Source organism: Lepisosteus platostomus, chromosome 10, assembly GCF_059453375.1.
Source record: "Lepisosteus platostomus isolate fLepPlt1 chromosome 10, fLepPlt1.hap1, whole genome shotgun sequence".
NCBI classification, from domain to species: Eukaryota; Metazoa; Chordata; class Actinopteri; order Semionotiformes; family Lepisosteidae; genus Lepisosteus; species Lepisosteus platostomus.
In genome coordinates this window covers 52112358-52173305 of record NC_142620.1, presented here as the reverse complement: position 1 = coordinate 52173305, position 60948 = coordinate 52112358, and the positions used below count along the sequence as shown (strand labels likewise).

The window sequence follows — 60948 nt, the reverse complement described above, 5'->3', positions numbered from 1 at the left end:
ACCATTGCTGCCGAGGCCCATACAGTATGTACTAGGTAGGACGATGTGTGTCTGCTTCCACGTTTTCCAGGCACGAGCGGGGGTTTGTACGGTTTAATTCACATGTTCGTGCAATCATTTGTTATTGATTAGTGATTGGTTCCTTACATAATGTGCATAAGGCTAGGCAGGAGAGGAGCAAATCACTGCTGTTTTCCAAGTTTTACATTTATTGAGAAAAGACATTGGCGCACACAACTATAAAGGTAGCAGGGTTTTTCAGCCCAGACCCACCTGTCCCTTACAAACTGCACGTCTGGAGAATTAGGTTGTAAGCGATCAAGAGCTATGCAGTGCAGACACTTGATGGATTTCACGTGTATGTGACTGTGACAAGCTCTTGGCCTGGTGACAACCGGTAGGATCTCTGTCCGAACATAAACAGTGCTGGCGTGATCACACAGCATGGGGGGTGTCGATCATTTGCACACCCAGCTTCAATTTGCTTTTGCTTCCGTGCAAAACTGCAGTTCTTCATCATAAAGCAGGGGGTGCCCAAATCTGGTGCAGGGGAGGTTGGGGTGTCTGCAGGTTTCCCAGGTGTCTTCCAAGCTGCAGCACTGAAGAGCTGGAACAAGCTGTTAAACCAATCCAGTGAAGCCAATAACGAGCTGATTCAGGTGATTATAACACCAGCTCTCTAGAACCCTCCCCTTTTATAGTTAAGAATGAATATGGAATTTTAGTTAGACTGCATTTAGACATCAAAAGGGAACAATTTCTGCACTGGATCAAAAACACTGTTCTGTCAGATGTTCTGCTGCTGACTTTAAATGCCAGGTAAGGGTGAAAGCCAGAGATTATAGACCACTGGGCCTGTTTATTCATTTGCTTATTTTTTTCTGCAGTAATGACCTCCAGCTGGACAGACTGTCCTGTGTCATTAAGGAAATAAACCTGATGCAATCGTTTTTTTCCTGAGAATTAGGCAGTACAATGATGTTCTTCCAAAAAAAGACGGGTGGTTTTCAGGCACAGTTAAGTGAAAGAGTTTGGATAATTAGGGCTTCATTTCTTAATTCTCTGTGATTTAATACACTAGTCCTGTGCTTCCATTTTGCTTTAAATTCCTGCTTGGAATTAGAACACTAGAGACAAAAAAGCATAATGTCTACAAACAAGAACGTTCATGGGCCATCTGTTTTTATTTGGGAAAAAAAAGGAGAGAAAGAATCTAATTTGTACATACATTACAGAATGGAATTGCTCCGCTATCTTTCGGAAGCTTCACTTGAGAGTTTTTGTTGCTTTTGGCTGCTGAGGAAGATCGCTACAGTGTGCTTCTTCACTCCCACTCAGTCTGCCTGCAGTCTCTTAGGCCGAGTGATCCAACAAGAAAAAAAAACATGACAAAAATAAGCCAAAGAAATGTCTTTGTTTTTATTTATTTTTTAAAGAGGAGCTTTGTTCTGGTGGTTGGAGGTCTGTGTGCTGTGAATAAAGTGCTGGTGTAGACAGCGGTCTTTAACAATGCGTGCTCACAGAGCAGACCCCTGGGGGGAGGGAGGCTGAGGGCGACACCAGTGCCATAGACACAGCAAGGACCCGATCACCACTGCCAGGAATCCCATCGGCCCCTGGGCCACACAGCACCATCAGGCAACTAGAGCAGAATGAACGTGACCCAATTATCGGGACTGCAAAGTCTGTTTCTGCGTGTGATGAGTTGGCCATACTACTACAGCACCATCCAGTCTGGATGTGCGCATGATGAGTTGTACAGATTGTTAAAGCACCATACAATCTGGATCTGTATATAATGAGTTGTACAGACTGTTACATCACCATACTGCCTGGATCTGTATACGATGACTGTACTGTACATATAGATAAAGCACCACACTGCCTAGATCTGTATATAATGAGTTTTACATACTGTTACAGCACCATACTGCCTAGTTCTGTATACGATGACTGTACTGTACATATAGATACAGCACCATACAGACTGGGTCTGTACATGAGGAGTTATAAGAACTGCAACAGGAACATACAGCATGAAGGTATCTCTGTTTTAGCCTTCATCTGTTTGGTCCTCTAATCTTGAGAGCTCAGAGACATGTGACATGGAATGGAGATTAAATGAACACATTTGTATATACACTGCAAATAATACTAACACACCACCATGGAGTAATTAATTTGCAAGGGTTATTTGATCAGTTCTCTTACCCACTTTGATATTTAGCTGCTCAGCACCTGAAATGTGTTATTCCTTGTCCCAGGCCTTTTTTGCATTTGCACAGAGTGCCGCTTCGTTTGTAAAGACACACCTCCACTCTCTGTGTGTGTGTGCTGGGTCACTTTTCCATTCTTTTCGTCATGCTGTGTCCTTTTGTGAGAGTCCATCTGAGTGCAAAAGAGACCTGTGAACTGAAGATGCATGCAAATCTGACCCGCAGATATTTGCATGGCACATGTGCAGGACCTGTGACTCAGACATGTAAAATGCTGGCTCTATAAGAGACAAATTACACATTTGTTACATTTGCAGTTACAAATGAGAGGAGGCCTTTCAGCCCAACTAGCCCATTTGATAGTCAGAAAGAATCCAGGGAACTGTCTTCAACAACACAGCTGTTCCACACCCCCATAGCCCTCTGGACAATGAAGTGTCCTCTGGTCTTGGTGTTAAATGCACTTCCACACACATTGGATTAGTTGCTCTATTAACATAATTTAAAGCATGAATATGTATCAGTCCCTTGCATGTGTAATTCACTTAAGTAGCTGCTGTATACCTAAAAGCAGGCTTCAGCAATGAATTCCTCATTAGGAAGTCTTGTATTTGCCAGCAATAACCCTTAAAATACCTTTTTCTCGTTTTCTTACGTGTTTCCACGTTTTGTATGCATTTACTGCATCTGATACTCAGACTGTCCTCCTAAGATTACTCCTAAAACGGAGTCTGGTCTGCTTTCCTGTTTTTAAGGAACTCTTCATCTTGTTTGGTATGGAGGGTTTCCTATTTCCACAGTGTGAAACTGCGGAGAATACAATTCAGCGGGAAGGGTGAAGATTCTCAGACAGAAGGTAGTAATCCCACCGTTCGTCTGTCAGGTGTGACACGGGACAGAGATAACAGCCATACGCGCTCCATAATCTCAGGGCACTCCAGATGTGGTGCTCCAGCTGGTTTGGTTTTACAGAAGCAGGATTTGGGCTCACACAGTGAAGAGACAGGGAGAATGACTCATATCTTAGAGGCTCAGGAGCACCTCCTATTAAACTACCAGTCTGTGCCAGTCTGTCTGTTGACCAGATGCCCGTGGACTGTACAGTAAGAGACTACATATTTTCACTCAGAGCCGCCCCGGCTGTCAAAACAATTACATCACTCCTCTTGGAGCTGCTCACTGGTCTACCACTGGCTTTTTCTCCCCTTTCTTTCATTCAAATGCAAGGCTAAAAATAGCAGTCTGCCTTCTACTTTAAATTGACTAAAGGACCATTTCTTTTTTAAAGAAAGTGGGCGGGCTGCCAAAGAATTCTTTTGGAGAGAATGGTCACCAGGGGATTCTTTGTTTTGGGGACTGATGATTAAAACCTCGATGTTGTGTCAGGCGGATAGATGCTCGGGCAGGAACAGGCTGTTGCATGAACCGTCCTCCTCCCCCAGCTGAAGTAGCCCGTGACGCTGGTGTATCACAGCCTGATAAGCACGATTCACGCACCTGCAAGAGGCAAGATTGTCAGCGCTGTCCCAGCACCTGTGCCTAAAGGCCGGGCCTGCTCGGGCGGCTGTGCAGAACGCTGGCTTGTTGGGGCAGTACTGGAAATACAGGAGATTGACAACTCTAGGTCTGCGCTGGCTTGAGCTAGCTGGCAGCTCTGCTTGCAGACCACAGGACCGCTGTGCAGGGAATTCACACCTTTCAGGTTTCAAACACATGATCCTTCATCAGTGGAACTGATCTTGGTTAGTTTATCCCATCAATAAAAAAACTGCACATATGTCCCAGGAGTAATGCTATATGTTAAAAAAAAGGTAGAGGTAGCACCTGTTGTGCGAATCTGCTGATTTAAAGTCTCACTTATCTAATTGAGGTGTAACGGGAATGATAAGATCCTGCAGCTCTCCGGGACCCTGATTTGAGATCCCTGAGATCCCAGCTCTGCTGAACCCGTGTTCAAAGGGCTACCTGGACCGCAGAGAAGAGGCAGAACCGATATCTTACAAGGGAGATCTCCCACCTCACAGACCTGCAAGGTCTTCCTGGTCATCACTTCAGCTGAGCTCTGCGTTACATAAGTGAGCTAATTATCGGCTTGATTAGCGAAGATTAATGTGATTTGCAGCCAGGGACTGAACACACATACTGCACATGCTACAGTGCTTTGTCTCCAGGCACTGCTATATTAATAGTGCCTTTCATGTATATAGCTCTTTTTATCTTAAAACAAACCAAAGTGCTTTGCAGATAAGAGAGAACTCACCTCATTAGTGTTTGCATATATGGGATTAGTGGGGGATACCAGCCTGAAACCACATCCCGATCCATTCCACGTCATCCCTCACGGATGTGCCCGTGCACAGATGGAGGCACCAGCTCTCCTTTCCAGGAGCTGGCTGACGTCAGGTGTGGAAAGTGTCCCGAACACCTGAGCCCTAACAGCACGTCCCACCCTCCTGACCCTGCCTGCGTGACCCAGGACTCCCCTCTGACCTTTCACCCTGCCTAGAGGAGAAAAGGGTATTGGGTAGGATTCCTTAAAGAGGGACAGAAAAAGAGCCTAAAAACCAAAGGACAATATAAAGACAGTGTATCTAAAGCTCCATGACTTAATGATTCACACACGGTGGTATGGGACAAAGAAAGAGACTTGCATGGGAAAGCCAATAGAAAAGACAGTATGGACAGGAAAGACACACAGGTGGCCATCCCAACACTAGGCAGCATGAGAAATCCCAACAACACAGCGTCACGAAACATTAATTATAATAATTGCTTAAACTTATATAGTGCTTTTCTGGACACTCCACTCAAAGCGCTTTACAGGTTATGGGGATCCCCTCCACCACCACCAGTGTGCAGCCCCACCTGGATGACACAATGGCAGCCCATACTGCGCTCACAGTACACTCCCCACACACCAGCTCTCAGTGGGGAGGAGAGCAGAGTGATGAAGCCAGTTCAGAGATGGGGATTATTAGGAGGCCATGATTGGTAAAGGCCAATGGGAATTTTGGCCAGGTCGCCGGGGTTACACCCCTACTCTTTTCGAGAGACGCCCTGGGATTTTTATTGACCACAGAGAGTCAGGACCTCGGTTTTATGTCTCATCCGAAGGACGGTCCCCGTCACTATACTGGGGCATTAGGACCCACATGGACCGCAGGGTAAGCGCCACCTGCTGGCCCCACTAATACCTTTTCCAGCAGCAATCTTAGTTTTTCTCAGGAGGTCTCCCATCCAGGTACTGGCCAGGCTCACACCTGCTGAGCTTCAGTGGGTTACCAGGTGTGAGTTGCAGAGTGATATGGCTGCTGGAAACAATTTCCTAAGAAACAATTTCCTCTGGAGTCAATCACACACCAGCTAAGCCTTCAGCCTTCACCTGTGTGAGTGACCTTCAACCCATTACATGGACAAACAGGGTAGATACCACTATTACTTACACCACTTGCTTACTACTTACCTGACATATAAAAGTGAAGAAACCTGCATCCTGGCTATTACATTATTATACTTTATTAATATAATAAGCTCTATATATATATTGTAGAGGACGAGGGTTCCTTTCCCCTTGATGTGTGGGCACCAGGACTGAATCTGCATTATGGCGCCTGGGCTGTCAAGCTGTTCCAAGCAGGGAACCTGTGCGTCCTGTTCTGTAGATCGTTGCGTAACATTTACAGACATGACACGCTTTCGCGATGGGGACAGGTAGCCATTGGATGGGAAGCAAAACGCTGTGCTATCACTGGGAGAATTATGTTTTTTTTTAAAAAAAAAGACTGTTGTTTGATGTTGCTTTTTTTTTTACCGGTACTAATTGTTAAAGTAGGTCGCTTTCTAAATGACCTATTTAGGAATGTGAGGCGAGGGTTAGGCAGAGGGGCTTGAAACACATCCTTCCAGTTGCTTCTGCATTGCGTTTCGTCAATAACATAATCCGGGCAGCACTATCATGGCTGCCGTATAATAATATTAGGTGTCAGAATACGTGCATGGGGAATTATCCGGCTCAGGCAGATGGCTGACTGTCGGACTGCCCGCTCCGAAAACGACTTGTGTTTCCAGGCGTAGCTGCCCTGCGTGCTTGTTCATTTAATTTTTCTATTTTTCTCCTTTGTGGGCTGAGCTCGATGAAACACACGGCATACGCAGCGAAGCGGCAGCTCGAGGAAGGTGAAATGTTTTGCAACACAAACGCTCGTCTCCTCCGAGCGAAACAATGGCGAATTCGCGGCCCGCGGGCGCCCCCTATCTGAAACTATCCCAGACGCATCCGTCTCCCTCCGCTGTGCTGCGTGATGCGCCTCTGAAACCTACCTGGGGTAGGTTTAGCTGGTCTGTCAAGGAAGGACGCTGATCTAGGAAGTTACTTTAAAAAAAAAATCGGTTCACAGTCCAGAATCACTGACTCGATCCCCCTCAGTCTAGTGAAACGGAATCCGTGATATGAAACAGTCTTTTATTAGATGGGGAAGAGTCGAAATCCACAGCTTAGTTTTCTGCTTGTGGTACAGAGCTGGTTCAAATCTCACAAGCCCACGTCGCAAAAGACACCGATATTGTGCAAAGGCCGACCCCCCAGGACTCGTGTCAGCTTATGAATGTGCGTTGTCTACTCTGAATTCCTGCTTTTAGAAATCCACCTCGTTAACTACATACTGCCTAGACGCTACTTTGACCCGGCGGCGAACTTTTAGACGCCCAACTCCTGTTGAATTTGCCCACTACAGTATTTACACTTGTTTCTGTATGAACTTCACGTGTAGAGGACGGACTGAGGCTTCCGGCTAGACTATTTCACATCAGTGTGGATACACCACGAGCCCTGAAGCCGTGGTTGTTTTTTTATTTTCCAATTCACCAAGATTGTTTTTAAATCTTAGTAGCTTAAGCGAGGCATTCCCTACTGGACAGGAGAGAGATAGGAAGCAGGGGGGGGTGGTCATGATGCCTTCGTTGTTATCCTTCACCAAGATGGCTTCCTCGCAGCGTCAGCCGCTTCACCAGCATGACGCAGCCCCCAGCGAGTGCGCACGGCGGCCGGCAGGGGGCGCGCCCATCCGCACCAAGGCTTGATGCTCCGAAAAGCCTGAGAAAGGAAAAAAGGCCGAACGCCGGGGGAACGCTTTCTACGGGGGCAATTTTTTTTTTCCTCCCAATACAAACAAATACAACAACCGGAGGCGCAGCGCCGGCGTCCGGGTCGAGAGATGGCAGAAGTCCAATGCTCCCAAATCGAAGCCGGTGGGTGTCGCCGAGCGTTTCTTTTCAAATTGTTTCTTTATTCGCCCGAAAGCGGAGATGCTGCCGTCCGCCGTGCGAGGGGTTTGCGCGAGTAAATGGCTTTTTAATACTCTCCCCCCCTCTTCTCCTCCTCCTCCTCTTCAGAACTGTATTACCTCATCGCCAGGTTTCTGCAGTCCGGACCGTGCAAGAAATCGGCCCAGGTAAGGCCGGCGTGCAGAACCGCGATCCGCCGACACATCTCTCTGCCTTTTCTCTCGGGTCTGCGGTGCTGAGAAAGTCCTGTGTGTTTCTCCTCCAGGTCCTGGTGGAGGAACTGGAAGAGTTCGAGGTAGGCAGCGCCGCTCTCTCTCGACTCCCCTCTCACGTCTCGTTTCCGCGATATCGCTTTTCTTACTTAATATTATATCATTTTCAGTCCTGTTGGCGGGGGAGGGGGGTTTTTTTTTGGAGACGGGAAACAGATCTGCGGGCTGTTCGGAGTCGAGCGTCGGTCCTGCTTTTAAAACAAAAACTCGTTCCCCCCCCCCTCGTCTTTTAGCTCATTCCCAGACGATGGAGCTGGGACGGGAAGCAATATAAAAGAAACTTTGAAGACTGGGTGAGTTTTTATTTATTTTTTTAACGAGAAAGTTGTGCTCACGGTTGTGTGTTTGTGGAGTTAACTTTGATCTTTTTTTTTTAAAAAAACCGAAATATAATTTCAGGCGAGGTGCTGGGGGGCAGGTTTTAAGCACCTGTGAGCTTTCGGGTTTGGAGAAATTCCGTGTGTAGAAGCGGATATTTTGTATTGAAATGAACGCCTTATTGTGTTGGCTCAGGAGGGGGAGGGGGTTATCCCAGGGCACGTAGCTCCGACGGGGGAGGGCAGAGAGTGACGTCGGCCTCCGCCGCCAGCCAATCGGAAGCCAGTTACCATTGTGGCGAGCCGGTGCGGGGGGATCGGAGCCTCGCCCTGATTGGCCGGTGGCGGCGAGACGCCGGAGTCGCGCAGCGGGTGCGCGTGCAGCTGGTCAGCGGACGCTAGGAGGCGGCGAGGGAGGCTCGGCTGTGACTGTCGTGTGCGAGTGCATGGCATAACCGGTCAGACACAAAAGGCAGCCAGCCCGCCGTGTTGCGTGCATGTAAACACGTAATGACCAATTTGGTGGTGGGGGGGGACAGAGCCTGTAGCTTCAAGTACTCTGACGTGCTCCTTCTAAAACCCCGTGCGATCGATTCGGACCCCACACTATAGCTACTGCCTCAGCCTCAGCCCTGGTATAAAGTTCGTGGCCGGTTAAATTCTACAGATCCGACATTTAGAAACGCGTTTCCCTGGCATTTGTATGCTGCGCCGATGCGATGAGTCTCCCGCCCTCATCCCGAATGCGTTCGTGTTTGTGAAAAGTTAGTGTTTACGAAACAGACTGAAGTCGTAACCAAATTTCAATAATCTTGTGTATTGTCGTAATCTGCATCGCCTATAGTCAACCTGTGTCTTATGCATCCTTTCAGTGGGTTGTCTCGGTGTAGTGCAGGTGATTACTTGTTGCTGGGTTATATAGAAGAGGTGTCTGGATGTGTAGGAGTTGAGCCTGATGAGCTACACCAGTGGAAAAGTGTAACGTTGTAGCTCAGTCTGAGAAACGTTGCCTGTTTCCGTTTCTGCTTTGGGGGGCTCCTGTACCTGTTGCGCTAGATTACCTGAATTAGCTCCAGATGCAGGAATTCAGGACCAGTCCAGTCAGGCTTTGTGAAAACGGCCCTTGTGAATGAGACTTAACCCCTGTGGTCTAACTTGCTTCAGGTTGTTTTTTTTTTTGAGGGGGTATTTTTGCATTCTTGTGTTTTTGTTTTTGAGGTGTGGGTCCCCTGGAGCTGCTCGACATGTTTACCGTTAAACTACCTGGCTCCGTTCAGACCTCTGGGGTGTAGTTTATTGTTTGTTGCTTTGTCTTTTTAATTGCTCCTTGCATGTGCAATTGGTGGTGGTGGAGGGGATCCCCATTACCTGTAAAAGCGCTTTGAGTGGAGTGTCCAGAAAAGCACTATATAAGTGTAAGCAATTATTATAATTAATGTTTCGTGACGCTGTGTTGTTGGGATTTCTCCTGCTGCCTAGTGTTGGGATGGCAACCTGTGTGTCTTTCCTGTCCATACTGTCTTTTCCATTGGCTTTCCCAATTATTAATTATTATTATGTGCCTTCATGAAGAATAGTGAGTTTGTTACTGAGGTCATTTCATTTGACTTTTTTTTTTATTGCAAGTGGCTCCGTGTGGGGTTTCGTGAGTTGTCAGGCTGTACCGGGGGGGGCTTGTCTTTCAGAAGCGCGCGGACAGGACAGGTCGCGTCCCCGGCCTCCCCGCTCACTCGCGCCCGTGTCCTGTCCCTCCTGTTTCCCCGCGCAGGTGAAGCTCAATCGGCACATCCCCACGGACTACCTGCTGCGCATCTGCCAGCGGTTTGGGCCGCTCCTGGACAAGGAGGTACCCCCCAGCGTCCCGGGGGTGCACACCCTGCTGGGGGTCGGCAGGCAGTCCCTTCTGCGCACTGCCAAAGGTACATTTCCACTCGTGGGCTGCCCTGCCGAAAGCCAGGGAAAAACTCCTTTTAGGAACCCAGCAGTTACAATCGAGGGGAGGCTGTTCGGTCTTTACTGGTTAATTAATCCCAGGGTCTTGTCCAGTTCTCCCCTGACTCAAGCCCTGGTGTCGGCTTCAACAGCATGCCTGGTTCACGCGTTCCACTCTCCCACCACCCTTTGCGTAGAGAAGTGCCTCCAGTTCTCCGTTTCCAATGCATTTCCACTTGTGCCCACTGGTTCTGCGTTTCCCTGTTTGGTACAAATTAAATCCGCCGGTGCCTTTGAGGATTTTGAATGCTTTTCGGGGAGAACGTGGGTAGCGTTGTTAAATGCGGGCCTTGCTCAGCCTTGGAGTGCGACAGGTTTCTCTGCTGGGGAGTTAGGTAGTGTCGTGGGGCCTGCTGGCAGTAATCCCGTCTGTCTCTTTCCTTTTAGGGTGCAGTCACACAGTATGGAGTGGTTCAGCCTTTGCTGCTCTGCACAGGGGGAGACCCCCAGAACCCCCCCTGATTTATGGGAGACCGCCCAGCATCGGTGAGCCCTGCCTTCGCCTTCGCCTTCCCGGCTGACTGGCACCGCTCCGAGTGTTTCCCGGCACTTAACTTGTCCCTTTGCTCCTTCGTTGAAACTCTCAGGTCACGACTTTGGGGCTTGCGGATGACGGTAAAAAGCCGCATTGTGAGCTGAGGGCCCGACTATAGTTCCTGACTATAATCGGTCTCGGTGTCCTCGCAGTGCCTCCTGCTCAAGCGGTCTGCTCGTCTCTCTCTCTCTCTCTCGCCAGTCACCATCATGGGCGCCCGGCGGACCACCGGCTCCGCCCGGTTCAGCCACACCCTCCCCTTCTCCACCTATCAGCACATGAAGATGCACCGCCGCATCCTGGGGCACCTGTCGTCGGTGTACTGCGTGGCCTTTGACCGTACCGGGCGCCGGATCTTCACGGTACGACCGGGGGGCTCGGGCTGACTGGCCGTGTGCTTTGATGAGGCGGGGGGGGGGGGGTGATTGTGTTTGATACGAATATTAGTTTCGTTAAGTGGCCGCGTGTGTGACAGCTGTGCACACTCTGCATCCGAAGCCTTTACTTGTGAGCGACAGGCTCTTTCTGCGGCGGTTTTTATTTTGAGAAGAGGCGGGCGTGCTTCCCCTGTCCTGAGCTGTGTGAATTGGAGGTCACGCCCGCGGGTGGCGAGCGAGCAGCTTGGCCGCGCTGCGCGGGTCTGGCTCAGCGGCGTGCGTGTGCTGTGCCCGCAGGGCTCGGACGACTGCCTGGTGAAGGTCTGGGCGACGGACAACGGGCGGCTCCTCTCCACCCTGCGGGGCCACTCGGCCGAGATCTCGGACATGGCCGTCAACTACGAGAACACCATGATCGCCTCGGCCAGCTGCGACAAGGTGATCCGGGTGTGGTGCCTGCGGACCTGCGCGCCCGTCACCGTGCTGCAGGGCCACGCCGCCTCCATCACCTCCATACAGGTGCGTGCCAGCGTAACCCCCGCGCTGGGGCCGGTGCACAGGCTGCCAGCGGCCCCTCACGGTGACGGGGCATCGGCTACCTCGATGACCACAGTTTTAAGATGAGACCAGCTTTTCTCGTCCCCTGGGGGGGAAAGTTTCTAGACACACGGCGCATTTGTACGTCTGAAAACGTCACAGAAACTTTCCACGTCACGTGTTCAGTCAGTGGGGCGGGGGTCCTTTGCTGCCCTGCCCCCTGTTTTCAAAACTCCCCCACAATCGGTGTCAGGCTTGCAGAGTCGGGAGATTGTTTTAGAAGCAAACCGTCTTGGAAGATTTTCCTGTGCTCCATTCTTTGCAGAAGGGAAGTACATGTAATCTATGACGGGACAAGGAAGGAGGCAGGGCTCAGGGGAATTGAGGAATTCTCTCTCAGTTGTGACTGTGGGCTTGTTGGCTTTGTGGAGCGCCGAGAGGCGTTGTGGGCGCCGTAGAAGGGTAAAACTATTTGTTTCGTGATTATGGGGTGCGGCAGGAGGGGTGGGGGTTTAAAGACGGCAGACCTCCCCACGCAGGTGCACTCAGGTGCTCTCTCCTCTGACCTCACCTACCCGGAAGAGGTTCGGGAATCAGGTGGTGATCTGGGGTAGATTCCAACACTGGCACATCCCCCTGAAGCCCTGCGGGCGTGCCCCTCGATCGGACAGCGGGAGCTGCTCCCTGGCCGTCTCCAGGTCCTCCGTTGACCCTGTGAGGACTGCTGCTGCAGCGCGCTGATGCTTCTCCTGCGCTGCCCACTGGAAAGGGCCGAGCGCACCCACCCGCCCGCCCGCCGCCGCCGTTTCTCCGCCGTCTGCATCCGCGCGGCGGGCCGGGGGGGGTGCGTTTCGGCTCCCCGCCTGGGGTGCTGCCGGCGGGTTTTCGGAAGCGCGGTTCGTGACGAGACTCAACGGCCCCGTCTCCTCTCCCCCCGCAGTTCTCTCCGGCCGCGAGGGGCACGGCGCGGTACCTCACCTCCACTGGCGCCGACGGCACGGTGTGCTTCTGGCAGTGGCACTCCGTGACGATGAAGTTCGCGTGAGTGTGGCCGGCTCCGCGGGGACACTGGCGCCCAGGACCCTCCCCTCCCGCGGCTCCGCCTTCCAGCCCAGCTGTGCAGCGGCTGCAAAAGAGGAGAAGGGGCAGGGGCATCGCCTTACTGCGCTTACTGCGGCGGGCTTGCGTCACTCCAATAATCATCCCGAATACCCGAGCTAGCCTTGATTAATCTGAAGCTCGAATTCTGTAACGTGCATCGTGTGGTAATATAGTCATCTTATTCAGAAGGTCGTATATAGAAAGCGTTTAATGTGGCTGTGTGTGTTAAGGTACAAGTGGATTTGTATTATGATATTGAGAAAGTGCTTGTCAGTGCATTTGTATTGTTAGACCGCTGTGCTTTTAGTATAGTAAGAATTGTTACATCATTTATAAATATATTTACTTACCACACGCCTTTACCTGCGATTCAGATATTAGGTATTATCTCAGGTCATCTAGGCTCATTTTTAAACTGATCTGAAGATGTAGTGAGTTTTTGCTTGAGAAATACGTTAGTAGGCATGCATCCCTTCTGTAGACCAAGGAGTTGATGCACGTGTATCTCGCCACTTTTTCACTTGCCGTCCTGCTTGGAGAATGTGCAGTGCTTCCACTCCGAAACGCTGCGCTTGCAGGACGCTGGCTTCCTCCTCCGCGATGAAACTGACCATCTCCGTTTCCCCTGCAGGGAACGGCCCTTCAAATTCACGGAGCGCTCGCGGCCGGGGGCGCAGATCTCCTGCTCTTCCTTCAGCTGCGGTGAGTATCCCAGATCCCAGCCCTGTCCGCGGCGCAGAGGGCACGTCTGGCGGGTTGCCCCAGCGACCGGGCAGGGAGCCCGGTATGCTAACTTAATGGACTCGATTGTTTTAATTGCATCTCTGCCATTTACCGCTGAGGGTCCCGAAGTGCTTCGTTAAACTCAAAAGGCCTGTTGCTCTGATCTCAGCAGCGAGGACTGTTGGACAGGCGAAAAGATCAAAAGGTTTAAAAATGCAGGCGAGGAGGAATCCTGGGAGTTATTGCCCTTGACAACAGCTCTTTCGCTGTGCAGTGGAAAAAGAGGGGGTGCTCTCTTGTAGCCTCCTTTTCATGACACCCTGGCAGTGTCTTCCAGGTGTTCCTGCAACACTGGAGTTTGCTAAGCTTTTGTTCCTTGTTCTTTCACACTTTTTTTAATAGTGAGTGCTATTCCAAAATTGTACTTCTCGGTTTCTTGTCCCATAGCAACAATAATGGCAATCTCTTAGGTGCCTTTAAAAACCCATTGCAACGTTAGAACATGCAAAGCCTGAAATGCCTTTTGAGATCTAATTTCTCAGTTTCTTAAAAGATTTCACCCTTTTTTTGAATGCGCGATGCCCCTGGCCGACTAGCTGTTTTGATGGTTGAGTGCCCGCTTGAAACCGCAGTCAGCTCTCGACCCCTGACCCGTGTGTCTGTCTGCGTCTCAGGTGGGATGTTTCTGGCCACTGGCAGCACCGATCACGTGATCAGGGTGTACTACCTGGGCTTGGACCCACCCATAAAGATGGCCGAGCTGGAGTCGCACACGGTAAGGGAGAGCCTGTTGCTGCCCAGCACTGTCCCTGCTGACTTTTACAGGTGTAACCCATGAAAGGGGCAGAAGTCACTATGCCAAAACCATCATGCATAGTGGTTTGATCCATTCCAGGTTGTACCCTTTGCTGTCAATTCATAGAAGCAAATGTATTTGTACTCTTAATTTTGTCTGTGCTGATAGCTCTCCAAGTAAGTGAGATATTTTTAACCTGTAAGACCTGAAAGTTTCCAGTGTCGGTAGTCAGCACTGGAGTCATGTTCTGTGAGTCTTACTCACATGATTAAATGTGAATTTGTAAAGTAATTGTTCAAGTAGTGATCAAGTATGGCCCTAAATGACTTCAGTATACGGTGCAGCCTTATCTCTTTCTCTGCGTCACCATAACTTTTTCTCTTTAATTCCAGGATAAAGTCGTTGCAGTTCAGTTTTGCAACAACAGCGACAGGTGAGGGCTTTGTCTTTGTGTGTTCGAGATCACCGGTCGCTGCCGCTGGCCTGTTCTGTACGTGTTGCTCACTGACCTGCTCCCCTTGCTCGCAGCCTGCGGTTCGTCAGCGGGAGCCGGGACGGCACGGCCAGAGTCTGGCATTACCAGCAGCAGGAGTGGAAGAGCATCACCCTGGACATGACGGCCAAGCTGCCAGGGTAGGGCAGATATCTGTGCCTGTATTGTCTGCAGCCTGAGGCACCATGCCTCGCGTGTCTTGCGCTGTGAAGTTGCACGGGATCAGTGAGTGCAGGACCTCGTCGCTGCGCTGTGGCGCACGCACGCACGAGTGTGTTGTGGGAGTCGTGTTGGATGTGCGTTGGATGCATGGCCGCAGGCTGACCCGCGTGTCACCCCGGTGCAGGAGCAGCGCGGTCCCCGGGGAGGACAAGGTGACCAAGCTGAACGTGACCATGGTGGCCTGGGACCGAGGGGACAGCACGGTCATCACGGCCGTCAACAACTACCTGCTCAAAGTGTGGCGCTCCACCACTGGCCAGCTGCTGCACGTCCTCTCGGTGAGAAACCTTCCCTCTCCAGCTGCTGAGTGCTCTCCCTCTTCCTCGGCGAGGAGCTGCTGCCCCCGAGGGGACATGAGAGGGGTCAGGATTGACGCCTGTATTCCCTCCAGCCCCGTTGTCCACCACATGGATCCGCCTCCCAGAGATCCCTTGCGGTGCAGTGGGAATTCCCAGGTTCTCCGTACCCTGGAGTAGACTGTAACCCCGGTGTAGCGTGTGCGATTTTGGGGTGGCCAGGTGACCGACTCTCTGTCCCCCACCGACAGGGTCACGATGACGAGGTGTATGTGCTGGAGCCCCACCCCTTCGACTCCAGGATCATGCTGTCGGCCGGGCACGACGGCAACATCTACGTCTGGGACCTGACGAAGGGCCTCAAGATCCGCAACTACTTCAACATGGTGCGTCCCCTCCTCTCCTCTCCATCGCCTCCCCTGCCTGCAGGCACACAGCTGTAACCAGCCTGATCCTATATTTGTCAACAAGTAGCAAGGAATTCTTCTTTTGAGTGAGTGTCTGAGGAGTAAATATAGAAGGCGTATCACACCCTTGGATTCACACCTGAAGTTCTTCCCTGCTTTAATTCACTCAGTCCATTAGCAGATCTGCTAATCAGTGTGATATTACTGGTGCTATTGAATGCCTTCTAATGGATTTCTTTCTGTCTCTTTCTGCGTGCTCGGCTCGTTGGCTTGTGACCCCCCCGTTTGCTTCCGGGCGTGTGGCTGTCCTGTCCAGATCGAGGGTCAGGGGCACGGCGCGGTGTTCGACTGCAAGTTCTCTCCAGACGGGCAGCACTTCGCCTGCACGGACTCCCACGGACACCTGCTCATCTTCGGGTTTGGGTGCAGCAGACCCTATGAGAAGGTGAGAGCTCGTCTACAAGAAGAATAGGGGGTGTTCTGTACTAGCAGTGATTCTCACGCAGTCTCAGGACTGGGGCTGGTCTGGACCAGACCTGGGCAGCGCTGTTCAGTATCCATGCAGAATTTTAAACCCCTTCTTTAATATTCCAGTCACAGTGGCTCCAATAACATCTTGTAAACGTGTATCTGTATGACTTTTAAAGACTGTAAAGTTCTTTTTATCTTGTACCAATGCTACTGTGTTTTCGTGCCAGTTCTTGTTTCAGAGTAAATTGGTGCCGTCAAGTGTCCGTGTTCTTTGCTTGTTAGACGCAATAGTGGGATGTGTAAATAAGGAATTATGGGAGTGATATAAATATAACGATGTTCTCTTTTAACGCATTGGGTAAAAAAAAAAACACTGAAAAGCTGTAGTGTATGTAGAAAATATTCAATTTATTAATTTAGTCAAAAATAAAGGTAAGGTGCCTTACTTTATTTAGGTACCTCTGGGTATATGTCCATTGATTTTCTGACCGCTTCTTCCAGTCTTGGGGTTGTTAAGAAACTGGAGCCTATGTCTACAAGCACAGGGCAGGGTACACTCTGGATGGGACGCTAGTCCATCGCAGTGCACATGCGGCCCTTTTTTCACATTTAACCTTTATGCGTGGCTTTGGACTGTGAGGGGAAACCGGAGCACCCGGAGGAAACCCACACAAAAATGGAGACAACATGCAAACTCCACACAGACAGCACCCCGAGTCTGGAATTGAGCCCAGGGCACCGCGAGGCATGAGTGCTCACCACTGTCCTGCCCTTAACCTTTGAGTGTACTTCAATTAAAACTGGTTTTCAGTCCAGTGCTCAGTGAAGACGTGTATGGAAACGCGTTCCCATAATTTCTGTTAAGGATTCTGGTGTCTGCAGGCTACAGTAGCTTTGATCCTTTTCCTTCTCCCCCCCCCCCCCCCAACAGATTCCTGATCAGATGTTTTTCCACACGGATTTCCGCCCGCTGATCCGGGACTCCAACAATTACGTGCTGGACGAGCAGACGCAACAGGCACCCCACCTCATGCCTCCCCCCTTCCTGGTGGATGTGGACGGGAACCCCCACCCCCCCCGCTATCAGCGCCTAGTGCCTGGGAGGGAGAGCTGCAAGGAGGAGCAGCTGATCCCACAGCTGGGCTACCTGGCCAACGGTACGAGGATCACACTGAGGTGGTCCCCAGCCCTGGTCCTGGAGCCCCTCTGCTCTTGTGCACTCTGCTTGACCTCTTCATTGCTGGCGTTTAACTGGTCTGTTTGTTGAGACTGTGGTTTCGTTGATTCTGCAGTCGGTTCTGGGGTTTAAAAATCAGTGGCATTAAGGTGTTTCGTCCTGAATTCAGCATGTATCTCGGTATACAGTCTCTTCTCTACTGGCCTAATCTGTCTCAACAGCTCTTAAAAGGTGATCACTTTGTGATGAGATGACGATGTGAGATTTGACGGTAGTGGGCTGCTGTTTTTTTCCCCCACTCTGGAGGACCAGTTGGTGACAGCGCAGCTACCCCACCCAAACCTCAAACGAATGCAGGGTTGATGGCGATAAAAAAAAAAAAAAAAATCCCATTCAGCTTTTTAGGAGCTGAAAGCCCATTAAAATATGCCTCGAATTAGAAAACAAATGAAACCAGATAACCCTGTAATTAATAAGGTGGCTGGAACAAAAGCTAGGGGAGACCAGGGCCCTCCCAGGACAGGACGGGGAGCAGCTGATCTAGTCAAGTGCATCAGAAGTTTTGGCGCCTTTAAAAGGCTGATACTATGAAGGTGTGTTGAAAACATGTTAGCGTCTTGATACAGTCTGAATTAGTATTCTAGTAGGGCCTGGTGTGTGGCTTTGTATTTTTTACTGTAGTGTAGGTGCTTAATGATGTGCATCAGCTGTTTGTTGGCTATGTTATGCCTGCCTTCTTCATTGTCAGGCTGTGGCAGTAGTTGTGCCTTGTGAGATACCAGGTTCTGAGCACAAATTAGAGTGTTCTGTACGACACCGATGCACAGCAATGGTTCTGACCCGTGATGTCACGCTGCTGCTGTGGTTGCTACAGGAGACGGGGAGGTGGTGGAGCAGGTGATTGGCCAGCAGACTCTGGGGGAGGAGCTGGAGGAGAGCCCCCTGGACGGGCTGATCAGGCAGCTGCAGCGCCAGCAGGATCAGAACCTGAACTCGGCGGAGGAGGGCGGAGAGCAGCAGGACAGCCAGCCCGGAGGTATGGGGGTGGGGGAGCCGGACGGGTCAGAGGGTGTGTCTGCACGCTTCGTGCACGTTTATCACGTCTCCTGACTTCGCCCCCCCCACCCCGTGTGCTCTTCGCAGTGCGTGCCGCGGAGGGTCTGGGCTCCCCCCCGAACGTGGGTCTGCGCCGCAGCGGGCAGGTGGAGGGCGTGCGGCAGATGCACCACAACGCGCCGCGCAGCCAGATGGCCACCGAGCGAGACCTGATGGCCTGGAGCCGGCGCGTCGTGGTCAACGAGATCCAGCCTGGCGTCGGCAGGTACGACCGGCCCCCCCTGGACAGACCAAGGTGTGCCCCCCGGACCGAAATGTACTGAGGAGTTTTACCTCCCGTTATAGAAAGCGTTGCACATCTTCAGCAAAGTCCCTAATGATGAAATGTCTACAGTCCGACATCTTGGGTTCCCCCAGCAGCAAGGGGAAAAGTAATCTGGTTAACAGTTTGGGGTTTGAGTTATGCTGGAGTAAAACACAGAGCACAGGCCACTGCAGGGCAGGGTGGGAAATAGCTGCTCAACAGCTTGCGTCTTTTCACGAAATCCTCTGTGGGTATCTCGGCTCATGCGCCGAGAAAGAGGTAGAATTGATGGCACCCCCTCCCCCCCACTAGGCGGTGTAGAGCTGGGCTGAGGCTGGAGGGCGCAGTCTCTGGGCGTGGCGGAGCCCGTGGAGCGACGCTGTGCATACCCGGACCCTGCGGGCGCCCGGGTTCGAATCCCAGCAGGGCCAGGGCGAGCTGTGCTCTCGTCTCTCGTTTGGGAAGGCCGTCCGTCGTGAATGATCATCAGCTTGATCAAAAACAGTTTTGTTGTCAGCAAACGGGGAGGGTGGGGGGGGAGAACTCATTTTGGCCCGCACCCTCCACCGGCCCGCCCTCTGGATGATGGAGGCTGAAACGGCGTGAATGTGTGTCGCAGGGTGATGGAGGAGTGCAGGCTGGCGAAGGGCGAGGTGGAGTGCGCGCTGTACAACGCCGAGAGGAGGAAGAAGCCCACCCACGCCGCACAGAGGGTGAGTGCTCTGTCTGCGGGCCCGCTGGCCGTTTCCTCCCCAGAGTTCTCTGCAGCCCCGTTGGGTGCCAAGTGCTCCAGACTGCACTGGTGTCTGGGGGCTTGGAGTCGAGGGGAGAGCAGAATTTTGAACCCTTGTGAAAAGGCACCACGCAGTGAGCTTGGTGAGCTTTGCTGTTTTAAAATTGTGATGAGATGAGTGCCGGCCAGCTTGGCTGCTCTCGTGGCGGCTGGACGACGTACTTCTTTACACAAAGGGTTGTGGGAGAGTGGAACAAGCGACACAGCCATGGTTAAAGCCTGTGCTGTGGCTTTCCTCAGGGAAAGTAATTGCTAACTACCATATGTGTGAAAAGCACCAGATGGCCTCCTCTCGTTTGTGTTTTGAGTGGAATCTTTGTGTGATACTGTCGTGGAAATACCAATGTTGGTGTTTCTGGGTGTGTGTATGTGTGCGGGAGGGGGCTTTTCTGCCGCGTCCTGGTTGGCCCTTGACGTCTCTTGTGCGGTCTGGCCCAGCAGAGCGAGCAGCAGGAGTCCGGCACGCGCTCCCTGCGCAGGACGAGGCGGAAGCAGCAGCATGCTTACCAGACCCGCTCGGCCAGAGAGCGCCCCCAGCAGGACCGCGCACGCGGCGCGCAGAGCGAGGAGGAGTCCGACCTTGAGGACGAGGTATGGCCGTCTGGCTGACGGAGAAACCGGACGCCCTGTCATGAAAGCATCGCGAGGGAGGTCCAGGGTCTCCTGCTGCTGCCCCAGCACTCAAATTTCCTTTCACAAAATTGGCATTCTGGCTCGGTTTATAGATCAAAGATCTACAGCCTGTGATGTTACTTATAGCTTTTGTCCCCTCTCCTTTAATCTGCCCAATTACAGTGTTAACCTTGAGTAGACTCCCCTGGGTCAGAAACAGGGTAAAATTGTTCCCTTGCTGCAGTGCACCAGTATTGGGAACAGAAAAACGTTGGTCTTTGTTTGTCAGGGTGATTTTTCATGACACACCCATCGAAGGTACATGGATTTTTTTTTTATATTGTTAAAGGCAGATCTCAGACTGTTTTTTGCTTGTTTTGATCTTGACTTGGGGAGTTTCTGCAGGCCTTTGACTCGTTCTGTCTGGGTGGGTGTGTTCAGCAGGAGGAGGAGCAGCCTGACCCCAGCGAGCCGTCCTCGGGAGAGGGAGAGGCAGAGTGGCAGACCGATAGCAGCTCCAGGTGAGTCTCTCCATCACATCTGGTGCAGCTGGACGTTGCTCGGAAAGCGAAAAGGCCTTTAGTCCCACCAATGCTCTAATTTCTTAATTGGCTTAACTGACTTCTGGCAAAATGCTCTTCAATATGTAACTATCAGTAACCTTAAAGACCTGGAATGTTAAGCAAGGAGCCCAGATTAGCCACCTGTGTTCTAGTTGTGTTGAGCAGGGTGAGCACCCCCTACTGGCCCTACTGACACCTTTTCCAGCAGCACCCTTAACATTCCCAGGAGGCCTCCCATCCAGGTACTGGCCAAGATCACACCTGCTTAATGGTTAATGATCGCAGGGGGCTTCAGTGAATGCATCTCCTGTCATTGTTAGCAAGGGTGACTTTTCGTCGTTCTTTCCCTCTAAATAAAGATTTCTGTCCCTCCCATCTGGAACCTTGAGCAGGTTCCATCTTGGGGAGGACTGGCTCCTCTTTCCAAGCAAGAGCCCTGGTTCAAACTGTAATGCGTGCGTAAAAAACCGAGGTCCTGACTCTCTGTGGTCATTAAAAATCCCAGGGCGCTTCTCGAAAAGAGTAGGGGTGTAACCCCGGTGTCCTGGCCAAATTTCCCATTGGCCTTTACCAATCATGGCCTCCTAATAATCCCAGAAAAGCGCTATATAAGTGTAAGCAATTATTATTATTATTATTATTATTATTATTATTATTATTATTATTATTAATGCAGTTTTGCTGGTAGTGTCTGCATGTGGGGGGCTTAATTACATCACTGAAAAGTCAAGCATCCTTTCCCCATAGGCGGTACCTCAGAGATTTTGTAGGCCATTGTTCTCACAGGTAACCCGTCCTTCTATCAGATCTTTCCATCCTAAAGAAATCTCTTATCAGTCTATAAGGGAAGGTTTTACATTAGTTACCGTTTTATGCTGTAACAGTGTTTGTATAGCTTTTATAGCTGCAGTTGCTCATCACCAGTTTTAAGGTCTTGTCTAAGTGCAGTGCTAATATGGCAGGAAGGCCTACTCTTGCCTCTCAGGCTGAGGTCTCTTCATATTTGCTTGAATCCCCGACCCACAACCCCCCCCCCCCTCCCCGCCGCCAACCTTTGACCTTTCGTTTTAGCGAGTCCTCCAGCGAGTACTCCGATTGGACGGCGGATGCGGGGATCAACCTCCAGCCCCCGAAGCGGCTCACCCGTCGGCCCGTGAGGCACCTGGGAAGCAGCTCCTCCGAGGACGAGGCGGGGGGGGCCACCGAGGAGGGCGGGGCCACCGACGAGAGGAGGAGGAGGAGGAGGAGGAGGCAGGCCGAGAAACGAAAGCAGCTCAAACAGACGAAACGGAAGGTGGGCTTCTGACAGAGACCTGTTGATGACTGGATAGGAGGAGGAGACTGGTGTTGGGAGTAAGAGCAATAAGCAAGGTTCTACAGGACATTACAGGGTTTTTTTTTCATGCTTTATGCTCCGTGGTCAGAGAGCCCTACTTCATGTTAGCAAACCGTCTTGGAGCAAGTTGTCCGAGATCAGCGTTCCCGTTATTGATCTAATAATCTCCTTTTAATTTGTGTTGGTCTATTGTCAACATCTGAAACTGTGCACAGCTGCTAATGCCGATAGATCGGTGCTCTAATTTCCACGCCGTGTTCTGCTCAACACTGGAGCTGTTCCCACCACGGTCTGAGCACGCTCCCCCCGAGCACGACGTGCGTCGCGCACGAGCCTCGCCCTTGTGTGCCCTGCGTGTGTAGTGTAGCACAAGGGGGTCGTCTTCCTGGATCGCAACGGCAGGAGGCGTTTTCTGCACCTGCCCTTCTGCCGGCCCCCTTTTCCTGTCCCGGTTGACCTCCAAGGCAGCGACTGCCTTGACGCTTCCTCCATTCCCAGAATCCTTAGCTGACCAGACCGGTGCTGTTCTGCTTACCTCCCTTCGAAGGTAAATGTGGAACAGCACAAGGCCCTACTCAGGATGCTGGTGCGCCCGCAGGTCTAGAGCAGTGTGTGGTTGCTCATCTGCATGTATAGCAGCCTGTTGAGCTCGGGTAAGCTCAACTTGTACTCACTGATGCCTTGTGGAGGGCAGAACCAGTCTCCCAGAGCGCCTTCGGTCTTCTTTCTGTGTTGTGCCACCGAATTCAGTAACACTTCCTAGGGGTTTCTAGCTGGGTGAAAGGAGAAAGGTGTAACCTTATTCAGTTATAAAGTTTTTTCTTTATGCGGCTTACAGGTGCCAAGCTGCTCTGCACCTTATGTCTCTGTGATTGAGAGATGGGCCTTTCGTCTTGAACCACATATGGAATGTCAGTCTGTAGTTGCTGACATTTTTCTTGCCCCCAGTTCCCAGCAGATCCTTCCCTCTTAAGTTGGTTTGCTTAGCGTTTCACTCGTTTCACCCCGCCGCCAGCTCCTGCTCAGTCGGCGGTGGCGAAAGGCTTTGAAAGAGGCGCAGGCGAGTCACCCGTTAGACCGCCTGAGCCCTGGGGCTGCCCGCTTCGTCAGGGCGCCGATTTCGTGCTGCGGCGGCACCCGCGGACCCGCGGACGTGCCGGAGCGGGCTCACCGCTCGCGTGGGGGAACCTGCACCCCAGTGCTGAGCGCAGGGCCCGCGTGTTGAGTGTGTGTCTCCCTCCCCCCCCCCCCCACCCCCCCCACAGAAGCCCCACTCGTCGCTGGCGGTGGCAGGGGAGGCCGCAGAGGAGTGGCTGCCTCCACCCTGGATCATGGACACCATCCCACGCCGCTCGCCCTTCGTGCCGCAGATGGGGGATGAGGTGAGGCTGCTGGGGGGGGGGGAGACACATTAGCCGCCTGCATTCTATTCTTTTTCTGTCTGGTCCTCCGGTTTCTTGACTCCTCCAAAGTGTCGGGTTTAATTGTCTGTCCTTGAATATCCGTTTCTTCACGGCTCTGCAGCAAGCCTGGGATCCCAGCCCTCCTTGTCCCGACCTGTGTTCCGTGTTTCCGGGAAAGGCTCTGGGTCCCCGGGACGAGCAATTATTCCGATGACGGATAACTGACTAGACAACCTTTGGCACAATCCTCTTATTGGGCCCAGGCTACCGGGGAGCACTGGTCCACTGTATTTCCTGTAAGGACTGAGAGCCTGATAGAACCGTCCTGAGCCGTTAATGAAATATGATCGTTTTCCAGTGTTTTAGTTCTGCTGGCAAAGACGGACTGCATGAAGTCAGGATGCGACTGGGCAGCCTTGCCTTTTCGGTCCCCGTTCCCTTCAGACCCCCCTGTAACCAAGTGATCGTTACCAGCAGGGTCCACGAACCGAATCAGAATTTAGCAAAAGGTTGTAGACGAGAGGAGATCATTTGGCAGTGTATTGGTTAGACCTGAAATGTCTTTCATGAGCTTCTTGAAGGAGCCAAGCTTTTGAGCCTCAGCCCGCGCTGGCCGAGAGCCCGTTCTGCAGCTCATTGTGTAAAGCAGCGTTTCCATCTTAAACCAGTTTTATCTTTTAGTTTGTTTGTCCACCTTTGCTTTGGTGTCCTGGAACAGGCGTTGGTTCTTACCGCTGAAAGCATGCTCTTTCTCTCTCCCTCCTAGCTCATATATTTTCGCCAGGGCCACGAGGCCTATGTGAGAGCTGTCCGCAAGGCCAAGTCCTACAGCATCAACCCGCAGAAACAGCCCTGGAACAAGCTGGAGCTGAGGGTGAGTGGGGGGTGGCGGTGCACGCCGGCCAGTGCGCAGCCTGCGCTTTCCCGACAGACCCTTTGCCTTGCTCACCTTCTCCTCCCGCTTGCTCCCAGGACCAGGAGTCCGTGAAGGTGGTGGGGATCAAGTACGAGGTTGGGCCGCCCACGCTGTGCTGCCTGAAACTGGCCTTCCTGGACCCCATTTCTGGGAAGATGACCGGGGAGTCCTTCTCTCTGAAGTGAGCACGCTTGGGGTGCACCATCTCCTGGGCTATCGGGCTGCAGAAGGAGGGCAGGAGGGGTCTGGGTGTTGATGTGAAAATACGAGAGAGGCTGCAAAGGAGCCTTGTCGGCTTGCTAGGAGCTACGAGTACGAGCGAGACCCTGGCTGGTATCTTAATGGCACTGTGGAAGGTTTCCTGAAGTTTGCCTTTTAGTTAATAGCCGAGAATGTGGATTTGAGAGTGATTATTTGCTTTTCTGTTGGTGACCTTTTTTTTTTAAAGGAACCTTTTTGAATAAATACTTCTTAGGGCGCATGCAGAAAACAGAAAAGTTTAAGTGCAACATTTTCCGTTTTATGTTCCATTTTATCTTGAAGGTACTTTAGAATTTGTCCTGTGGTCTCCGGCCCACGTAGAGCTGCGGCCCTTTGCTCTGACCTTTCTCTGTGTTTGGTCGTCAGGTATCACGACATGCCGGATGTCATCGACTTCCTGGTCCTGCAGCAGTTTTATAACGAGGCCAAGGAGCGAAACTGGCAGCCTGGTGAGCCCCCCCCCCCCCCGCCCCCCTCCTCCCCACACACCGTTGGCACCGTTCGTCACACCTCACCGAGGGTGGGTTGTGCGCGAGAACCGAATGCTGACACACAGAGAGCTCGGAAGAGCGCGCCAGAAGGTCATTGGCAAGACACGAGGGGGGGTTATCAGACCACCAAGACACCGCTTAAGTCTCGCAGCTCGGAGAAAAGCCAGCTGTTGTTAACAGTGTGTGTGCTGCTGTCGGCAGGCGTGGGGTTCCGCAGTATTATTGATGATGCCTGGTGGTTCGGGTCAGTGGAGAGCCAGCAGCCCTTCCAGCCGGAGTATCCTGACAGCCTGTTCCAGTGCTACGCTGTACGGTAAGAACTCCTGCAGCCGTGTCCCAGCAGGAAACGCTGCACGAGTCCTGCTACACGTCCCCCACCCCCCCCCGTGCCCCGTGCAGTACCAGGGCTCAGCCCTGATACGTGCCTCTGATCTGGATTGGTGACAAATATGACCCCTTCGCCTCACCTGCTATGTCCGAGGCCCGCCTGGGATGCAAAGGGTTTTCTGCGTGCTCCCGAGTGAAGGCGTTCTTTTTCGTTTCTGAAGTGGTGAGGGTCACTTGCAGAATAACGGCGTGCCTTCCTGCCTTGATTCCAGGTGGGATAATGGAGAAAGGGAGAAGATGAGCCCCTGGGATATGGAACCCATTCCCGATCAAGGTCAGTCCCGATGAGTAGGGCTCTTCCAGGCCTGTTCAGTACATATCCCTTCATGATGTACACTGAACACAGGCAGGGGATTAACCTCACGGGCCCTGTGGGGATATGGGGTGTCTAACTCTCAGCCTGTGTCTCTCTTTTCCTGTTTCCTCGCTGTCGTCCTCTCTGACTGGTTTTGCTCTCCTCTTTGACTTCACTCCTTTTTCTTTCTTTTTCTCCCAAACCTCCCTCCCTATCCATCTCTTGAAACACATGTCAGAAAACACAGTTCTGCACCTAATGAATCCAGAAAGGATTAACGGCTCATCTTGTGCCCTGTTGGTCTGCCCCATCCCCTCTCTTATATCGCAGTAGCAGCCATCAGAGCCGTGAGCGATTCCTTGTTAGCCTGTAGCCCGACGCTGTAGGCGCTAGTTCTGCAGCCCTCTTTCCGAGTGTCCTGTGTGCCGAGGAGCTCTGTAACCTGCAGGGTGACCATCATTAGGGGCGGAGCGGTGGCTCTGTGGCTCAGGATCTGCACCTGTGGCTGGAAGGTTGCCGGTTCAAATCCCGCGGCCGGCAGAGGAATCCTACTCCGCTGGGCCCTTAACCCCAACTGCTCCAGGCGCTCTGACCCCAGGCTTCTCTCTCCCTATATGGAGAGCAAGCTGGGGTCTGCAAAAAGACAAATCCCTAATGCAAGAGATTGTTATAGGGCTGATCTTATCTGATCTGGAATCTATAGACTCCACCTCGCAGTAGTGATCCCGGAGGTGTAGCAAGCGATCATACGTCTCTCTCTCTCTCTCTCTCTCCTGCCCCGGCAGCCTCGTTCCCAGAGGAGGTCGGCGACGGGGTGCCGGTGACGGAGGAGGAGCTGAAGTCCCTGCTCTACAAGCCCCAGGAAGGGGAGTGGGGAGCTCACACACGGGACGAGGAGTGCGAGAGGGTCATCCAGGGCATCGACGAGCTGCTCACTCTGGGTATGCCCGCGCCCCGCTCCTACCTGTCCACCCTGTAACCCAGGTTAGACTCGGTACTCTCTTGGTGCTGGAGGGGACGAGTCACGTTCCCACGCAGTGTTCTGGGCGTTTCTGCAGCGGCATAGAATTTTCCGAGGTGGCTCCTGAACTGCCCCGGCGCCGGTAGTGTAGGTGAGCAGCTGATGAAGATGGGGATGACTGGTAAAGGCCAGGGGGGAAGAGTACATCCCTACCCTTTTCAAGAAATGCCCTGGGATGTTGAGTGACCACAGAGAGTCAGAACATCAGTCTCATCCGAAGGACGGCGCCTTTTTACAGTATAGTGTTCCCGTCACTATACTGGGGCATTAGGACCCACACAGACCGCAGGGTGAGCGCCCCCTGCTGGCCCCACTCACACCTCTTCCAGCAGCAGCCTTAGTTTTTCCCAGGAGGTCTCCCATCCAGGTACTGACCAGGCTCCCACCTGCGGAGCTTCAGTGGGCTGCCAGTTGCAGGGTGATATGGCTGCTGGTGCTGGATGGTGGGTGATGCCTAATAAGTTCTCTTCACACTCTGCCGCTTCTCTCGAGCACCACAACGTGTGTCTGCTTCCCCGCTCCACCAGACCAATTCCTTGATCGATCGATCTCTCTCTCCCTCTTCCTTCCCAGACATCGCCAAGGCCTTCTGCTCTCCTGTGGACCTGCGGGACTACCCCCTGTACTGCACAGTGGTGGCCTACCCCACGGACCTCAGCACCGTCCGCAAGAGACTGGAGAACCACTTCTACAGGCTAGTGCTGCGGCTGCTGAACCTTCTCTGTGAACGGGTTTTCTGTCAATGGGTATCACCTGCAGGCGGCTGGGTTCCGGTCACTTAGGCTTAACGTAGCTGCCATCCCAGTCTGAGCTGTGATGGGACACTAGGCAGTGTTGTTGATTGACCAGGTCCTTAATTATTTCATAATTAGCATGGCCAGTGCAACAAGGTGCTGGCAGTAGTGGAGGGTGTTGTAATTGGAAAGGCCACAGTCTGAGCAGCTCTGATACCGTTGTGCGTCACTGCAGACTGAAAGCAGAAATGCCCTTTTGCTCCAGTATGTCTTGTGCTCGAGCTGCAGAGCGCCGGGAGACTGCTAACGTTCGAGCTGTGTGTGTGTGTGTGTGTGCCTCCCGCAGGCGGATCTCGGCCCTGATGTGGGAGGTGCGCTACATCGAGCACAACGCCCGCACCTTCAACGAGCCGGAGAGCCCCATCGTCGCCGCCGCCAAGATCGTGACCGACGTGCTGCTGCGCTTCATCGGGTACGTTTGCGATGGGGGAGCCAGCCCGAGCCGGGAGGCTGGAGAACCGGGGTGGATCCGGGCTGTTCGGCATCCGTAAGGATTGTGTACCTTGTGCGAATAACTTACGGAGGAGAGGCCCGTCTGGCCTGTTTGGTAGTTAGATGATAACCGATACAAGGGTCTCGTAACCGAGCTTCTTTGGGGAAAAAGAAAGGCTGGATTGGCTTCAACAGCATTGCTGGCAGCTTATTCCGTACACTCACAATGGTTTGAAGTGTACTTCCTGTTCCTTCTAGTGCGTGTTTCACCCTTCATTCTGAAGGACTCATCTGGGACGTGGATTTTGTCGATGTCTGAGGACTTTGCATACTTGTGTTGGGTCACCTTGTAGACTTCTGCCTTGGGACTACACGGGTTTACTTCCTTCAGTCTCTCAGTGCAGGACGCTCCCCGGCGCTCTGGAATGCGTGTGGTTGCTTTGCTCTGGACTGACTCCAGGGCAGCAGAATCTTTTCTGAAATGTGGTGACCCCAATATGTAGGCAGATCAGCCGCTGGCTCCTTATCAGAGTGTACCAGTGGAAGTGCCAAGTGTATCCGTCCTTCGGATGAGACGTAAAACCGAGGTCCTGACTCTGTGGTCATTAAAAATCCCAGGGCGTTTCTCGAAAAGAGTAGGGGTGTAACCCCGGCATCCTGGCCAAATTTCCCATCGGCCCTTACCAATCATGGCCTCCTAATAATTCCCATCTATGAATTGGCTTCATTACTCTCTGCTCTCCTCCCCACTAATAGCTGATGTGTAGTGAGTGTTCTGGCGCACTATGGCTGCCGTCACATCATCCAGGTGGGGCTGGACATTGGTGGTGGTGAAGGGGAGACCCCATTATCTGTAAAGCGCTTTGAGTGGAGTGTCCAGAAAAGCGCTATATAAGTGTAAGCAATTATTATTATTATTATCTGTAATTCACAGCTCGGCACCCCAGCTCAAGCAGGCTGGCTGGGGATAACAACCGCGGTTGCCTTAACTGCAAGAGCACGAAGCTCGGGAAATCGGAGATGTTTTAGATCAACTTTGGGGGGAGGGCGAGAATTGTTTCTGTTCCAGCGTATGCGTATACTTCTAAATCCACAAATGCTGTTGTCCAGCAGATGTTTCTCCTGACTAACCCTTCCAGGGGTGGTCTTGATCTAAACCTGCCTCAACACTTGTTTGCCACAGGGACCAGAGCTGCACCGACATCCTGGATCTCTACAACAAGGTGAAGACGGAGGAGATGAGCAGCGCAGTGGAGGAAGAGGAGGTGAGGGAGGAGGAGGAGGAGGAAGGATAGGACCTTAATGAGTATGTGCATACGGAACAGCAGGTTGCTGTGACCGAGATACAGCTCTCTTGCCGTTTCTTTGTGGGGAAAGCCTCCTCTGGGTAAAACGTCTGCTGTATGGGGAGACTGGTTCGACAGAGGGGATGCAGGATGCTATTTGGGAGTGGAGGGGTGGTCCTGGAATTTGAATCCTGTTTTCCGAAAGGGGCCATGCACCGCCGGTCGTGTGCCGTCCCTGGCGATAGCGCTGGCCGTGGTGTGAGACCGTCTTGTCCTTGCAGGAGGCAGAGGTGGACGTGGACTCGGACACCCCTGGGACCTCCACTGGGCGCCGGGTGAGTACATCACCACTCGGCCATTAACATGCTTTTACCTATGCAGTTAGTCCATGTTTTAAATTGTACAGGCACAAACTGAAACCCTTCTAAGTAGATTATAACCTCCCTTAGGATACTGAGAGCTTAGCCGCCGTTAAAACCGAGAACGAGGATATTGGACATCTGCTCAGTCTTCTGGTTTAATTATTTAATTAACTGCAAAATGGTGAAACTTCAGAGCTGACTTTCAGGTGTTTTAAAGGTACCTGTACTTTTTTAATCAATGTGAGCATTTTGTGCAACCAGTTGCAAAATGGTTTGTTTAAGAAAAATTAGGTTAACTGTTGAATTGACTGCTCATGCCAGCCCTAAAACCAGAAGACACCAATTTTTCTGAAAATCAGCTGAGACCCCTGCTCTAGCTAATGTCCACGAGTTTCTGATGGTGCAAGGGCATCTGAAGTAAAATATTCATTTCCCCAAACAGTTTAGACTAAGGCACCTCGCAAGCTGGGCTAACAGCACTGATTGAAGAGTTGTATGTCTCCTTTAAGCAGGGGTGCCTAAAATCCAGTCCCTCAGTGTCACAGTTTTGGTTTTGCTCTTGATTAGTTAGATCTTTCACAGCTGCAGGAGTAGGAACTAGAAAAATCTGTAGCACTCGGGGACCAAGTGGAAGAAATATGTTGGGCATGCATATCAGTGCTCTGAAGGATTAGAGAGCTTGTGATGAGAACAGGCACTATGTCTCTCCCTCTGTTTAGAGTAGGTATGGGTGGCTAGAGTTCTGAAGCATTGGAGCCCTGCCATCTTTACAGGGTACCTTTAATTCAGAAGTGATCATTACCCAAATAAGTGGGTGCTTTGGCTTCCCGTCCCAAGAGCTGCCGAAGGGGCGTCCCACCCCCCTGTCCCAGGAGAAGCCGAACGGGCGTCCCACCCCCCCTGTCCCAAGAGCTGCAGTCGTTCCCTACCAGAGTGCTGATCCCGTCTTCCTCTCTTCCTCCTGCCTCAGCGGGCCCAGCCCTCTCCAAAGCGGCGCGGCGTGCCCCTGGACGTGGGGGCGTGGCGCCAGCAGTGCCGGGATCTAGTGACCCGCATGCTGGAGTGCGAGGACTCCGAGCCGTTCCGCCAGCCCGTTGACCTCTTCGCTTATCCGGTAAAGAACCGCCTCTTGCCAGTCTGCCCCTTTGGCACTGCAGTCTGTCCCTGCCGAGGCTAGAATACACCACGTAGATTATAACGAACTTGCAAATGGATTTCTTGATCTTAAAATAGGGATTACTTCTTCAAATATGAACAGTTGCTATCCTAATCTGCATTTCACAGTACCTCCTGCTAACCAGGAGTGATATTGTGGGAGCAGCATACTGTTAGTATACCTTCTTTCAGTGTCTGTCTCAGTGGGGAAAGGCTTTTGTGTTGTAACATTTAGTCATCAGAAGAAGAAAAATACAAAGTGTGTACTCAGCTTGTGTGGCATGTGTCTCGTTGTTCCTCCTTTTCCGGTAGGATTACCGGGATATCATCGATACGCCGATGGATCTGGGAACGGTTTCCGAGACCCTGCATGCTGGAAATTACGAGAACCCCATGGAGTTTTCCAAGGATGTCCGACTGATCTTCAGCAACTCCAAGGCTTACACCCCCAACAAGAAATCCCGGGTGAGCATCCCCTGCTATCCCACTGCACTGGATACGTGGGAAGGAGACGCTGGGCTGGGAGTTTATATAAGGAACAATACTGGCACATTTCTGGGGATAAGTAATGGAGAGGGCGACATGTTAATCCTCACTCATTTTCTTTGAGCAGTGCAAAACGCTAATTTTGTGCGGGATTGTTGCCCTGTTGGCTGGCCGCCTGGATGTGAAAGCTGAGTCATGTGAACTACAAACCGCCCTTTGGTTTAAGTTTATTTTGATGGTTTCTATATACTTTAGGATCTTTTTTTTTTTTCCCCCCAAACGAATTACAGTGCAGTTTGTTTGCAGTGCACTTCCATTATCTTAATCAGCCTCGCTGATAGCTGCTGTCATTAGGATTTGAAAACTAGGACTGTGATTTACTACAGTAGCCAAATAGCCCTCATTTTTGGTGGAAAAGGATGACCAGGGCGGACACCTGCTTTGCAGTAATGGTTCAGACTCCATTGTATGCTGACTCTTAAGAAGTTCAATCTTTTTGCAAACTTTTTATTTCAATGGACTCGAGCCTCATTGTTGCTGGTACCGTGCTTTTCATATAGTTTTTTTTCTCTCCGCTGCGGTCTGTCATGGGGGCTTGGTTTTTACATCTGAAAATCGGCCTGCGCGTGGATCAAAGGCCCGTGGAGATGTGTTTTAGTTTCTTCTCAGCTCTGAAGGGCTGGTGATGGACACTGCTCTAGCCACTGCCTTCTCTGCGGAATCAAAGCTAAAAGCTCTTGCCTCTCTTGTTTAAAGTACCTTTGGAGGGCTAAGAGAGTGAGAAGGAGGCAGAAAATTACCGGCGGCCACCCTTCAAACGCCAGGAGAGTACTCATGCAGGCCCCTGCGGAGGTTCGGAGCTCTCCCGCTCTGGTCATTAAAGCCATGTTTGTCTGTTTGTTTCCATTCCCCCTTCACTCTGCCTCAGATCTACAGCATGACGCTCAGCCTGTCGGCCTTCTTTGAAGCTCAGATCCTGTCCATCATCTCGGACTACAAGTCCGCGGTGCAGAACCAGCGGCGCAGTCGGCAGCGGCTGAGCTACCGCAAGCGGCTGCGCAGCACCAGCAGCTCCCCCTCCACCAGCCGCGCCTCCAGGTAATCAATCGCTGTGATCGATCGGCCGGGGGGGGAGATGGGTGACCTTCCCCGGTGTCCCAGCAATCCCGTTTGTTTAAAGGAAGCTGGGCAGTGTCGTCTTTCAGGCTCTGGACTCGTAAGCACATTGGGAGGTCAAACGGGCAAAAAGGACAAGGCCATGTGGCATGGCTGGGGGGGGGGTTCTTGTTCCACACCCCTACCACCCTTTGTGTAAAGATGGGCTTCTCTGTGTCGGTTTTGCATGCACTTCCCTGTTGTTTCCGTTTGTGTCTTTTGGTTCATGTTTCTCTGAAGAAATCCACAGGGCCAGTGCCTTTGAGGATTTTGAAGAAATTGCTTACAGCGTCGCAAGTTCAGATCCCAGGGAGAACGCTGCTGCTTTTCTCCTTGAGCGATGGATTTCATTCTGCTTGCTCCGGAAGCTCTCCTGCTGTATAAATGGGTCTTCCCGGTTGTTGTTGTGCATGAGAATTTGTTCTTGATTTTACCAGCTAAAGGGATTCACTTGTCAAATGAACTTCAGGTAGTCATCCTGGAGATCTGTTAATACATTGGTGATTTTTATTATATCGGCTAAAAGGTTTAGTCGCGTGAGGCAGTGCAGCTGTCAAAAGACAGCGGTAAAATTATTGTGATGTCATGGAGCACTGGTGTATCCATTCATGGGGCAGGATTGCAAGGCAGTGGGAATTCAACAGTTGTAGTGTGTGGTGTGGTCTAGTAAAAAGCACCACAGTGGAGTTGCCTCTTGTCTTTATTTGGAAGAGTGCCGTTGACTATACTGCCACATTTTAAAAGCCGCATTCCTGTGCCTCAGAGGTAGCAGCTGACACTCCCATGCAGGTGACAGGAGGGGGCAACAGTGGATCGGAGGTGCAGCGGACCGCCCTTTCCCAGAATTCACCGTTCTCTGTTCTCTCTCCCCTTCTCTCTCCTCTGCGTTCAGCCCGAAAGGGAAGCACAAGCAAGGAAAGTCTCAGCCTAAATCAACCCCGAATACCTCATTGTGTCTGACCAGGGTCAGCTCTCGAAGGTCATCTCAAGGTGAGGTTTGAGACCGCTGTATATCTGTAATCTACCGGGTGACGCCTAGCAGGGTAACGCGTGTGCTGACCGTAGTTTTTCCATGTGGTTTTTAACTTGTCCAGCGAATGTGGGACACTTCCTCCTTACTTGTTCTCTTTGTGTTGTCGGTATGCTGGAGAGCACATGCACACAGATAAGCTCGAAAGGTCACTCAAATTAAGTGCTGAGCTCTGGGCCCTGATCAGAAGCGGTAGAAGAAGAGGCTGTCTTGCCTTCCCTATGAGCTGTGCCGTTGCATTTAGTGCCTCTTCATGAAGTACAAAGGCGCTCTCCCATCAGATCAAGGGGCCGTACTGAAGTGCGTCAGTACGGGAGCCCTGTCTGGGATGAAAGGAAAAGCCGTCTGCGCTCGTTCTGGGCAATTTGCAAGCAATTCCTCGGACTCCCGAGCCCCCCTTGAGGGAGCCGAGCCTCATGGAAATTCGCCGGCCCAGAACCGGGGAGCCCGGGGGCGAGCAGGAGCAGGTGTGCTCAGGAGCCTGGCAGACAGCTGGGAGAATTGGTTGCGGTTTTTGTTTCTGACAGGCGAGTGTTTGCCCAGTCAGCAGCCTCCCAGGAACTAGAGCTGGGGGGGAATAAACAAACGTGCTTCTGCCGGACTCTGCCCGTGTCGGGGCGGCCCGTGTCGTAGGGGCTGGCTCACGGGGCTGTGACCTGTCTCTCTGCAGCCTCGGAGCTGACGGAAGGCACCGCGTCCGTGGTGGAGGAGGACGAGGGAGACAGCCAGCCTTCCTCCTCGGGCTCCGTCGCGGGGGGCCGGCGGACGGCCCCCGGGGCCGACAGGGTGACCCGGAGCCGAGTCACGCCAGCCAAGACAGGTACCTCTCTCCGGGACGCCTGCTGCTGCACAGGCATCAGGGTCAGGGGCGACGGGGCCGGGGTAAGAGGAGGGGTCAGGGGCGACGGGGCCGGGGTAAGAGGGGGGGTCAGGGGCGACGGGGCCGGGGTAAGAGGGGGGGTCAGGGGTGACAGGGTAAGAGGGGGGGTCAGGGGCGACGGGGCCGGGGTAAGAGGAGGGGTCAGGGGCGACGGGGCCGGGGTAAGAGGGGGGGTCAGGGGCGACGGGGCCGGGGTAAGAGGGGGGGTCAGGGGCGAAGGGGCCGGGGTAAGAGGGGGGGTCAGGGGCGACGGGGCCGGGGTAAGAGGGGGGGTCAGGGGTGAAGGGGCCGGGGTAAGAGGGGGGGTCAGGGGCGACGGGGCCGGGGTAAGAGGGGGGGTCAGGGGCGAAGGGGCCGGGGTAAGAGGGGGGGTCAGGGGCGACGGGGCCGGGGTAAGAGGGGGGGTCAGGGGCGACGGGGCCGGGGTAAGAGGGGGGGTCAGGGGCGAAGGGGCCGGGGTAAGAGGGGGGGTCAGGGGCGACGGGGCCGGGGTAAGAGGGGGGATTATAAATTCAACCAATCGAACAAGAACCTTGAAGTTGGGAATTTTAACATAGCAAGCTGAGCTCGGGCTAGATTGGGATAATTTAAAACCCCTGTATCATGATATTAGAGCAAGGCGTTCCCTCAGCTCGGAGTCGAGGATCGGGGCCGAGAGAGATGTCTCAGCTGGTTTCCGTTGTGCCCTCTGTTCCAGACGCCTTGGCCAACGGGCCGCTCACCAACGGCGGGGGGCGCTCTCTGAGCGCGGCGGCCAGGAGGAGGCTGGGCCTGGGGCCAGAGGAGGGCGAGGCGTCGGATAGCGAGAGACGGGGCTCCAGCTCCTCCTCTTCCTCCTCGTCCTCTTCCTCCTCGCCGTCCTCCTCTTCCTCGGACAGCGAGGGCACCCGGAACAGCAGCAGCAACAACCACAAAAACAATAACAACAGCAGCAGCAGCAGCAGCAGTGGCAGTGGCGGCGGCAGCAGCTCGGGCTCCGGCTCCGGGTCCGAGTCGGAGCGGGATTTCGTGGACGGGGGGGATCACGACTACAGCAAGGCGGCCCGCTTGTGCCCACCCCGCAAGGGCAAGGGCAAGGCCAGGACCGCCGCCACCGCCGCCGCCGGCCCCAGGAAACGCCGGCGCAGGAAGGTCGGGCGCCCGCCGAAGAGGGGGCGGCCAAAGCGTGCCAGGCTCGAGGAAGAGGAGGAGGAGGAGGAGGAGGAAGAGGGGGCGCAGGTGCAGCGGCCGCAGCAGCAGGAGGGGCCGGGCAGGACGCAGGGCCAGGGGGCCAGGCGCCCCGCGCCCGGCAAGGCGTCCCGCATCAACACCCGGAACCAGGGCCGCAGGACGGTGCTGTACAACGACGACTCGGAGGACGACGCCCTGGCGCCCCCCGAGGACCCCCTCAACCTGGGCATGTCGCGCTCGGGCCGGGTGCGGCGGATGACGGAGAAGGCGCGCGTCAGCCACCTGATGGGGTGGAACCACTGACGGGCGCCGGGCTTCTCCTCCACCACTGGCGGACCGGACGTTTTTATACCTGAAACCAGTACAAAACGACACTTTATTTAAAGGAGTTTGGAAAAGGATTTACTACATTTTATACTGCAGGGATTTTTTTTTCCTCCTAGTTTCGGTTCTGTTGGTCTCCGATGCATGCTTGCGTGAGAGACTGCTCCTGCTCCGCCCGCTGGCACCCTCATGTTCCTTGCCAGTGATTCTCCTCCTCGTCTCCGCGCTGCCCAGCGACAGCAGCTGCCAGCCTTACCCCCCCCCTCCGCCTTACAGCGCGCCGGACCTCCTGTCCCCCCCGGCTCTGCATCCCGGCTCCGGTACTCGAACCGGGGATCGGGGGACATCGCCGTACTTCCTCTCCCAGACAGGCAGGGCCGTGCCGGTCATCCGCGAAGCGGTGCGTTGTGGGTCACAGAGCATCCTTCCCAGGGCGCTCCGTGCTCTCTGCCGTCGGGCCAGAGTCAGTGCGGTCTCTGGGGAGCCCCCTGCGTCTGGGGTCACCGTGGTGGTGTTGGGGACTGTCCTGTGGGTTTCAGCCTCGAGCTTTTAAGGTCGAACCCTGGTGCTGGAGAGCCCCAATCCAGGTATTCTCACAGGTCACACGAAGTCGCCCGCTGTTTAAAAAGGAGCACCGCTTGTTTAAACAATAGATCAGTTAAGAAGTAATACGTTAATGAAGTTGAACACTTGTCCTTGAGGGCTGATGGCCATTCTGAATTTTGCTCCAGACGATCCTTGAATTACTTAATTGAGCAACACCTGTTTAATCATAGTGAGATTGTTCTGGGCCTTTTGACATGATGATGATTTAAAAGACTCATTAAACCTTCTGGACTGGGGCTCCCTGAGGCCAGATCTGAACACCAATGGTCTAGACCCTTGCAAAGTTTTCAACGGGGGCATCAGAACATCCATTGCTCATAGAGGTTCGGCTTATTGTTTTATTCTGGGCTATGCATGCATTTTCCCTGCCTGGTCAAGCTTTGCAGAACATTAATTTTCGAGCACAGTTCAGTTAAGGAGAGACCCGACCAAGTTCACTTTCAAGCCTTGCAGCTGGGCTGTCATCAGTGGAATTCTGGACCCATTGGAAAATGAGATGAGAAATGAGAACCTCAGCTGTGGCAACATGGTGCATCATGAGTAATTCAGGCAGCTGCACAAACTTTGCTTCCGCTGCTTAGAATAAACCAACACTTCAGACTAGGAATACGTTTTTTACACTATTGTATTCTAGACATTGCCATTGTTTTTCTAGTCATGATGACGTTTACACAGCATTATGAATTGTACAAGGCAGCTGTAACGCATAGCGAGAGCTAGCTCTTGGGTGAGAGGTGAAAGGGCATGGCAGTAACGGGGAGACCTGCTCAGCGCGGGGGCGCAGCTGTGTGACAGGTGAGGTTAGCTTCTGGGGGCCAGTTCCTCAGGAGGGAGAAAGAGCAGCTCGTTCTGGCAGGTGCCTTTGTGACAAATATCTGCACAGTTTGTTTCGATGAGTAAATGGATTTTTTTTTGGTAGCATTTTTTTTTTTTCCCCCAAATTGTCTCATTTCCATGACTATGAACTCAAAAAAAAAACCAAAACAACAAAACTATGGTGCCAACCTACAGAGCTTACATGTGTGGTCAGGGCTTTTTTTATAGACAGCAGTTTACGTTTTTTTTACAAGCATTAAATGACCAATTACTGATCCGACTTCAGCCGTGTCCTATGGCAGTTACTTGGGTCTGAGCAGTGCGTTTCTCCAGACGTCTGCAGCAGGGGTGGGGAGGGCAGCCCAGTTGGTGCTCTCGCAAGCTGGGAGGAGGCCTCCTGAGACCGGCACAGCCCACACAGGAGTCTCTCTCCGGCGCCCGCGGCTCCAGACGTCGAGGACCTTTCGTCTCGCGGTCGCAGGCAACCCGCCTCCGTCCCTCTGTCCCGCGGGAACACCTCTTGCATCCCTGCGGATCACGAGCCGAGCGCGTCTGTCGTCCCAGCCGAGACCTCCTTCCCAGAGCAGCCCCTGCGCGCCGGCTCACCGCTTTCACCTGCCAGAGCTGCGTGTCTGGAGCACGGCGGGGGTTCTGGTGTCCTGAAGAGTTACCCCTCTGCCCACGCACACGCCCCCAGCCTGCTCCTGCGGACAGGTGGCAGTCAGGCATCGGCCTCCACAGCGCCATGCAGTGGGACCGCTGTTGGACCTCGGCACAAAACCAAAGCAGGATTTCTTTTTTCCATCATCTTCTTTCTAACAGCAGAGAAGACCTCCGGACTTGCGTTTCCCGGCGATTCCAGCCCCTGGGGTTGGAATCGGTATTCCAGTACTGATTGTACTGTGATGTGTCCATGTGTAGAAGGGGGCAGTGAGAAATCACCCGAAGCTCGGAGCTCCGCAGGTGCTGAACGGATCCCACCCGCAGCTCTGCGCGTCCCTGGTGTCGGCCCGGGTCCTGTCTCGGGTCCTGGAGACGGTCGCCACGCAACCAGCTGGAAGCGGGACGTTCCTCTCTTGGTCCCGAAGGTAGTTGCGTTGTCCCAGTGGGAAGAGTCTTTTTCCTAGCCGAATAAGGGGCACTGCACCTTGAAAGAAGAGCATCTTTTGAATTGGATGTCGTTGAGAGATCTTGGGGAAACGAATACCACGTTTGGCCAAGTGAGAAAGCTGAAGGACGCACTGGATTGAAATCCCGGAGATCCTCCAGCCCCCTGGCGAAGTCTGGCGTTTCTGCTGCAGGAGTGGTGTTCTCTGGGCTGATGGCTTTATTAGCAGCGGATACACATGGGAGGTTTTATTGCAGACTACCAGCATGTGTTCATGCTTGGTTGAATTTTATAATGTTGCAAACATTTTTCTCAAGAGTAAGCTGCTTTTTTTTTTTACATACAGGTAGTACATCATGTATCTTTCCCCTCAGTGCTGCTGGTTTCGAGGGGGGTGAACGAGTACATTTGAATTTGTCTTTGGTGCTGTTTTTTACTTTAAGTCAAAAACCCTGTACATTTTTGTATTTTTTTTTAAACTTTTGTTCTTGCATCACAACTTTTGGGCTGGGCCTTGTAAAATACATTGTAAAATACAGAGGTTTGCAGGGGTGTTCTTGAACTGGCATCATGTGTAGCCCTTTTGCCTTCAGTGATTTGCTTTTGACTGGAGTTTGTGCTCGGAGTGGATTTATGTTCCCTAGTATCTAGCATAATAAGATCTAGTTTAATAGGGGGAGTATTAGGCTGAACAGGCCAAAATTAAAGCAAATTAGAGTAGTGCTCTGTGCTTTTTTCATCTGGTTAGAGGGTGACAGTTTTACAAAAAGTGTATGACATAACTGAGTGAGTTAGTCTGTTGTCCCCTCAGACTGCTGCTGGCAATAGATTTATCAAAGGATTTGTAGTTATTTATGAATCAGCATTTTAAATGGGGAGATGATGGCTAATATCTTGCTATGATTCAGCAGAAGTCCAGATGATGCAGCTGTTAGGAGGAGGCGCGTCTCTGCAGAGCAGGGTGTGCTTGAACAATCTCGGTGTTTTTGTATTAACATTTTAGCAGTCACATTGTTTACATTACTTTTTGTCTGATTGCATTAGTATGTATGCATTTCTCCTAAGAAGACCTTAGAAGACCTGTGTGCTCGTAATTATATATATATACTCCTTACTGTTATGTTGGCTAATGTGATTGGTTTTTAAATGTATAGCAACTCTTATTATTCAGTATGCTGTGAATCAGGGAAGATGTTGAGGTAGGAGGCCATGATGGATTTTTGCAGGGGTTTTGGCTGTCAGAGTAACTGTAGCAGCGATTCAATTTCGCCTTCAACTTTTTTGTTATTGGCCATACATGTCTAAACCTCTCCCCATGTCAAGAGTCCGCGTCGCACGGTGTGGGCTGTGATTGGTGGTTTTGCGTCGAGGACCTCTGGTCTTCTTTGGTGAAAATAAAATCTTAAAAGGACCAGAGAAGTCAAGATCTCCTGGCTGATCAGAGGCTGGATGTTGCAGGAGTTGTGAATTAGCAGGTCACCCTGACCCTTCATGTGAAGTTGAAATATAGTGGAGCTTTGCTGGGTGTAAGTGGTCTTAATAATGCTGGCATGTAGCAGAGAGGAGCAGTAGCTCCTTTAGAGAAGCCCAGCTGTGGCCTCACAGTTGTTTCTTGTAATGCCTTAATCTGCAGAGGTAAACCAACAGTATTGATGCTGGTTATATCAGCCTTACTTCCTGCAGGGTTCCCTTGCGCATTACCAAAAACATGACAGACCTTTGGTTTTGAAAACCGTGCAAAAAAAAAAAACCTGGTTTATAATTCGGTTGTGGTTTGGAAAGCAGTAAAAAATGATTTTTTTACACCGGAATTACAGCGTTGCTTGATTCTCAAGTCCTTCTTGAACTTTTTCTAGCTCGTCTCCGGGGACGTCTCTCCCTGATTTGTTCTCGAGAAAACGCTCAGCTCACACCACCAGTGTGTTGAACTAATCAGCCGGGAGGCCGCTCGGAGGAATAGTGTTCCAAGTCGGGCGTTGTCGCTTTTAAATGAACCTTTTGATCATGTGACAGTGGTGGCTAAGGTGGAGGGCCTCAGAAGTGTCTGAAACGGAAGACATTTTCAGGCAGCTTTGACATCAAATCACACAGTTCAGGCCTGCAAGGTTTTTGTTACTAAAATGTCATGTGGTGCGTTGAGCCTTGCCTTCACGCAAAGGGTGGCGAGAGTCTGGAACAAGCTACTGACTTATCACAAGAGGGGATGATTTTTGGGTTAGATAGCTTCTGTTTTGGCAACTCAACGTGCTGGAAGAATGAATGAAGGGTCCCCTCTCGTTTACAGCCTGTCTTATGTTCTTCAGTTGTGCCCCGAGTTTCCTGTGCTTGTTGTAGTTTGCTATGAAGTGAATCTGCTGTTGCACTAAGACGAGAAGCTGATTCTGAACTCGAGATGAAGCTCCTGGATCGTGCTGAAGGTGTGTTAGTGAGGACAGGGTAACCCACACAGCCTCTTTCTCCCCCACTTGTTGTAGCAGTCAGGACAGTAGCGATTACACTTGTGTGCGGGAGTTGTGCTAATTATAAGGAGACTGTGAAGGGGGAATCCTTTTCAGTCTCCGCACAGGTGCTATTTTTACGGTGGAAGGGTGATTTGCCTTCAGCCCCTGTTTATATGCCATGCAGAGTTCCTCCGAATGTTCCCTGAGCTCTGGCACTGGCTCCAGCCGAGCATCCCAGAAGACTTATTTTTGTTCTCCTTTTCGCGCGGAATACCACTTTTCCAACGTGAAGGAAAAGGGCCGAAAATCCGTTCTGCAGATCGTGGGAGGGATTTTACACGTCTTAATGCGCAGTCCTGCCGAAAACGGAAAAGCTCAGGGCCCTCATTTCTTCTGAAGGGCTGACCAGCATTCGTTCCTCCTCTCCGTCTGGTAGGAGGAAACTGAGAAGTTCCAGAGGAGCCCAGTGTTTCAATGTGACCTGCAGCAACAGAAATGCAGGTCAGAGTCAGTCCAGAAGGGGGAGCCAGTGAGCTTTCATTGTTGCCACCACACTTCTGCGCAACTCAAGAGAGGTTCTGATTTAAAGTGAGTGCAAAAGTTTTTTTTTTTTAAGAATGCCTCCATATTACTGGCAAACCCAGCAGTGTATGCTCTGAATCTAGTTTGCAAATATCCTGCCGACACGCATGAAAATGCTATTTGTTCTGAAGCTCATTTGTTCAGAACTTGTTTCAATCCATAATGGTGCCAGGGTGCTGTGTCGCAGATGAACAGGAAGGAGCAATAGTGCTTCTGACCAGTGATCTCTTTTATTCCACACCATACGTAGGAGAGCAATAAACTGCCCATTTCGAAAGAGTGGGCCCCTCCTGCTGGTTCTGCTGGTGTTCTTCTCCACATGGGCCCCTTCTCTCTGTTGGCAGCGTTCAGCCCACTAGGCAGCTGTGTTGGGGGGGGGGCGCCGGTTTTGTCGCAGTCCTTCCACAACTTTGCGGGTTTCTGGCTCACAAAAGTCTTAATTGCGGGCTTTGTTCTAAAACGAGTCTCTTCGCGGATGGAATGGTGTGCGTTTGAGAGCCGGGGAGATGGGGGAAAAATAGCTCAGCAGCTGAACAGCCTGAAACGATGAAATTCTTGTTTTGGCGTTGAGCTTTCTTCAACACTGTTGCCTGGAAGGGCTTCACAAAACTAACCCCCCCCTCCCCCCCCCCTCCATCCCCACGATCGCCAAATCCATCTTCCCAGCCCCACCGCTCAGGACCCTCTCTAGAAACGTTCAGGGAATCTTCTACATTGCCAACAAGGCAGACCAAATGTAATAATTTATATGCAATGAGATAGCTGTGGCTTTTAGTTTTTGATTTTTTTTTTATTGTAAAAAAAAAAACAACAAACCTGTACATTTTTGTAAAGTTTTCATTTTTTGATAGAGATTCTGATTCTAATTGAGTGTATTATGTGCTTTGTAGCTGGTTTCCATTTTCACTGGTAGGCGAATAAAAGTTTTAATCTGTTTTACACCGCTGTGCAGCTCTGTCTTCCTTGGCTGACCTCCTGTAGTAACACCTGGCTCCAGCGTCCTCACCCACTTGCACATCAAGAAGCCAGTTTCTCCATCAGCCCCGGACTAAAGTCTTAACTACCTGTCACTGAGCTGTGCTGGAGGAGACCCCTGTGCAGCTCCAGTGGTTTTCGGTGCGAGTTGTGAGGAGCGAGCGTGGAGGAATGTAAATTATAGAGTGTTTCTGGGCATAAGCGCACACAGGAAGGCTTTTCAGTCCCACGTCGGCTTCCTTGTCGTTTCCACTTTAGCCCTGAGGGGGGTTCTTTTGGCGAAGCAGAAGGGACGAGGAAGTTCTTCTGGGAATTAAAAAAAAAAGAAGAAACACTTCATCACACACAGAATCCGAGATTTAAGGGAAAAGGCTCCCAGCCGCCTGCTGAGGCAGATTTCCCAGGATCCTTTATGAAATGTCTGAATGAGGCCCAGACCTCCTCTCCTTTGAGAAGAACATTGTTACAGTGCAGTTTAAACTCCTCTTGTGCTGCTAATACAGTGAAAGCTACACTGCTGGGTGTGAAATCCAGACCCCTAAAAATGGTCTCTGGCCTTTGCTCACTTTGGCCCTTTTTCCTGGTAACACCAGTGCTGCTCTCCCTAATTTAAGTGGTCACCCGTTTCTCTAACACTAATAAGCTGCCACAGAAGGTCTGGGAGTTCCTGAGCAAGCTGGAGAAACTCCAGCTTGATGAAGACTGGTGCTGGAAAACACTGCACACTGACCAGACCCTGACCAGGGCACCACGACGACAGAGCCGCGTCCCAAGACCAGGGAAGAGGCTGTGGAATAAACTGGCTGGCAGGAGGTTTTAGCTCTGCGTAATAAACTTCATCTTACATTTACTAGCAATCAGCTCGGAGTACTTTAAATACTGGTGGACAGAAAAATGAATTCCTTCAGACACAATTTGAGTGTGGTCTGCCCTAGCTATCATAACTTTTCAGAGAAATAGGACTCAGTTCTTTGTAACTTTTGTTCCAGAAGACCTCACGTCTGCTTAACTATACACATTAAGTTGCATTTGTCAGCTGAGGTAATGGCCTGCAGTTAGACGAAATGTTTAAGGCTTATGTGTTTTGGCGTATAATGGTTTTGAATGTTTTTCTTAGTGTGGTTATGTTGCCGCTTAAATTAGTGATGGCTACGCAAGACCGCACTCTTAAATAAATCTTTGCCTTTTCAAAATATTTAGGATGGATTTTCTCCCAGATGTCAAACTGGCACACACAGCAACAACAGCACTTGGATCTTTCAGAGAATCGGTCGCGATTTCAAAGGCAGCCCTGCTGGAGATCGACATCTTGTAGAGGATTGAAGTAGACGGAGGTTAATGAAACAAACTAGCTGCTTTTCCTCTCAGCGTTATTCTTTCTTCTCCAGTATTGAGTGCCATTGCATGTGTTTTTCAAAACTGTGACAGAACCCTGGCTTCTGGTCCTCAATCAAAGAAGAGAGGGGTAGATTCCCAATACAGGAATATCGAATGGGAAACCGGCGAGGTTTTGAATGGGCTGGAGTTTGCTCGCAAACGGCATTGTGCAGCAACTGGTGGGGTGTAAAAATTCTGCCAAACGCTTGAGCTAATTAAATTCCGCTTCCAAAACTGAATTCCCTTTCTGTGGGCCAGGGGTTTGACAAGCTTGCCTTCCTGCAGGGCTGTGTGGGTGGGCGTGCCCTCGTCTTGTCTGCTTCTGTCAGTTGTGTGACGGGGGGAGGCCTCAGACGATCCTGCATGAACTGCTTTGCAAACAAACAGGCGATGTCATCTAGGGCCGTCCCCCCCCACCCCCACCCCCCACATGCAGAAGTCAGTCTCGGCACCCTTTAAGAGTGACTGAGCTGTGCGGCGCCGTTTTGCCCGGCAAATGGTTTTTATTTTTCGTTAATCTCAGTCCACTGCGGGTTAAGACCGTTCCCATGTGACGGACTCACGCGTTAAGAGAAGAAAGCTTCTCCGCCCGCTCCGTGGGAATCCTTGGCCGTTCCAGCTGCCCTCTATCTGGTGAGAAATATTTGCCTTGCCATTACATTTGGTTTCAATCCTACCCCGTGCACTGAAGGCAGTGTTAGCCTTTCTCTGCAAGAAGAGCTTGTCAAGTGCAGGCTATTAATTGAGGGCACTGTGGTTAGAGGAAGGCAAACATTGCCCTTTTATTATGGGGAAAAAATACACTAAGAACACATTCCATGTTGCTCCTTTTAAGAGCAACAGCACTTCTCTTGTTGATAACCTCACAGTATTAGCTGTGGCTGAGAATTGAAAAGGCTGCTCTTTGGGGAAGCCGATAAGTGTTCTTTAAAAGATAAGATAAATCTGTTTGTCGTCTTAAACTGTAATAATTTTAAAGATTACGGGTGCACTGGTGATTTGAATGGGATTGTTTGGTCCACAAGGGATGCAGTGCAGTGCATACTCTGTTTCAACCACGCTGGGTGTCAGGAGCTAGCTGCTACCTCAGAGGGCTAGATGTGATGAGGCTGTTCAGGCTGCTTGGGCCTACCTGTTCAAACAGCTGTGTTGTTAAATCCCTGCACTGTGAAGCAACAAAAAGTGGTGCCCAGACAGATGCGAACAGCAGGGTTATTTTGTTTTCTAGTGTTGCTGTGTGTGATGGATTGCGAGTACTTGTCTTTGGACACCTGTGACCACAGTCCCCTTTTTACTGCCCTTGTCCATGAAAAAGTGTTTACATGGTTCCATCAGTAAGTTTGTTAAGGTGTTGCTCCATGGTGCACCTTGGCGTTACTGACGCTGTCGGTTGAACAGGTCAGTATTGGAAACGCACCGGGTTTGGTCCCAGCCCTAACGAGATTGTTTGTACTGCTGGTAAAACATGAAGTGATTGCAATATTTACACTGACTTTGCAACAGGAGAGATCTACCTGAGAAGGCAGAGGGAAGCATTCAACCTGCAGTGGGCCTGTGCTTGGATGAGTGTTTCTTGTGCTTCTGTACTAGAGGCAGCTTCCCTCTCCTGGCTTATAGCCTGTTCCCAGCCCTTGTGTGGAAAAAAAAAGGGCTTTATCATATGACGCATGAAGCAGGCTGCCTATGTGTTTGTGGCCTCTGTCAATATTTGCCAGGGCCTTGGACAGGGAGGGGAGGAGCCGAGAAATGCACGCACTCACATCCTGATCGCCAGGAATCTGGGCCGGTGATCCGGAATTTCCTCGGTGAGTCTTGGGGAATGCTGGCCACCGCTGGTGTGCCGAGGGGCTGGAGATGAAGGACAGGCTGGAGGAGCTGAGGGGTTACAGGGAGGAGGAGGAAGAGGACGCCGAGGGGGGCTGCGAATCCCCGGGGTACAAAAATCCGGCTTTCGAGGAGGAGCCCGCCACAGGGATCGCGGAGTTCTTCAGGGTCGTCACCGGGATTTGCGGAGAGCTGGACGGGCTGCAGGCGCTGTCGGACGACATTGCCGTCAAGCAGGCCCAGGTGCTGTGCAGCACGACGAAGGAGCAGGTGTGCGCGGAGAAGCAGCTCCTGGCGGAGCTGAAGGGCCAGTTCGCCGCCCAGGCCAGGGGCATCCAGGCCCAGCTGTCCAGGATGAGGGAGGAGGAGGCGGGCTGGCAGGGCATGAGCGCCGAGCGCCGCATCCACCAGTGCCACTGCCACACGCTGGCCCGGCGGCACAGGGAGGTGGTGGCGCGGCACTACGCCCGCGAGACGGAGTACGTGGGCCGGCTGAAGGAGCAGATCGTGCGCCAGACCCAACTGGCGGGGCTGCAGCTGCCGGAGCAGGAGGTGCAGAGGCTGGTGGAGAGCCCCCAGGCCCCGCAGCTCGTGGGCTCCGACATCCAGGTGCTGCAGGCCCGCCAGCACCTGGCCCTGGCCCAGGAGCGGCACCACCAGCTGCTGGCGCTGGAGCAGCAGATCGCCGAGCTGCACGGCCTCTTCCTCAGCCTGGAGGCGGCCGTGGCCGAGCAGCAGGCGCGGCTGGACTGCATCGAGTACAACGTCCTGCGCACGGTGGACTACGTCTGCGAGTCCGGCCAGGAGGTGAAGAAGGCCCTGCAGTACAAGCGGCAGTCCCGCCTGGCTGCCCTGGTGTCCGCTGTGCTGGGGCTGTGCGCCTGCTGCGCCTGCCTGTCCTGCGCTGCCCGGCACGCGCCCTGACCCCCCCCCCCCTGCAGGGGGGGACCCTGCTGGACCAGCCGAGGAGCAGAGCTCAGACCTGCCTTTTACTGCACTTTCAGCGTCTGTGTGTGTGTGTGCGTGGTTGCAAGTGTGTGTGCGTGACTTGTCTGCGATTGCAAAATGACTGTGTATACGTGGCGTAAGTCTTGCAGTGTTGCGCCGCTTCACAGCACATGTACCCAACCGGACTTGAGTTTCATTGTAAGAATCAGGAACTTATTTATTATAAAATCTTGTATGCACAGCACTTCTTGTCTGGGTTGTTTTCTCTGCGGATGAGATGTCTTTCGCCACAGCCGGCTTGTTTTGGATGCCTTGTCGGTGTTTTTTCGGGCGGTTGTTTCCATCTCATCCCAGGAAACTGCGAGCAGTTGGCAAATCTGACCGGACAGGTTTATGGGGAGCTGCCCTCTTCTTGGGAGTAGGCAGGGAGCTGCTGTCTCTGTCAGGGTCTTCCTCTTCACTGTAATGAAGTCCCGCTGTAGGTAAAAGGAGATTCAAATCCCCCGTTCTGTAGACCTGCTACAAAGAATGGCTGCAGGACAATGAATACGGAGGGGATCAAACACGGGTCTCTCAGATGTTCCATGCTGTGTGTCCACACTGGGGTGACTAGAGCCCCCATTTCTGGACTGAGCTCCTTAAAGCAGTTAAGCAAGGGGATCTGTGCACATCTGCCAGGACTGGAGCTACGCAATTTCTTCTAGCCCAGAAAAGGAGCTGGGGGAGCTCACCCTGAGCAGCAGAGGGCTAACCAAGGTCAGGGATCGTCTGGAGAGGGGTCTGGCAGCAGGGTGAGTGTGATGTGTGTTGCACTGTGCAGCCGCTTTGAAAGGTCACCAGCCGAGTGTGCCGAGGAGCGCTGTGCCTCATGTTTACGAGCCTGGACCGGGGAAAAAGATCCACCTTCAGCGGTATGGTCCCTAACCAAAACAGGATGCAGATTTCCTCCAGGTCTGCTCTTGCATCGATCCTCTTTCTATATTTCCATTTTGATTCTCTGTGATGTTCGGAATTCAGGCTGACCTGGAGATGTTTTGCATGTTTTTGTTTTTTGTTTTTTTGCACTCCTGTTTGTCCTCCTGGTTAGTAATGATGAGTCACCAGTCCCTCCTGGTTTCTGCATGAATAAATGTGCACTGTGTTTAAATACCCATTTCTGCTCCCTGCAGAATATGCAACGTCTGACTTAATACAGGCAACATGATGTTTTTTACCTTCTTGTAATTTTCCTCCTTATTCTTCAAATCAGGAATCATTTCGGGGGAATTATATGACTATGGGCGAACAGCCTAATGAATAAATATTATGAATCAGCTAGGAAGCACACATTACTGAAATATGGTGCTGACAAGGTTGTTAAAAACGGTAGCCAATGCAGTACCCTAAAGGCATGATTATGACATTGAACAGCAGGAGCAAATGATTTTGGTAAAAGTCAGGTTCTTTTTTTAGGTAATGCTGACTGGCCTCCTTCTCCGGAGTACAGAAGATCTTAAAGCTCCTCATGATCTTTCTGTAATTCTGCATTATAAGCTTAATTTTTGCTGAAAGCCTTTAAACTGCAGCCTTGTGCAATCTGGTGCCGACTGTGTTTGTCTGTAGCAGGAGGCTTGTGGAGCCTCTCTGGTCTAACCTTCTGTTACTGCTTTGCATGTTTTACGAGTCTGTGAATTTGGAACAGTGTTCGAGAATTAGAAACAGGTTTTCAGTTTCACATTATGAAAATATTTATCTTTCCAGGATAAGATTGTTTTGGAAATTGCCAAGCGTCTTCTGTGTCTTCTGTGTCTACAACAGGGTGTTGTTTGTTTTGCCTTTAATTTATATTTGTTTTATTCCTGCAGAGCTGTGCTGAGTGGAGCGTTTGTGTCTTAACCGCCCTGTCTCCTGTGTGCACACCTCTCTGCTCTTTACGCCACATGTCTGTTTGTCCAAGGTGTTCCCTGTGCTGTTCAGGCTATGCCTGGGGCAGGTACAGATTTCATTTCTTCTGTAAAACTCTGGGATTTTACCAAATCTGTAAGTGATGGACAATGTGACAGTACCCAGGAAATAACACACACCTGTCTGTCTTCTAATTCTTCGTGATCGTGTTATAGGCTTTTTTCTCCACCTCCGTCCATGCAGACTAGCATGTGTAAAATATAATTTATATGATAAGCTGTACATATCCAATATTCTTGAGAAATTAGAGGCTCTTTCAAAATGGTTAATAGTTTCTTCCTAACAATCTATTGGGCACAAAACTGATTCCATTTAGTAATTTAAATCATAGTTTTTTTTAAATGTGATAGTTATCATTGGTTAGTGATTGTGTTTCTAGTTTCAGTCACAGATTCATGAACAAGATGCCTTTTAATCTTCTGCAGTAGCACCAGTTTTACAGAAGGGGGCAGCACTAGCTCCCCGTGTTTCCTAGTAGGGTTATGTGCTCACTAGTCTGCCACGTTCTCTTTTAACTGGCCTGTTTTAAAGGGATGTATTTGTGGTAAAAATGCCTCCTTTCTGGACCTGCCTACTTCTTTTTTACTTCATTCAGCGTGACCAACCTAATAAATACATTTCCTTTTTTGCAATTTGTTTTATATGCCCGTTGAAATGCAAGTTGAAGATCCTGGCAAATGTTGTTGTTGTTGTTGTTGTTGTTGTTGTTGTTATGAGTAGAAGTATGGTGATGATGATGCTGTTGTTATATATATCCTGTTTTTTGTTTGAAGAAAACTGGAATTGGAGTCACTACTTCCCAGGTCCTGCCACATGGTCTTGAAATAGGACTGGCGCCGAGTCATCATCAGTTGCTTGTCCCTCACTTTCAAGATCTTAGCTTGTGCACGGTGGGCCCAAATGTGTGCTGGGAGCTGCTGTCTGTCAGAGTCGGGACCCTACAGTGACATCAGACTGGTGCCCCTTCGGCCCCCTCCTGAGGCTGATATTTCAAACCCCCTCATGGCTGGCTTGAACCTTAACACGCAAAAGCTTGTCAGTACTTGGTTTGGGGTCGGAAGGAGGTCGTGCTCTTGAACCCGTGATGAGAGAGTTTTAATTTAATAAGCTAGCCCAGAAAATGAGTTTTCCAGACGGGACATTTTGCGAGCCCGGATGCCAAACGCAGACGTGACTCCTCTGCTGTAGTCAGCAGGCGGGAGAGCGCCGTGCGAGGTGTTGATACTGCCCACCCCGGCGATGTTTCACTCCTCGTGCGCCACCGTGTCATCGCCCGCTGTAATTCGAGTGCTGTGGCGCTGAGATTACCAGGATGGATAAGACAGATGATAAAAACCCGGCGTCCTGCTGTTACATCCTGGGTTCAGTTAGTCATGAAACAGAATGACTGTGCTCCTGAAAGCAATGTAAGTAGGTGTGGGGTGATGCCAAAAGAAATCTAGTTTTTGAAAAAAAAAAGAGAACATCATTTTTCAGACGCGCTGGAGGGGATAAAATGTCAAAAAGAGATTTAATTTTCAATCTGCCGTGAGTGGTGCGCTTGCGGGAAAAGTGGGAAATGAGGGGCACCGCCGCACACAGATGATTGTTGCCTGGCACCTTTTCTAGATGATTTTTATTATTTTTGTAGTTAAAAATAAATCGGCTCTTTACCAAGCTTCAGAAGAAATGGAGCGGTTATAACTGTAGCAAATTCATTTTCGGGGGAATGACTGGTTTTTGCAAAAGTGGCGCTGACATTGTGTTGAACAGACGGTTAAAGATGACTTGCCTGCAGCCGTGTCACCCTGCCGCACGCATCCCTGTCGCTCAGCAGGTGGGAGCCTGCTCAGCACCTGGAGGGGAGAAGCTGAGGCGGCTGCTGGAAGAGGGGTTAGTGTGGCCAGCAGGGGGCGCTCACCCCGCAGCCTGTGTGGGTCCTAATGCCCCAGTATGGTGACGGGGACACTAGACTGTAAAAGCTGTGGTCCTGACTCTCTGTGGTCATTAAAAATCCCAGGGTGTTTCTCAAAAAGATTAGGGGTGTAACCCTGGCGTGCTGGCCAAATTTCCCATTGGCCCTTACCAATCATGGCCTCCTAATAATCCCCATCTCTGAACTGGCTTCATCACTCTGCTCTCCTCCCCACTGAGAGCTGGTGTGTGGGGAGTGTACCAGCGCACTATGGCTGCTTTTGTATCATCGAGGTGGAGCTACACTGATGGTGGTGGAGGGGATCCTCATTACCTGTACAGCGCTTTGAGTGGAGTGTCCAGAAAAGCGCCATAGAAGTGTAAGCAATTATAAATACAGTCAGTAGATTCATTATGCTGATTAACAGGGAGTCAGCTGGGAAAGCCACAGGCTACTTCTGCTGGAAGTAGTACAGGCTGTACCCCTGGGGCTCTTGCTGTACCCCTGGGACTGCTGCTGTTCCCCGGGTTACAGATTCACCCCAGTCCTCCTGCAGAGCCGGGACAAGCATGAGCCCGTTCTCTGGGCTCTGAGCCCCGGCTGCCACACGTCCCAGCTCCTCCCACGCGTGTTCAGTGCAGCTGCAGTCTGGGGGCTGGGACAGCCGCAGCACAGCGGCCCGGATCTGTCCCTGAGCAGCAGGAGGACTGGAATGGGCTCCCATCAGGAGGAGCTCCCGGGACTTGATCAGTGTAGCGCCTTGCAGTCAGGATACCCTCGGTCACTGCTGGGGGGGTCCTGTAGAGACGGGACACTTCTGCCCAGACTGTGACGCTTGGACTCCCCACAGACTGGTCTGCTGTACAGTTAGTGCATCACTCTGATCTGTACAAAACCACAAGACATCGCTGAGCTGGACTTTATTAAAATTCCATGGTTAGAATAGTACAGCAAGCACACCCTTGTCACCTCTGTGATTCACATTTACAACATGTGGTTGATCAGATTGGAGTCTTAACGTGACTGGTCAGGCACCTGTCTCCTGTCTCCATTCCTTGGCTGGACGATGGCCATGACGAGCGTTTTGACAGATGTGGCTCTCGTGTCCGACGAGAGTACGGCGGCACCTACTGTATCTGACATCGCACTCTCCATCGCTTTCCCACCTTCCCAGACCAGGAGAAAGGAGGCAGTTCAGCCCATCTGGTCTGTTATTTCCTCTTTCAGGAGGATCTCTGAGGATCTCCTCCACCTGTTTCTCGAAGGAAGTCAGGGTATTGTCTTCGAGGACATGGCTGGGATGGGCGTTCCACACCCCCACAACCCTTTGTGTAAAGGAGTGCCTACAGTGGGTATAAAAGTCTGAGCTGCTGTTTCGGCTTGGCTGTTCTGCCCCTGGCCCTAGTTGCTCCTCAAGGGGGTACCTCCCCTAAGAGCAAAACAGAGGCGGACTTGAATGCCCCCCTCAACAGCCTCTCTCCACGGCATCATAGTGCCCTGCTGCACCTGTATCCTGGCTCTCCCCCACAGGGACCACCGGCCCCTGGTGTCCTTTTTGCTGTGAGGGTTTTATACCAGAGGACAACAGATGGCCAAGCACAAACCATCAGATCCCTCTCCTTTCAGTCTTGTTCCAAGGCGCCCCCTTAAAATCCAATTAAAACTCAATTCGCCAGAACTCTTTTTCATTCATTCTCCCACTACGCGGCATGCCCAGTCCCTAATGCGCCATGACTGTGCTGCGCGCTCATAATTGAAATTTCATTTTGCGAACTTTCTATTGAATCGTAGTGTTTGTGTTTCCAGGAAAGTGTGATAGAGAAAGCGGAGGAGGTGGCAGTGGAGGGAGAGCTGAAATTTGAGAGGCTGTGCATCCACCCAGCTCTGAACGGATTTGGACTTTAAGGCCAGTCTTTCACATCTTACGAGGTTTCGATGACGTTAATGTCAAAATTCTATGTAGTTCCTGTGACATTAATGCGATCACATCCCATGTAGAGATAACACTACTGTGGCACAACACCAAGCACACAAAGGAGCACACACAAACAACAGTACCCAGTAGTTTGGAATTGAATGACGCAGGGCCTGACACAGCCATCTCACTCAATAGGCTGAGATTTTTGCCAGCGGTGTGGGAAGACTAGGGGATTCTGTTGTGATGTCATGCTTTGAAGGCACAGAATTTCACAGAGCTGAGCTCAGTGTGTGCAGTTTATGAATGGGCTGTCATCTCGGGGGCCAGCACAGCAGTACCATCAGCCGCCTAAAACAGGCACTGCTTGGGGTGAACTTCAGAAGCTCCAGCTGTATTGAAACCAAGTCCTGAGGACATGCTGCATTCACACTGAGCTCTTAATCACTTCATTCAGACCCTTCACTGGAAAAAAAAATAATATTTTGAATGCTTTTAATTAAGATCCTGGAAAGACACAGATCTTTCAAAATATCTTTATAAAATGCAATGATAACTTGAAAACCCCAGCTCTTTAAGGGATGAAAACAATTAGAAAATTCTGATTAAGCAAGTAAGTAGATTAACAAAGAAACAGAGAGCTCATATGAAACGGAAACAAAAAGGCTGATACTTCTGGACTCTCAGAAGACACCCCTCTCCCTAACCTGACGGTCTGACACTCAGAACTTCACATCAGCCACCTAAGGAAAGAGAGGAGGAAATTTAGCACATGGGTGTCCAATTCTTGCCCTGCAGAGCCCTGATCCAGCAGCTTTTATAGATCACCATTAAGTCACCATTTTTCAAAGGCATGAAACAATTTAATTGTGTGATTTCTTCAGTTCAAGATCACTAAGTAACTTTTATATCATGTAGGCCCAAAGTCTGTGCCCCTTAAGAACCAGCATTCGCCTAATTGAATACATGCTTAATTCCTTAATAATTTACAGGTGTTCCCAATCTATACAAACCTGTAAACTATAAGACAAACAGCATTGGGGCTCTCTGGGATCAGGGATGGACACCCCACATTTAACAGAAGGTCCACATTAGAGAAAAAAAAAAGGACAGGGAATACTTTTCTTGAAAGAAGAATCGAGTTTAAAGATCTGCTGTCAGAACAGGCTTCTGTTTCCCCAGTGCTGCTCTTCAAGCTTCAAGCTCAGTCTTCCAGTCTGCCTGCACTGGTGTGGCTTTCTGCAGGACCTACACGCAGCACAGGGCTCAGGGAGCAGCTGAGGCTGTGCCTGTATCCAGCCATGTCACATGTACCCCACTGATCCGCTGCCTGTCTCCCTGCTTCCTGTCCATTAGGTGAATCATCACATCTTCAGAGCTGGGTACTGCAGCTGTCTGGTGCTCTGCTAACAGCCTTACCTGATAATTACCTCTCCTCTTTGATTTTTTGGCCTCATAATTAGAACCTTAGAACACGAACAGCACAGTGTCTCAGCTAAGGTCTGCGTGAACTCTAGGAGCTTCGACATTTCAGTCCACTTGAGCTCTTAATTATGTAATTGAGTTAATTATTTTATTTCAATGAATCCTTTTAAGCTCTGCCTCTCACCTAAATTAGAAGACTTATGTAAGAAGACTTAAAGGGTCTGCTGGCTACGCATCTGCCTTAGAATGGACTTCTGCATTAGGCTTTGTCAGCTGGAGGGCATCATGGGTATGAAAATTAATTAGAACTTTGTCCAATTACTACGGAAGAAGAAAATGTATTGCTATTTCTTTTTTCCTTTTACTTGTCAAACTTAGCGGCCCGGTCTGTTCCATTTCGGCTAGTGTTGTGACTGGACGGAGAGATAATTCATACCTATAACTCAACTTTTTCAATGAATAAACGGTTTTCAGTCCAGGTGTCACTACAGACGAGATAAGTGGGTGTGAATGAACTAGGTCAGCTGTCTGTGAAGATGTTCACTGTACTGGGGCCTGCTTACACTCAGAAGCTCCACAGGTCTCGACTTGTGAGTTCTGTCTCTTCTAAGATGTAGCTATTATTTTTTAAAAACTTTTTTGAAAGGTGCAGGTTCTGATGTTCTCTTTCTGAAAAGCAAAGACAGCTGCTGATGCCCGGTTATGTTTGGTTGATTTCCTATCATGCTCTGCTGACTGGTTTGGAAGTTATTGATCCCTGTGCCTCACAAGACTAGATTTATTCTGGTGCTGTACGCTGATTGATCTGTGGTATTGACACTGGTGGATTTGATGTCCACTGCTATAGGGACTCAATACAATCATTGTATTGAAATGCACCTTGACCTGGAAAGCTCAAAAGACTACTAGAGCCATGCCTGGTCAATAATGTCACCTCATCCATCCAATCAATATGGAAATGGAAAAGAAAAGGCTTCCTTTAGTCTATATATAGAAGCAGGCCAAGGAAACTCCCAGCTCAGTGCGGCGCTGTGGGAGAAAGGTGTATTCCTCGGGCTACTGCTGCTTTGGAGTGAAAATGAGGGAAGAGCTGCAGAAAGCTGAGGAGACGTCACCCAGTCAGGCCTTGTGCTGGCAAAGGACTAGTACATGACCCATGATCTGCACAAACACTCACAAAAAACTCAAAAAAGCACAGCTGTAGACAGTATTCTCGATGGATGTATTAGTGTTTGGTCTGGCAATTGCTCAGCTCATGGACGTAAAAAACAACAGAACGGGTGGGGACAACTAAAGCCATCACTGGTGCAGAGCTCCCTTCCACCCAGACCGTCTTCACCACGCGCTGCCTCAGGACGGCGAATAATACAGCCAAAGATCAAAACCTCCCTGGGAACGCACATTTCTCTCTTCTCCCTTCTGGCAGAAGATCTAGGAGTACAAAAGCCCAGACCTCTAGGTTCAAAGAAAGCTTCTACCTCACAGCCAGCAGACTCCTAAACTCCACCTCTTAAATCCTCCTATCCCCTCTTACACCCTCTCTGTTTTGCACTGAACTCAAAATCCTGCCACTGCTGAATTTTGCGCACAGCTGCTATCTAGATGCTGGTTAAATTATTGCTGCTACCCTGTACCTGTCTCCAAGGATTGTGATGTCATTTTTCATGTCATTGTTGCGTCATCTTTTACGTCCTATGTCATCTGTCATGTGAGGAAAGCACACAAGTTAGCATTTCATTGTACGTATGACAATAAACTGGAGCTGGACCTCCCAAAGAATCTTGCTTAAATACGGCACAGAAAAGCAACATTGTCATGCCTTTCCTGTGGCAGCACCAGCCCAGGAAATAGGAAATTCTCTCTGCACTGCCAGCCTGCCCTCATGGTGCGTGGGTCCTTCTCTGCCTGTGACTCGTGTGGGGGAGTGAGCAGAACCCAGGGGAGGAGGGGAGATACTGGCACTGATAGTTTTTTTCTAACCAGCCGGGGGTGGCATGGTGCCTGCCTTGAGTTTTTCCTACTTGCGTAGCTGCCAGTGCTGGTGAAAAGCATTTCCTGCAGATTTCCTTTGGACTTCAGGGAACGAGCGCAGGAGGGTTGGGTCAGGGACTGTGCAAGGCAGCTCAGTGGTAAAATTCAGGACCCTCAGCTTGGGGTTTGTATGATGCTCAACAAGCCAGTGCCCAGCCTCTGTAATCAACTGCAGCAACAGAGAGTTACACCCTCCCCAAACCTGCCTGCTGCAGAGGCTCATGGGGCAGAATTGTACGGCAGGAATGGAATCAGATTTCACTTTTCTCCCCCCTGCCCTCTGGTAAGCGTTAAAGGGGCATAAAGGCAAGAACTTCCAGATTCAGTTTCTTCCCACAAGCTGTCAGATAACCATTGACTCACACGGATGTTTGTTTTCTCTCACGCTGCTTAGCTGACCTTTTTTAAGTTGGATGTTATTTAACAACCTGTTGCTGCTGCTGTTCTGTGTTTATGTTTTTGGGGATCCCTGTAACGTCTTTGTATGGGAGCCCACGTGCAAATAAGTGCACTTGAGCGTCTGAGAAATAAACTGGACTGAACTGAGGTTGTACAGATTTTTTGGGCCCGGAATAAAATAAAAACAGAAGGGAGAGATCCTGTTGGCATCTGGAATTTCCAGGGTTTGACATCCATGCAAACGCACGGTATTGGCTGGGAAACTGAAATCTGAGAAAGCCGCCTGTCCTCCTTCAGGTGAAAAGGTCGTTCTTGCCCATATTTCAGCATGCACCCTCCCTGGGCAGGCAGCACCAGTTTTATTACTGACACTGGTTGGAGGTGACAGGCACCAAGATCGTGCAGCTGGGGGAGAATACTGTAAGTCTGAGAAAGTCTTTTCAAAGGTCATGGTGCGTGCAGGATTGTAACTGCTGCCACACAACCACAAAGACCAATACGCCCTGATTACGGCTGACAGACCCCCCCAGCCTGGCAGCGGGGGCCTGTTTCCAGGGAATTGGGAGCAGGAAAGAAAGAGGAGCCAGGAGGAGCCAGGTGCACTTCCTGCCGTTTCATTCGAAAACCTTTTTCCTCGAGAGAATTACAGATCAGGGCCTCCTCATGTCCGGTGGATTGGTAAAGTACCCAATCCGAGTTATGAATCCGAGTAATCCATCGACAGCCTCTCCAGTCTTGACCAATTCATCGCCATGCTGTCCTGGCAGATTACAATGAGCCCTGAGGTGAATCTGCAGATTTTTCTTTCACGGTACATAGGAAAGACCTCCGGGAAACCTGTCTCCAGCGTTGCTGGGGGAGGGGGTGATGGCGTCAGTGCGGGTTGTGCCCAGCAGCTTGGACTCCTGGAGAGGAGAAAGGAGATCCTGTGTCTGAATAATCAGTAGCTCTGTGTGCCAGGGGGTCCTGGCCAGCTTCCACCAGGCCTCCACGAAAACAGGGATATCAATCACTCCCACCCCCCAGGCCGCACCTGAAACGATCGCGATGGCGGCGCGTTTTTCCTTTCTGCTCGTCCATCGAAATGTGTGAAGTAGCCGCGCCGATCAATAGATCGCCCCCGACAGGCTGTAATTTTGCCGAATAGACACAGGGTGATTACACTCCAGGTGGTGACATCTCATGTGTTACTCACTTCATCTCTGCTTCCCCGGCCCAGTCTTTTTATTAGTCTGCCTCAATGGATTTTGTGCTCATCGAAAAGCCCTGAGGGGCTGTTTCCTCTAGGCCAAGACATTCTGCCAATGGTATCAGAGGGTGATTAGAACTGTCCTCAGTCAGCATTTTCAATGTGCAACACTAATAGTAATTATTACTGGTAAGTTGTCTTCAGTTTCCTATGGCCTGAGGAACACTTTGAGTGTGCCCAATTTTTGGAAGGTCCTGCCCTTAAACGTTTATGTTGCTAAAGCAGGAATGACTGTGGCTTAATACTAGTCTGGCATTTGACTCTCTTAATGGCTTCTTCCCATTGTGCTAGTGACTCAGAGCGACGTGCTAGATGCCTAAGGTTGCACAGCAGCGTCTTTCCCTGCATGCCCTGCAAACAAAAGCTTTGTATGAGCTCACTCTTGTGCGTGAGCCGTGCTTGGGGCAACACACTGCCATCACCTTTGTCAAAATATTGTGCAGTGAGGCTATCGCAAGGGCAAGTGAGAGCTGTGCAGGGAGAGAAGAGCTGGTCAGGCTTGGGAAATCTCTGCAGGTGCCCGGTGGTTTTCATTTTTAAACCTCCCCCCCCTCCACGCCCACTGGAGAGGGAGAGCTGGCCTGCGCCAAGGGCGGAGACTGGTTTCGGAGCGAGGCACCCCAAGGCCCTCGCCCTGGCAGACGCAGTGCCAGTGCCAACTGTGACTCCGCATTCTCCCACCCCTGCCGGAGGGACCGTGCCTGCACAGCAGGGCAGCACGCTAAGCGAATGAGACAAGAGCGATGGGCCCAGCGATTACTAATTGGATGATGACAGAACACCATTGTTTCCAAATGGCACGACTTCCTTCTCTCACGCACTTCGGCTTGACCTTTCATGCTGCTCCTTTAATTCAGAAATCTGCTCCTTTATTTATTTCGTTAGACGTATGGATTTCTGTTTCAGGTGTTTGTTTCCCGGGAAGGGGCCCTGACCTTTGGGAGCTGTATATCTGCATTGCCGGCAGACTCATTCTGCGTGCACTGGGTGCTCTGGGCTTATCAGTGTGCGTAGCAGGGCTGATAACACCGTGGCAGCTGCTCTTCTGCAGATAGCTGCTGGTGCTCTTGCCTCTGCAAGATGGGTCAGACTGAAATACTATTATGCCATCTTTATCATTATATGCTTATTCAATTATTATTTACTGCAATATCACCGAATATTTCCATGAGCCAGATGCGTTACCTCTGACATTTCTTTTGCATGAGTCCAAAATTGGATAAGCTGGTTCTTCTGTACAGACAGAGCAATGCTCTGGCGAATGCTGTTTTCTTCAGCACCCTTTTTTAAACCTCCATCATCTACATTGGCAGATATCCAAGGCCTTTAGTTTTGCATTATATGGAGCCCGATATTTTTTCCAGAACACAAAAAGAAATATCTGGACTTGGCACTTGTTTGCTAATAGCGCCAGTTGTCCTTCTTTTACAGGGAGGATGAAAAAGAGGGAGAGGGATATGAGTGACATACTGTAGACAGGTAACATATGATCTCCTCCAGCACTGAGCCTCCATTCAACCTATGATTTACAGCCGTGAGGATCTCATCACGCTCTGAGCCGTCCTCATCAAACATCACTCCATGCCTTCTGCGGAATCACTGCATTGTTCATTGTCAGACCTCATGCTAATGCAAGAGGGGCCGTTGCTCATTCATCCCAGTCCAGTCGCTCCCGGGTTCGCCACAGACTGTGTGTTTGTGTCTGCGAAGAACGCAAAACCTTGCATCGGTGCAGTGTTCCGTTCTGGCATCGCCAGCAGACACTCCTGAATTTGTGGCAATGTGTTATTAATGCCAGGCTTCTGAGTCGAGCAATTATGATTACAAACCATAAAGGCACTGAGGCCATCTAGAACGCTTGACAGTTGGTAGGTCAATATCTAATGCAGCCGGTTCTTGCAAGAATCCAGGGTATCTAGAAATCCAACAAATTAAAAAAAGGCTTTTAGCTTGTTCCATACTCCCACAACCCTTTGTGCAAAGAAGTGCATCCTGTTCCCAGATATAAATGCACTTCCATTTAGTGGAATTCACAAGTCAATTTTCTGTAAGCTTACATGCATCTGAATACATTTGTGAAGCGCACGAGAAATTAAACATATACCACAGACTTCCTCCTGAACCTCGGAGTTAAACACACCAGGGATCTGCCACTCAGAATCCTGTGTACATCACCTCACTGTTGTTTTCCCGATTATTTACGGTAAATGTTAACATCAATCCCATCTGTTGTGATACAGTAGGCTGCATTAGACTGAAGTCTTATCTACCTGGTTCTGCCTGGTTGAATAAAGCATCAAGAATGCATTGTGTGCCTTTATTTTGTGCTTAAATTGTGAAATGCAGGTTACTGTACCTAGCGGAGCATGTAGTATCATCTGTAAGTGAAAGGTTGCAGAGCCTATGAAAGCATTTGTATTGCCATTTAAAATATTTATTCAAAGCAGCTCTGTATGTTTGGTTTAGTGCATGCAAATAAGCTCCGCATCTGGTGCAATTTTAAAGTGCCAAACAACCTATCTTTCTAAAGATAGACTGAAAAAAAACCTAAAAGGCAGTGTCATCGCTTATTCTCTCATTACTTCCCTGTCTCCTATCATTGCCTCCTCTTTGTGATAAATAGGCTTGAGCAGAAGAGCTGCACTCGGAATCGGAGCTGAGGATGGGCGAGTCTGATGCATGGGAAGAATCCCGGAGTTTGCAGGTTAATTCCTTCCTCAGGCTCTGCCAGCATCCTCTGCGAAGTGCTGTTGTGTGGGCAAGGTGGTGGTTTGTTAATGCATGGGTGGGGGGGGGGGGCGTTCTGTTTAAGACAAATCAAAATGAAGACCTCTGCTGTTTATCGACATCTCCCCACACGTCCGCAACAACCCTGCAATTAAGAAACAAAAAAAGATAACTGAACACGCCCACGCGGAGACAAGCATGCAATTAAAAAATAGAAGGGAAAAAAAAATCAGAACTTAATTTGTTTCGCCAACTTCGGCTAAGTGAGTTTGTTAATTAGGATTTCTCTGGCGGAGGTTAGCTGCGTCCTCTGCTCGAGTAATTAACGCCGTTCCTTGCCCGGCAGACATTCTGCTCGTGTCGCTCCCTGGAGGGGCTCCTAAGACATGCACAAACACCCCTCCAGGGAGGCAGGCCTGCGAGGCTCCAGCCAACCTCCCCCTCCGTCTGCTGCCCAGGCTGGGCCAGGTCACCCCTGCTCTCCCACGCAAGCTGAGCGCCTCAGCTCCAGTGTATGTGCCTCACAGCCGACTTAAGAAGTTAAGAACAGTTACAAAAGAGAGGCCATTTGGCCCATTTGATAGGTTATTGATCCAAGGATCCCCTCCAGTTGTTTCTTGGAAGACCCCCGGGTGTCAGCTTCAGCACCATGACTGGTAGCTTGCTGCACACTCCGACCACTCTTTGTGTAAAGAAGTGTCTCCTCTTCTCGGTTTTAAATGCACTTCCATGTGGTTTCCACCTGTGTCACCTGGTTTATGTTTTCAACTTGACTTTGAAAATCGATGGAACAGATTCAGCCTCTAAGCTGGTCTGGCATGCTGGGGCTAACCTAACGAAACTTTTAAGAAGAAAAATAAGATCAGGTAGAGGTAGAGTGTCATATAATACCATGACAGTGACAGGATTCACCGGAGTGGTGGGTCGGCATTGCTCCTTTGGGAGAAAGTGCATAATTTG

General features: G+C 51.0%; 2 protein-coding genes and 1 long non-coding RNA gene across 9 annotated transcripts; 2 read left to right on the top strand and 1 right to left on the bottom strand.

Moving 5' to 3' along the window:
• Window positions 1-216: 216 nt before the first annotated feature.
• On the bottom strand, window positions 217-7756 carry LOC148653990 (uncharacterized). Of its 6 annotated transcripts, XR_015924899.1 has the most exons (6): window positions 5680-6884; window positions 4477-4718; window positions 3714-3911; window positions 2212-2388; window positions 1229-1352; window positions 217-617 (listed from the first exon to the last, which is right to left on the bottom strand). It is a non-coding gene; the product is annotated as an uncharacterized LOC148653990 (long non-coding RNA). The 6 variants fall into 6 exon arrangements; XR_015924903.1 differs by lacking the exons at window positions 217-617; window positions 5680-6884 and adding an exon at window positions 7619-7756 and having other exon boundaries at window positions 1166-1352; XR_015924898.1 differs by lacking the exon at window positions 217-617 and having other exon boundaries at window positions 1166-1352.
• Window positions 7228-42219, top strand: brwd3 (bromodomain and WD repeat domain containing 3). Of its 2 annotated transcripts, XM_088597129.1 has the most exons (40): window positions 7331-7463; window positions 7608-7666; window positions 7765-7794; window positions 8005-8064; window positions 9857-10007; window positions 10468-10566; window positions 10817-10977; window positions 11290-11511; window positions 12470-12570; window positions 13262-13332; window positions 14028-14128; window positions 14542-14582; window positions 14678-14782; window positions 14989-15142; window positions 15412-15546; window positions 15884-16012; window positions 16970-17195; window positions 18090-18251; window positions 18359-18536; window positions 19195-19288; window positions 19810-19959; window positions 20425-20501; window positions 21615-21837; window positions 23145-23261; window positions 24049-24156; window positions 24255-24379; window positions 24826-24908; window positions 25152-25263; window positions 25550-25611; window positions 26418-26573; window positions 27227-27347; window positions 27734-27859; window positions 29063-29144; window positions 29447-29500; window positions 30498-30641; window positions 30995-31147; window positions 32097-32266; window positions 33216-33313; window positions 34024-34173; window positions 34931-42219. In XM_088597129.1, the coding sequence occupies exons 1-40, from the start codon at window positions 7430-7432 to the stop codon at window positions 35704-35706; spliced, it is 5400 nt and encodes a 1799-aa protein (XP_088453255.1). In that variant the 5' UTR covers window positions 7331-7429; the 3' UTR covers window positions 35707-42219. The 2 variants fall into 2 exon arrangements, with proteins under 2 accessions (XP_088453254.1, XP_088453255.1); XM_088597128.1 differs by having other exon boundaries at window positions 7228-7794; window positions 18359-18566; window positions 19807-19959; window positions 20422-20501.
• Window positions 42220-45486: 3267 nt separating this feature from the next.
• LOC148653988 (syntaxin-1A-like) lies at window positions 45487-46380 on the top strand. The gene has a single exon (XM_088597519.1). The coding sequence runs from the start codon at window positions 45487-45489 to the stop codon at window positions 46378-46380; it is 894 nt and encodes a 297-aa protein (XP_088453645.1).
• Window positions 46381-60948: the final 14568 nt, after the last annotated feature.

Excerpts from the sequence above, each read along its gene's own strand:
- brwd3 (XM_088597128.1), top strand. The coding sequence starts at position 7,228 with ATGACGCAGCCCCCAGCGAGTGCGCACGGCGGCCGGCAGGGGGCGCGC. Across the intron at positions 13,333-14,027 it reads CTGCTCTTCCTTCAGCTGCG|GTGGGATGTTTCTGGCCACT; the intron begins GTGAGTATCCCA and ends TCTGCGTCTCAG. Across the intron at positions 14,783-14,988 it reads ATGACGGCCAAGCTGCCAGG|GAGCAGCGCGGTCCCCGGGG; the intron begins GTAGGGCAGATA and ends ACCCCGGTGCAG.
- LOC148653988 (XM_088597519.1), top strand. The coding sequence starts at position 45,487 with ATGAAGGACAGGCTGGAGGAGCTGAGGGGTTACAGGGAGGAGGAGGAA.